The 72,089-nt window shown below is 39.7% G+C and overlaps 1 protein-coding gene and 1 long non-coding RNA gene across 4 annotated transcripts; one reads left to right on the plus strand and one right to left on the minus strand.

Annotated features, from left to right (window-relative positions):
- The first annotated feature begins 5,777 nt into the window (after positions 1-5,777).
- On the plus strand, positions 5,778-39,121 carry Fhip2a (FHF complex subunit HOOK interacting protein 2A). Of its 3 annotated transcripts, XM_076834308.1 has the most exons (17): positions 5,778-6,109; positions 12,683-12,761; positions 17,208-17,377; positions 20,006-20,110; positions 20,560-20,682; positions 25,829-26,122; positions 26,510-26,706; positions 27,986-28,100; positions 28,608-28,684; positions 28,763-28,955; positions 29,062-29,231; positions 29,583-29,726; positions 30,851-30,941; positions 33,846-33,989; positions 38,176-38,316; positions 38,656-38,759; positions 38,853-39,121. In XM_076834308.1, the coding sequence occupies exons 1-17, from the start codon at positions 6,065-6,067 to the stop codon at positions 38,956-38,958; spliced, it is 2,298 nt and encodes a 765-aa protein (XP_076690423.1). In that variant the 5' UTR covers positions 5,778-6,064; the 3' UTR covers positions 38,959-39,121. The 3 variants fall into 3 exon arrangements, with proteins under 3 accessions (XP_076690423.1, XP_076690424.1, XP_076690426.1); XM_076834309.1 differs by lacking the exon at positions 33,846-33,989; XM_076834311.1 differs by lacking the exons at positions 5,778-6,109; positions 17,208-17,377 and having other exon boundaries at positions 12,682-12,761.
- LOC143381034 (uncharacterized) lies at positions 34,731-55,283 on the minus strand. The gene is made up of 4 exons (XR_013088776.1): positions 55,128-55,283; positions 43,639-43,788; positions 36,509-36,548; positions 34,731-35,093 (listed from the first exon to the last, which is right to left on the minus strand). It is a non-coding gene; the product is annotated as an uncharacterized LOC143381034 (long non-coding RNA).
- Between the last annotated feature and the right edge of the window lie 16,806 nt (positions 55,284-72,089).

Below are 72,089 nucleotides of genomic sequence, written 5' to 3' on the forward strand. Positions count from 1 at the left end.
GTCTTCAAGTTTGTAACTATTTGCTTTTTTTTTTCTTTGATTATACCAATTATTGAACTATTTCACTTACTCTTGGAGGTCAATTGCCAACATTTTTTTTTGTACCTGGAATTGAACTCCCGGGTGCTATACTTACTACTGAGCCACATCCCCGGCCCTTTTTTTTTTTTTTTTAATTGTGAGGCAGGGGTTTCACTAAGTTGCTTAGAGCCTTGCTAAATCATTGAGGCTGGCCTTGAACTTGGGATCCTCCTGTCTCAGTTTCCTTTTTTTTTTTAATTTTTAATATTTATTTTTCAGTTTTTGGCGGACACAACATCTTTGTTTGTATATGGTGCTAAGGATTGAACCCGGGCCGCACGCATGCCAGGCGAGCGTGCTACCTCTTGAGCCACATCCCCAGCCCTCTGTCTCGGTTTCCTGAGACCCTGGGATTACAAGTGTGAACAGGCTTTCAACTGTCATCTTTAAGATATGATTCTCAAATCTTTATAGCCTAGATCTCTTTTCACTCTTCAGACTTCCTAATCCAAATTTATTACCCAAATGAATCCAGGAACTCCAGACAGGCCCAGCTTATCCTTCACTCGTGTCTTGTATCTCCTGCAAAATCTGGTTGATCTTACTCAGTCTACCATCTCCTTCCTACTCCTCCAGGTTAGTTACTCCTGCATATTATTCTCTCTTGTCTGAACTTTGACAAAAGCATCAAAAACAGCTTCCTGCCTCTAGTTTCTCCACATGCCAAACAAATTTGGGGTTACACCAGGATATGGTTAGCCAAAAAACTTTTACAAGGGTTGTTATGAAAATTTCTGTCCTTCCTCCCAAACTCCCAACTTCCTGCCCCCTAGTGCCCACCCCTTTGAACAATCTGAGGGCACTCTTTTACCATTTCCTTCCTTTTAGAATAAATATGCTTAGGTTACTTTTTAATATTTCTGTCTTAAGCAATATCTAGTGTTTCCCCAGTACAGAGGAGGAGGAGTTAGCTTTGCTTTGGGACATTCCACTCCCAATGCATATCCATTTTTCATCTTCCCCATATAGCAATAGCAATACTATAGCTTTAATTAGATCAGTCTTGACTGTTTACAGTGGCTGTGCAAATGATATGCACAATTGTGCCACAAGTACTCTGATTACCTGTTCCTGCACTTTTTAACATTTTATTCTTCTTGGTGTTAATAATGATCTAGGTGTGTTTTTTTTTTTTTTTTTTTTGTTCTTCTTCTTTCTTTCCTTTTCTTTGTATCCATTGCTAATTCAATATCAACCTTTCCTCTGTCTGGAAAAATCTTCTCAGACACATTAGAGATTCCATTTTCCAGTTCTGTCTTCAGGAAACCTCTCCCGGAGCCCTGCTACCTGCTCTCACCTGGACTAGCTTATGGGTCTCCCCTCTCTCTGTGATGGGATCTCCCCCTTGATTGACTCCCTGAGTTTTTTTTTTTTTTTTGCAGCACATCTTCTAGTGGTTTATCCTGAAAGGGTTCAAGGTAGGAAAAACTTCCATCTTGCACATCTGAAATAAATTATTTCATCCTCACACTTGCTGTCTTAGCATAGAGTTGTAGGTTGGAAATTTTACCTCAGAATTTTGAAGCCATTGCCCCCAAGGTCTTCTCACTTTCTTCTCTTGTAGCAGAAAAGTGATATGCCAGTAATCCTTGATTCTTTGTATAAACTTGTTTTTGTTTTCTCTCATTGGAAGTATCATCTTTCTTTGAAACTAGTGTTCTGAAGTTTCACAATAATGTCCATTAGAGTGAGTTTGTTTTAATTCATTGTTCTGTTGTTTAACCAACCATCTCAATCTGGAAACTATGTTCTTCAAATCTATTCAATTTTATTGATTACTTAGTTTGATGTCTTCCTGTATTCTCTCCAACTATTTGGATATTGTACACACTGGAGAGGCCCTATAATTTTAAAATGGGTTTTCCTCCATTGTTCATGCCTTCATCACTTTTGCATTAGTTTTTGGGAAACATTATTTATTTTCCTCCTTTTTATATTAATTTTTCTTTTATTTATTTATGTATTTAGTACAGGGGATTGAACCTAGGGGTGCTTAACCCCTGAGCCACATCCCCAGCCCTTTCTGTTTTTACTCTCAGGCAGGGTTTCACTAAGTTCCCTGGGGGCCTCACTAAGTTCCTGAGACTGGCCTCTAACTTGTGATCCTTCTGCCTCATCCTCCTGAGTCGCTGGGCTTATAGGCGTGAACCATCCTGCCCTGCTTGTTATCATGGTCTTAATGTCTAAAAGTTACTTTTTGTTGTCTACGTACTGATTTTTAGAAATAGCACACGAGTCTTCTTTTATGACTGCAATATCTTATTTTTTCTCTTTGAGAATGTCATTGGTAGTGTTTCTTTTTCAAAGTTTTATTCCCCATCTCCTCCCAACAGATCAATGAAAGCAACTGTTTCTTCCAAATTCCACCCCCGCTGTCTCTGTCCTGTTTGTTTCTTTTGGTCTCTGTCATTAATGTTATAAGCTTTCCTCAAATATTTGATGACCCCAGGGTTATCCAATTAGGAGAAGCACATTATAAAACTGATTAGAATTTCTGAGTATATGGACGGTGTCATTGGAGATTCCCTTTGTATCTTTAGGTCTTTTCTCTGGATTCTTCAGAGACCTATCCTATCTTTTATTTTTTTAGTTGTTGATGGACCTTTATTTTATTTATTTGTATGTGGTGCTGAGAATCAAACCCAGTGCATCACGCATGCTAAGCAAGCGCATGACCACTGAGCCACAGCCCCAGCTTCAGAGACCTTTCCTGCCCTCTACCATGGAGGGATCAAGAGGAGAACAAGGGTTGGGGATATGTTTCTCAACAGTCACAGTGTTTGCTTTCACTTCATCATCCCCCTCCATATGCAACTTCTGATCGTACCCAGAGCAAGTCTCTGATCATATACCAGTATTAGAAAGGGGTAGTGGGGCAGTCAGCCAATCTTGTGCAGTAGGGTGGAGTCTAATATTAAATTTTCAATCCATTCTGCTAGTTTTGGTCCCACTTTTACCTCTACATTCTGAGGTATTGAATGCCACCAATTCCTGAGCCATTAGAGGTTGTGACCATATCCATATGCTACTTTGGTTCCTGGCTTTCTGTATTGTTGCCTTAGGATTCAGCTTTGTTCAGTCACATCAGTTGATCACTTTACAGCTACTCTCCAGTTCTCAAAATTTTGTTGCTGTTATCTCCTCTCCCAATTTATTTGTTCTTTTGGATTTATCCTTTGAAAAATTCCTTTACTGTCATTTTAGTGAAGCTTGGGGAGGAGATGTTGCTAAATGTATGTGTCCACCCACATATTTAGCCAGAAGTCTGCCAAACTTTGGAAGCAGATATCATCTAGTTGTGTTTCTTTTATCCCTTTTCTCAACTCCACCCCAATCAGGCTTCAGTTTTTAGGGTTTTTCTTGTGACTTTTTTTTTTTTTTTTGAAAGTGAAAGGCAATATTTATTAAAGGATAACAGAAAAGACTTACTCCTGGAGGAAGAAGGGGACCCGAAAGGCGGAATCCCTTTTTCTGTGACTTCACTGGCTAAACTTCATTTTAGAAAAGAATTTCATAAATTCATTCACCCTCAGGATAATGGATGATAAAGTTCAATGTGTTCTTTCTCTCAATAATAGTATTTTAACAGGGACTAAATTTCTTGTTTGGCTTATGCTAAATAAATAAAGGATAAAGTGGTAGTTCAGGAATTTCAGAAAGCCAAACCTAAGTGTTTGGGAGGCTAAGGGAAGCCTCTCTGTGTTTTCTTGAATCATGCTGGGTTGAAGTAGGTCTCACTGCACCCTGGATATGGGCTCATGTGGATGTTCGTGTCACTGCAGGCATTTCAAGATGACAATAAAAAATAGGAATATCTGCTCAGTGATAATTCTAGTCTGTATGTCTTGGAAATTAGATATCAAGCAGGTGAATCATTACCTTAAGTATTAACGTTAACATAGATCAAAATATTTATAATATTGCACTTATAACAGGAATGCAATGATAGGCATCAAATGGGAAAACTCTGAGCCTCTTAAACAGACCTGTGCATGCAATTTGTGATTACAAGGAATTATGAAAATACAAAATGCCATATAAATGCATGACAATTCGGCCAGGAAAATAATTATGGTTAATAACATGACTAACCATCTTAAACTTTGAGAATAATAATAATAATAAAAACATGATGTGTTCTTAGTTGAAGCAGGAACAGGAGCCAGAATTTGGGAAGGAAAACAATTCAGTGTTTAGCAAACAACAGAGGAAGACTCCCAGCATTCTGAGGGCTTCACTACAGAAATTTTAGGTCAGATTTACTGGCCCTTGAGTGAAACAGAGGTGTAAGCAACAAAAGCAGGGGGAAAGAAGACAAGACTAAATCTCTTCCTTAAATCTTAATTTGGGGTTCAACAATTTTGCCAACTACTCTTACTAACAATAACTAAAGCCTGTGCATCTCTTACTATGGACTAGGCACTGTTGAATCTTTTATCAGTGATTGATAATCATTAACTTCCACAATGAGGTCGGTGTGACTCTCCCCTTCCTGCAGATGAGAAAACAAAGCACAAACTTGCCCCAGGTGAGTGACAGATGGGATTTAAACCCAGCTCCACAGCCTGGCTCCTTAATTCTCCTCCCCAGGGCTGTGACTTTTTCTGCTTTTTCTCTTCTCAGCTGTAAATACATATTTTCATCAGTGGTTGTGCAAAATTTACTCCACCCTTATCAAGAACTTGCTGTTTCTCTTGGTAAAACACCAAAACTAGCTTAAAGCAAACACAAAGCTCTCCAGGATATGGGCGTTTTCGTAAATTGTATCCACAAAAGCTAAAATCTTCCACCCTGCACTGTTTCTTCAAGGCTTGACTAATAGACTGTTGCACAGTATTTTAAGAAGCCACCTAAATGCCTACATTGTAGCTTCCATTATCAGTCCTAGTCATTTCCTAGAATCCTTTCGGATTCTTTTCCTCACTGTTTTCCAGTATCATCCAATAACTGAACATAAAATGCTATACTAAATTGTTGCATGTATCAAAAAGCGTAGATTGCCCAGCACGGTGGTGCACACCTGTAATCCCAGCAACTGGGGAGATTGAGGCAGGAGGATCCCAAGTTTGAGGCCAGAGTGGGCTATTTAGTGAGACTCTGTCTCGAAATACAAAAATTACAAAATGACCAGGAAGTAGTTAAGTGGTAAAGCGTCGTGGCTTCAATCCCCACTACAAATAATGCTACTAATGATGATGATAGTAAATTATCATATTTATGTAACTGAACTACCGCTGGTTCACTTGGGACTTCCTGCTTTATTGCTGAATAACAATGATGGCAAGTTCTACACTGAGCAAAGCCATTTCACGTGCATTACTGACTTGTTTAAATTCTCTTGGCATTTGCACCTCCAGTCCGTTGGCCTTTCCATCAGGGCGTGCGTTCTTACCAGTCTTCCAAATCTGTCCTCAGATGACAAACCTCTGAACGTTGTACACAAATGGGAATGGCCCCGATGCCCTACACAGTCGGCATTTCACTTCCACCAGAGCAACAAAACCGAAGGCCGCTGCCGAGTACAAACAGGCGCTCGGGCTGCGGGCGCGCCGAGCCCGCGGAGGGCGGCGGCTGCCGGGTCCGCGCCCGCCCGCGTGGCGTCCCGCGCCCAGCCGCAGGGCCGGCCTGGCCGGGGCCTCCCCGGGCCGCGGCGGCGCCCCCTGCTGGCGGCGGCGGGCAGAGCGGGCGGAAGGAACCCGAGCCGGACTGCCACCGTGTCCAAGCCGCCGCCGCCGCCGCCACAGCTCCGCGGGGCCCGAGTCGCGCCGAACGCCCCCCGAGCCGCCCGCCGCGCCCCTGCGCCGCCGCAGCCGCCCGCACACCGACGCGGCCGGGTCGGGCCCGCCGCGGCCTCTACTCCTGCTCGCCGCTCGCACCGGCCTTCACTCTGGAGCGGCCCCGGCAGCCGCAGCAGGGGCGGCGGCGGCGGATCGAGGAGCTCTCCAGGTCGTCCCGGGAGAAGCTGCTGCAGTCCCGGGACAGGATGTTCTCCAAGTTCACCTCCATCCTGCAGCACGCCGTGGAGGCGGTAAGGCCCGGGCCCCGGCGCGCGGCAGGCCGGGGATGGCGGGGCCTACGCTCCCCGCCGGCGGGGCTCGGCGCGCGGCGCGGCCGGCGGAGTGGAGGCCGGGGGCGCCGCGGGCGCGGGGCCTGGCCCCGGGCGGGCCCTCTCCGCGCTTCGGGCCGGCGGGGACCCCTTCCCGCAGCGGAGCGCAGACCGGCCGCCCCCGGCTCGCTGGGCGCCTCCTCCCGCCGGTGGGGTCGGGGGGAGTCGGACCGCACCTGCGGCCCCGGGAGGCCCCGGCGCCCCGACCGTTAGCCCTCGGGGAAAGGTGGCCAGCGCTGAGCAGGACAAAAGAAACGACCGGACGCGGCGGGGCTGGGTTTGTTTTGTTTTGCTTTTTGCGAGGTGGAGGGTGGGTAGGGAGAGGTGCGATCCGGCCCAGGGGACACTGGCGAGGAAGCGGCTGGCCAGACCCAGTTTCATAATCGTGGTAGCCTTGCCTGCTCGGGCCTGGCGGCCAGCTCAGCTGGACCTTATTGATTGATCTGCTATAGGCTTTGGCAAGTCCAGGCGAGCTCGTTTCCACTGCGTCCAGGCTCACCCAGCAGAGACCATCTGTTTCCTTGTCTAATGCGCTTCCTGGACACTCTTGGCTTATCCTGCAATTGTGCCCTCCTTTGAGGAGTTAGACGCCAGCACAGAGGGACAGTGTTCAGCTAGCCTAGCAGACAAATAAACGAGAAGAAACCCAACAGAATAGCCTGTCACTGTTTTAGTAATGAAAGGGCCAATTGCTTTACTCCAGTTGTTTACTTTATTCTGCCAGAATTTCCCATATTGAATAATGCATTCTGTGAGGTAACAATTACCTCGCCCATTTTTTTTTTAAAAAAAGTCATTCTCTTTTGATGTTCAGATTATGTGATACAGCACTTTAAAATCCACACGACTTTTAAAAAATAAAAAATAAAAAATCAAGTATGACAGAATATTTTTATGGTCGGGTAACAAAAAGTGGAGTTTAATTAGCCCCAGAAAAAGCTCTTGAGGAAACATCAGGAAAGGCAGGTGTCTTGGATGAAGAGCAGTGCTACCCAGGAGGGACAGGATAGTTGGATATTAAGGCACGATTTTTAGTTTTATTTCTTTAGACACAGGCGTGGTGTGAAAGATTTTAAAATTTACAAGGAAAACGATATATTTTGAGTTATTTTTTAAAACATTTAATTTTTGGCACTGAATGGAACTAAATACTGGGATAATTGGGAATAAAAATTTATTCTATTTTTTCCATTATTTTATTTGTTTATTATTATTACTTTTTAATGTGATGCTAAGGATCAAATCCAGTGCCTCCCACATGCTAGGCAAAGCTCTGCCACTGAGCTAGCCCCAGCCTTCCATTATTTTTATCCTTTTCCTATCAGGCTATTTACAGAAATAAGCACATAGAAAGAGGCTTTCCCACTCTTCAGTAAACATTCATTTTTGTCCCGAGGCCTGTGTTTTTTGTCCTCATAATCTTTTATGATTGTATATATTATCTACCAAATTATCCACATAAATTATGTGAGTCTGGCTCTTTAATATCCACTTCTTACTTTACTAAGGTGAGTGAGGAGAAGTTAGAGTGGCTTATATTCCCCTGTCCCTCCAAAGTAAGGTATCAGCTTGGAAATGCACTGTTTCATTTGCCCTGTGCTAATGTTTGTAGCTGTGATACCATCCACCCAGTTTACTTCCAGAGGAGGTACAGCTTGTGAAAATGTTTTGATGTATGTTTTTTTTTTTCCCCTTTTAACTTTCTCTTGGGAATGAACTCATATGTCATGACAGATAAGCCATCTCATGGAATTTGAAGAATGTTTTTTCATAACCCAAGATTAGTTTCAAGTTATTCAATTCCGTGTATTATTTGCTTGATAGTTTTCCTCTCTAAAACTTATCTTACCATCCCTCAGTTCATTAGCTTTTCTCTGTACTCCTTTTAATTTCTGATGCATTCCTGTTAATATAATTATCAGGGTTGTCTTGGAGGTTGGATGGAACCCTGTACCTGGAGGCCGATGTGGACATTTTTTTCATTTGTCACTGTGAGGGTCTGCAGAATAAGGCTTTGTCAACCATTTGTACTGTCACTTTCTAAGTTTTCATACTCAGTTGGATCATCTTCCCATGTTTTTTTTAAAGGTTGTTCAGAAGCATCTTCACCTAAATGAGGGTAGATGTGGAGTTTTCCTTCTTGTTTAATTAATGGTTTTCCTCACTTCTTGTTAACTACTTACAAAGAGGAAAATATAAAAAACACATTTCAAAGAGTAGTATTTGAAAATGTGTTACTAAGCTGATAGGCTGTATTTTGAGTGTAGGAGAGAAATTCCCACTTGCTCAAAAACAAGAACTGTAATGTGATTCTTGTTTTCCTTCTCAGAAAGGACACTCTTCCCTCAGTTTGGAAATGATTGGCTGGGGAGAGTCTTGTGAAATGGACTGAGTTCTGTTAGTTGCCACATGTCTCAAGTCTGAAGTTAGGCCTCTGGTAAAGTTAGTTCCCAGGCTGGATTGGATAGCTAGCACAACCTTTCCAAAGGATAAAGGACACACTTTTCATTCAGTACAATTTTGTCTTTGTGTCAGGCGCTAGTTCCTCCTAAATTCCAAGCAGTTCCACCCTTGAGGACAGGTTTATTCCAGAGAGGATAAAGGACAGTGTCAGGGAAGAAAGTTTTGTCTATTTTAAGGAGTTTCATGGAGGTCATCCTTTAGCATTCAGATGCAGTGTTTTCAAATTATAGATGATAATTATATAATGATGAATATAGATGATAATTTTTGGGACCAGCAGTTCTTTAAAAATCTTCTTTGTGTTGAGAATTAAACCTCAAATCAAACACATGTAATGTTTTCTCTTTCAGTGCTGGGGCCTGATCTCTAGGTCTTAAGCATGCTTTACCCCTGAGCTGTATCTCTAGCTGTGTGTGGTGTTTTCTTAGGTATATTTTGTCTCTAGCTGTGTGTGGTGTTTTCTTAGGTATATTTTTGTCCAACCTCTGACCTCAGTCCTTTTCTTATTTAGCAGATGTTTTATGAGCTGCCATAAAAGCATGACACAGTGCTGGGGAAACCAGGTATATCTGTCACAGTGATTATAGTCTAATTTGGGAAGCCAGACAGATACACAAATGAAATCTTAGAATAAGGAATACACAAGAATGTGACCTACACCCTAGAGCCAGACAGAATAGGGTTCCATTCTTGCCTGTCCAGTACTTCTTTACTTGGACAAGTTACAAAGTCATCATACATTTCAGTTTCCTCGATATAAAATGGAAAGAATTAGATCCATTTTGTAGAATTGTTGGAGAGATTAAAATGAGATGTACAGGAAGTTCTTAGAGCAGTGCCTTAGCACCTAGTAAGTCCTCAGTAAATTCTGACCATTATCGTTATTATTTGGATGATTTGTTTGGTCAGGCCAGTGAGTTCTGAGGTTGGGAACAAGCACTTTGGAGCAGTTGGAGAATGTCTGGAGAAATGAGGTTGGGAACAAGCACTTTGGAGCAGTTGGAGAATGTCTGGAGAAATGGAGACTTGCTAGATTATGGAGAGGCAGAGAAGACAGGAAAGGATGTTAAGAAAGCTGGGAGGGGAAGAGGCATTTAAAAAAATCTGGGAGTAGAATGTGCATGATTTGTGACAGTGAAAGCAGAGGCGGCTGTTGAATACCAATTGTCATTTGAATTATCAATGTAGTTTATTTTGTGTGTTGGACATTGTAGAGAAAGTCCAGGTTTCTATTTAAAAGCACTGTATCCCAATGACAAGACAGTTAACTGGGTTTGGATCTTTATAGGCATCTGAGCAGAAATGGAAGTTTATTATGAGAATTTAAGACCATATAGTGTGTGTAAACTTTGTAATGTAACAACTCATCAAACAGTGGAGACTGCCATGCCATTCAACAAATGTTATTGAACACTGACGTTGTGCCCTCACTGAGCCAAAAGCCAGAGGTTGAAGGATGAAAATGATGACACCATCCCATCTACCAGGGGTTTATAGTCCAGGGGAGGAGATGGCTAATTAACACTGATGAAGGGATAGACTGGGGGAGAGCATCAGGCTGATAGAGGGAACCTTCGTACTGAAGGGAGAGGCTTCCCAGAGAACATAGTCCCAGTTAGATGTTCATGGTTAAGATAGTAATTGCATGAATTTTTAGAAATTTAATTTCTGTATAGCAAAAAGTTAAATTAGAATCTCCTGGTGCTGATTCACACACATTTCTTTCTCTTTTAAAATCCAGAGCGTGATTTTTCTTTTCTTTTGTGTTGGGATTGAACTCAGGGCCTCACGCATGCCAAACAAGCACTCTACCAACTGAGCCACATCCCCATCCTCAGAGTGTGGATGTTTTAATGCAATGATAAATCAAGTAATTTTCATATTAAAATTAATAACTTACTAGGAAATTTGGCATAAGGAAATTTATTCATGTTTGAGTAAAATTGTTGCTAATCTCAAATATTAGCAATTATTTGGAATTGTTTAGCTATCTACTACCCACTGGGGAGAGGTATTCAGGAAGTAACTAAACACTGTTCTGCTTTGAGTTTGACTATATTCTGCAGCAGAGATCGCAATACAAATCCTGTAAGACCTTTGTGGTCTAGTGACTTACAGTTAAGTCCCACTGATGAAATGACCTGGAAAAGGGATGCTGTAATTCCATAGAGTCCTAAGAGTTTCCTTGGAAAAATTTATCACATCACCACATTTGCACTTAAAAAACTAAGCCTATAATCCCAGTGGCTGGGGAGGCTGAGGCAGGAATATGGCAAGTTCAAGGTCAGCCTCAGTAAATTATCAAGGCCCTAAGCAATTTAGAGAGACTCTGTCTCAAAATTAAAAAAATTAAGAAGCAAACAAACAAAATGGGCTGGGATGTCGCTGAGTTGGTAAGCGCCTTGGGTATAAAAACCAAACCAAACCGAGGTTCAGGTCTTGAATCGGGGAATTCCATTTGCTTGTTCTGCTTCTTTGTACATTGAGCAATAGAATGGTAGTCTATAAAAGCTAGGTCCAAAAAACTAGGAAAATGTTCTGTATTTTGAAGAAGATTATGAAACCAAGAAGCCCACTAAAAGATTTTTTTTTTCTTTTCATCTGAAAATTTCAGAAAGATTTTTCCTTTTTCACAATTTTTTCTCAATTTCCCGTGTCTCTCTCCCCATGTTCTCCTTGAAGTGTGGTACTCCCACAGGTTTTAACTCCTTAAAGTCTTTTAAAAAGGATTTCACAGCATTTTAGGGAGAAACGAGGTGCACATTTAGGTTCTCTTAACCCAGTTCTGCTTGGTGCGGAAGAGCCACTAGTATTAAGATGTGCTGATTACTGAGCATTTTTCAGATCTATTTTTTTTCATTTCCTCTTCTGGGTTGAAACACCTAAGATGTCCATGACTGATATTTAGTTTGCACAGTAGTTTAGAGATTATTTTGAAAGGGTTGTCAACTTTGAGGTCAATACTGAGGGCACCTAGAAGTCAAAGTGGAACAAGCAGGAGTACAGAGTAACCTGACCTCCCTTAGGCCGTCTGGTTGGAGGAAGCATATGAAAGTGGGAGATTCCTCTGCTGTCCTGCAGGTTTCCAGAAGAGAAGCCTCGTTGTTCTTAAAGCTGCATCAACTCTGTACTTCTTACAAAAATTGACAACAGTATGGCAGGGCGAGCACTCGCTCTCAGATTATCTATCTAAGGAAAAGAATATGTTGGGGAAGGCACATACATTTGAAATGCTTGTCCATTTGCAGGAAGATGACTGAGGGATTTAATTTTGGTCTAAAACTTCTGAAGTGAATTTCAAAGCTTAAAATGTAAAACATCTTTGACTTTGTGGAATTTAAATTGGTAGGGTCTCATTCATGTAGTTATTTTGATGCATTGCCGAATCCAGGCTTAAACACAAAAAGATTTGCATCAATATGTCACCAAAAGTAGGGAACAGTTTAATCCGATTATGACTTTGCTTTTGCTGTGTGTTTTAATAGTGGTGATGTGTAACTAATTGCATAGCAGCTCTTTACCACTCTGTATTTCAAAGTCCTAAGTACAAAGATCTCTGGTTATCAATAATTTGATTTTTTAAAAATATGTTTTAGTTGTCAATGGACTTTTATTTTATTTATCTATATGAGGTGCTGAGAATCGAACCGAGTGCCTCATACATGCTTGGCAAGCACTCTTAACACTGAGCCACCACCCCAGCCCCCTCAATAATTTGATTTTGCTGACCCCTCAGTATAGAATATTGCTGTGTTTTTGTTTAATATAGCTACTTTTGAAGCCACAGATTTACAGGGAAGGGGCAAAGCCCAATATCATGCTTTAATAATGTTGATAAATGTGATTTTCCTCTTTTTGAATAAATCATTTTTAACTCTTGAATCCAACTCATTTTGTTTCTTTGATATCTGGCATCAAGTCAAATCAAAGTTCAACCCTGTTTAATCTGCGTTTGCATAATACATAGTTAGACTTTATTGGAAACTTTTAATGCCATGTTCGTAAATATTTGGTCTCTTTGTTTTTGTATAGCTCGCTCCTTCTCTTCCTCTACAAGAAGATTTTGTTTATCACTGGAAGGCAATTACCCATTACTACATAGAGACTTCAGGTAAGGAATGATGCTGATATTAATTAAGCAAAATTTATGGGTATACTAAAATACATTTTAAAATAAAATTTCAAAATTAGTTTATATTTAATTTTAAACATTTTTAACTTTACTTTGTCTTTTATCTTCATTTATTCATTTTAAAATATACCTTTTTGAGCATTTACGTGTCAGGCATTGCTCTAGGCAATGGGGGATAGAATAGTCAGACAACTCCCTGTCCTGATAGATTCTATGGATTGATTAGCAGAGAGGCAAACAATAATGACAGTTCATAGTGTTCCAGATGGTATAAAGGGGAGAATAAGGCCAGCTATGGAGTTAGAAGTATGTGTCTAGGGTAACAATGGGCAGTTATCTATTTAAAGTTAGAGAAAGCCACAACACCCAAAGTGATCTGAACTGAAATCTAAAAAAGAGAGGAACTAAGCCAGCTGGATAACTGGGGGAGTGTCCCAGGCAGAGAACCAAGGTCACAAACCCTGGGGCTGGAACAGGCTGCCTGCTTGGCAAGTCCCAATCACTTTGACCTATGAGAAAGATTAGATTGAAGGGACAGTGGGTTACAGCTGGTGGAAGGGTCAGGCAAGGATTGTCCAAGCGAGAGATCATAGTGACTTAGATTGGGTGGAAAAGGTAAGAATTGATTGTATTCTGAATGTATTTTGAAGGAAGGTTGGTTGGTGGATACTAGATATGAGGATGTAAGAGTCACAGGAGTTAACTAAAGGTTTGGGCCTAAGAAGCTGGAAAATTAGAGGTGCCACTTACTGAGAATAGGAGCTCTGAGGGAAGAGTAGGTTTGGAAGAGAATTCTGGACTTGTTAAGTTTGAGAAGCCCATCAAGTAGTTGGATTTATCAAGTAGACAATTTCCAACAGGCATCTAGACTTCAGAGATAGGAAATTGAGTCATCAGTATGTCAGTAGGATTTAAAGCCACATGTCAAGATCTAGGGAGGAAGGAGAGATGAAAGAGAAGGTATTCAAAAAACACCTTTGGGCTCAGTGTTTGGAGGTTGGGAAGGGGAGGATAACAGCAAAGCAAACTGCTTTTCTCAGTGAGGTAGAAGACAGCCAGGAGAGAATGGTGTGCTCAAAGAAGAGGAGTCCATTCTGTCTCATGATGCTGACGGCAGGCGAATGAAGACGAAAAATGGATCACTGGCTTTAGCCACAAGGAGCTCATTAGTGGGTTTTTTATTTTTTTGGTGGGGGGGGTACCAGGGATTGAACTCAGGGGCACTCGACCACTGAGCCACATCCCCAGCCCTATTTTATATTTTATTTAGAGACGGTGTCTCACTGAGTTGCTTAGTGCCTCTCTATTGTTGAGGCTGGTTTTAAACTCAAGATCCTCCCACTTCAGCCTCCCGAGTCTCTGGGATAACAGGCATGCACCACCATGCCCAGATTCATTAATGTTTTGTTCTTTTTAAAATATTTATTTTCATGTGGTGCTGAGGATCGAACCCAGTGCCTCATGCATGCTAGGCGAGCACTCTACCTCTGAACCGCAACCCCAGACCTCATTAATGTTTTTGATAAAATCCATTTTAATGGCAGCTAGCAAAGAGAAGTACTGACTGGAGTAAATGTAGGAGAAAATGGGTGGAAAGTAGGTGTAGACAATGTGTATAGATTGCTCTCTTGAGGTGTGCTATCATAAAGCAAGAAGGAGATTGGGGGCAAGAGGGGGGTTTATGTTTTTATAAAGATGTAAGACGTGACAGTTTTGTATTTTGGTGGCAACATTCTAGTAGAGGACAAGGTGGGTGCAAGAACGACCAAGGGGGTTTCTGAGTAGTACCTTCAGTCAGCAAGAGGGTTAGGATCCAGTGTGCTGGCAGATGCCCATCCTTCGGCAGGCACTGGACACTTCCTGCCAAAACAAGGGAGGAAGCAGAACTAGGACCAGTGCAGCAGGTGGGTAAGTTGGATAGGGAGTCTACAAGTTACCTTCTGGTTGCTTCTGTTTTTCTCACTGAATAGAAAGAATGGAGGATAAATATGGGGAATGTGAATAGATTTCATCAAGGATTGGCAAGCTTTTTTTAAAAAAATTCTAATTTGTTATATATGACAGCAGAATGCAATTCAGTTTATAATACACACTTAGAGCACAATTTTTATGTCTCTGGTTGTACACAAAGTACAGCTACACCATTCGTATCTTCATACATGTACCTAGGGTAATGGTGTCCATCTCATTCCACTGTCTTTCCTACCCCTATGCCCTCTCCCTTCTCCTTTCTCCTCTCTGCCCTATCTAAAGTTCATCTATTCCTCCCATGCTCCCCACCCCGCATTCCCTTTGAATTGACAAGTTTTTTGTAAAGGGTCAGAGAGCAAAATGCTTGAGGCCTTGTCATCCATACAGTCTCCTTTGCAACTATTCAGCTCTGCTGTCACAATACAGAAGCAGCTGTCAATACAACAGAAAAGAAGGAGCATCCCTGCATTAATAGCACAACTTCATATTTATGCAATGAGTAAAAATTAGGAAAAATATATATACCTTTAAATGTAAAATTTAGTTTTTAACTCATTTGTTTAGCAAACAGATCTACAAAAGTGATTTTTTTGTTTGTTTTTTTAATATATCTGCATTTTCAAATGACTCTTCCTAGTTAGCCCTTGTGATTTTTTTTTTTTTCCTTCTTCAGGACTTTAAAGAAATGCACAGGTTTTGCTTTAAAAGTTGTTTTCCCCACCTAGTAGCAGAAACAAGTGTGTATGTTGCAATGAAGTAAGAGATAAATAACAAAACCTGAGTCAAGAAGAGTGTGAGGTACAGAAAGAGAATGAAGAAGGAAGAAATAGAAGCAGCAGTGTCTGACCCGGGCTGGGCTGTAAAGGATGAGTAGGAGTTCGTGAGGTAGATGGGAGAGTGAAGGCATTTCAGGTGGAAGGCTTAGCATGTGCTGAGGTACAAGGACATTGATAGTTTAGATGGCAGAAACTAAGTCTTGTCTTCCAGAGAGCTAGGATTTTGATTCTGTCAAATTAAATTTAGTTCATTTATTTCTTAAATTAAAAAGTCTTTCTGGTCACTTTCTCCCCATAAGTAGTTATAATCAAATCATGCTTGAACACTCATTGTTTCCTGGAGTATTTTATACTTAGCTATGTATTGATAGGGAAAACATTTTTAAAAATCAAATTACAAACAAATTTATAAATTATCTTGTATTAGTGCGAGGTTGCTCATTTTAGAAGAATACAGAATTAGACCTAATAAGCTAACATTTCTTGAATTTTTACTGTATGCTAAGGCACTGGACTTCACATGTGTTATTTCACTGAAAACATAATAGCACATACTGTTGTATTTTAGTTGTGTTTTATAGATGTTGGTGACTGAGGCTTGAATAATCTATACTGAATCATCCAGCTAAAAGTAACAACCACTACTTGAGTCCAAGTGCTTTTCACAACTGTCCATACCATATCAAATTAGATATGTGTATTCTCCTGGGAATCAAGGGTGACCCTTCTTTTTCCGCTGTTTTCTCGATCCAGCTTAGTTTTATGGTTAACTGTGCTTATGTACTCATATGCGCTTATGTATGAAGCAATGTATCAATACATAGCTCATCAGGGTTGTGTTGCACAAGCTGTAGAAGGATTAAGTGAACTTAAAGCTTGGCATTTCCTAAAATATTTTGTATTTAAATGGCCTATAATGTTTTGTATTTTATTAAGAATAATTTAACCCTCATGCAGTATGGAAAGATAAGTAAAACCAAGTCCAACTGTGATGTTAAAAATATACAACTTCTATTTTTTTTAATCTATAATTTTAATAAGAATTCTGAGAAGCAACTTTGAAAAACAAACTTTGGTAATAGCTATTATTAATGAGAGGAGATGTCAGAAATTTTAATAGTAGGTTTCCTTTTGGCTCCTCATATTTTAAAAGATGGAGATGGATTGAGGGCATTAAGTGACCGACTTCCCAAAGCTACAAAGTAATTGTAGTAGCAGTAAAAAAACAGAACCTGTCATTTCCATATGTCCTGGGTTTCTCAGCTCAATAGTCAAAGCCAACCTATTTTTATATGAAGAGACTTAAAATTCACATCTTCTAAACTATGTGAGGAAAAAAAAGGCAAATTACAGGTACATAGAAAATTTTTATGTTACATATATTTTACCAATTATCTTCCCATTTTCCACATAAATAACTCACTCTATATTATCATGGATGAATATTAGCTGATAGAATTTATTTCAGAATCTGAGTTTTTGAATAAGAATATGGAATAGCATCATCTTAATTCTCACAAAGGTCATCATACCATGTATATAGACCTAACATAAGTGTGTAGTTCAGATTTTTCTCTGTGTGAATAGGAATAGGGAAAAATAGAGGTTGTTTTAAGTGCAAATATGCAGTTTAAAATGTTTGAATATTTCTTTGATGAGCTTGTTTTTTACTATCCAGATGACAAAGCCCCAGTGACTGACACGAACATTCCATCCCATCTGGAACAGATGTTAGATATACTGGTTCAGGAAGAAAATGAGCGGGAATCCGGAGAGACGGGGCCATGTATGGAATATTTGCTCCATCACAAGATTTTGGAAACATTATATACCTTAGGGAAAGCTGATGTAAGTTCCTACTCCACAACATGTTCTTGGGCATGTAATACATACAGTGATGTCTTAGAGATAAAGAAATGGCCAGTTAAATTATAGAGGTCCATATCACACATGGCAGGATTCAAGTCCAGATCCTGGGGCATAAACGTTGTATGGCCTGTACAAAGGTGCCATCCTTTGAGATAGCAAAGCTCCCAAGTGCTCCAGACAATAGCTGGTACCTGGACCACTTAGATTCCAGGGTAAACTTTCATGAAAATAAACTCAAGTCCATGTGCCCAAAATCAAAGTAAATGGGAAAAAACCTAGGGACAATTGGGTTACAAAAATTATTTTTCACAGTCCTGGAAGAGAATGTCACTGATTATTCTGACATTTAAACAAACTGATGAGTGGAACCAATTCAAAATTTTAGGCCTAATGAATTTTGAAAATATCTTTGCAAAGGTAATACTGTCCTATAAATAACATTTTATGCCATGAAACTTTCAAATTATATTCATGCATCACTAAATGACAGGGATATGTTCTGAGAAATGTGTCATTGGGTGATTTCTTGTGTGCCTACCCAGACCTTCATGGTATAGCCTACCACGCGCAGAGGCTATATAGTCCAGCCTGTTGCTCCTAGGCTACAAACCTATGCAGCATGCTACTGTACTGAACAGTAGGCAGTTGTAACACATTGGTGGGGATTGAAACATAGAAAAGGTATAGTAAAAGTAGGTGATGGGAATTTCTCAGCACCATTTTAAGCTAATGGTGATCATCCTTATATATGTGGCTCATCTTTGAAATGAAGTCACGCAGTGCATGACTGTACTTAGAGCAGTTTTGAGACCACGTGGTAGTGTGAGGGAAGAGGAGGAGCCTAGGGTTGGGTAGGAGGCCTTGCTTCCCATTTCAGCTTTGTCACTGACACACTATGATCTTTGGCAAGTCTCTTTGATTAATCTTCCTGCTCTTTAAGAACATGGAAGTGGGGCTGGGGATGTGGCTCAAGCGGTAGCGTGCTCACCTGGCATGCGCGAGGCGCTGGAATCGATCCTCAGCGCCACATAAAAATAAAATAAAGATGTTGTGTCCTCCGAAAACTAAAAAATAAATATTAAAAAATTATCTCTCTCTCCTTTAAAAAAAAAAAAAAGGGCATGGAAGTGATTGATCAGGAGCCTCCCCTAACTCTAAAAATTTCTGATTCTATTCTGTGAACTTCTATAACATGTGAAAGGCAAACTGAAACGATAATGGACACACTTTAATACCAAAGAGAGTTCTGACTAGTTTTAAAGTGTATAATACATTTCAATTTTAGGTTAAATGCATTCACTTTATATTTTCTAAGCCACAAATTCCTAATAACCTGTAATTCATTGTCTTCCTGTCTGTCTCCCTAACCCCTATCCTTGGAGAAAGTGATTCTACAACACTAAACTGTATAAGTAATTGTACTCCTAGTAAATTTATTTTAATACAGGTGATTATAAATATTATTAGCATTTTACCTGAATAGTACAAGAAACTTATTATCTTAAAAAATATCATTGTATGGGCTGGGGCTGTAGCTCAGTGGTAGACCACTTGCCTAGCATGTGTGAGCCCCTGGGTTCAATCCTCAGCACCACATAAAAACAAATAAATAGAATAAAGGTATTATGAAAAAAAATTATTAAAAAATATATCGTTTTGTAGCCTGGTGTGGTGGCACATCCTATAATCCCAGTGGCTTAGGAGGCTGAGGCAGGAGGATACCCTTTTGAGACTAGCCTCAGCAATTTAGCAAAGCCCTAAGCAACTTAATGAGACCACGACTCAAAATAAAAAATAGATAGGGCTGGGGATGTGGCTCAGAGGTTAAGTGCCCCCAGGTTCAGTCCCCGGTCCTTGAGGTTACAGTTTATACTATTTCCAGGTAGCACATCTATGATGATGGTTTGGGAAGATTCCTTTTATGATCATATTTTAAATGGAAGGAAGTATCAGTGCTTAATTATAGAACATGTAAGCTGCTGATTCATGTTCTCTTCATCTACAGTGTGAGTTATCATTAGGTTTACCTACTTTTCAGCAAATACTTAAAATAACTGGCATGTTACAAATACTTCCTTAGTGAATATTCTTTGCCTATAATTATCACATTGTAAATACTTTTGCAGCAAATTTAGAATAAATCACAACAGTGTGTACCATAGGATTCATTTTACATTTGTATGTGTATTAGGAGGCTTTCTTGCTCCAGTGTGTGGATAATAGAATGTTATTGATTACCTGTCATTAGTATAAGTCAGAAGCTTCTGCCTTTGCTCCAGCAGGGCATCAACTACTATAGTTTTGTGGTACCCTCACATTTACAGGTTAATGTTGCCTGAACCAATCTTACCAGCATATTATCATTGTTTGTAATCACTCAAAGCTATAGTTTTCTGCACTATATTATGGATTCAGATGTATAATTTTTTTTCTAGAATACCAGACATTAATATTAATTAAAAATTTTGTTCTGACAAAGTCAGTGGCCAACTGCATTTTGTCTTTTGGAGGTGGAATGCATTTGCAAGTGTCCCTCCTCCTCTGTGTTAGGCTTTCAGGTGTGTTTGCATTACTGTTCTCTTCCCATTTGCTTTCCTTCCTAACCAGTGCCCTCCAGGAATGAAACAGCAGGTTTTGGTGTTCTACACTAAGCTCCTGGGAAGAATCCGGCAGCCTCTGCTTCCACATATCAACGTGCACAGGCCAGTGCAGGTCTGTTGTTCCCCTTGCATGAAATCATTTGGTTTGATTTCTTTTGTATAGAATAATTTTGATATTTTCCCAAGAATAAAGTCAATAAAGGAAATTATTCTAAAAATAACAAGCAAATTAGCAAATACTTGAGTTTTCTTTATATATGGTTATATTACTTGTACTTTATGTCTTTTTATTTCTCTTCAAGTTTCATACATTATTATATATTTTTTTACTTTATGTCTATGATATTGTGAAAAGAGTTTATTATGTACCCCATTAAAATTTTAAATTAATGAACTTGAAAAATTTACTATTACTAAGTTTATTTTTATATGTGATTATAAATATCCTTAGTGTTCTAATTCATGCAAGGTATTTGCATTAGTTGAAATATTTAAATATCCTTAAAGTAAATGAATGGCTATTTGCATACTTTTTCAAGGTTTTAAAAATGTTCTTGACAGAAACTGATTCGACTCTGTGGTGAAGTCCTTGCAACACCAACCGAAAATGAAGAGATTCAGTTCCTCTGTATTGTGTGTGCGAAGCTGAAACAGGATCCCTACTTGGTTAACTTTTTTCTGGAGGTATGTTATGCTTCTCAAACCCCAAATATGCTTCCATGCAGATCATTATGAAAATTGAGTTCTGTGAGTAAGCTAAGGAGGAATTACACTTTGCAAGTTAACAGAAAGCTTGTTTCATTTCACAGAATTGTTTTTCATTTAAGATCACTGTTTTGGGGCTGGGGTTGTGGCTCAGAGGTAGAGCGCTCACCTACCATGCGTGAGGCACTGGGTTCGATCCTCAGCACCACATAAAAATAAAATCAAGATATTGTGTCCACCTATAACTAAAAAATAAATATTAAAAAAAAAGATCACTGTTTATTCTAATTTGAAATCTCCTGGGAAAAAGAGATTTTCAAAGAATGCAGTTGAGCCAGATACGTAGGATGGTACCAGGTCTGGTCAGATACCAACTGAGTATCTGATTACAGCTTGTTGGAGAAGTCACCACAGTTCAGATCAGGCGGATTCAGCCAGGCTTTCTCCACTGTGTGATGGGGTAATCTAGCGTGGGGCAAGGAGGACATGTGCAGATTTGGACAAGTTATGAAAAATCACTCTTCAACCTCATATGGCAGTTGGGTTTGCTCTAGTTATTTGTGCTGTTTTTGTAGCCATAATCATCAAATCATAGTTTACTTAAGTCAGTTGATGTTTTGGACTTCACTTTCAGTCTTAAAGTATAAATTAAATTTTGTGCACTCTTTGCTTGCATTTACTTTCTTTGTTTCCAGTAGTAAAAACAGGAGTATGTTAAAAAAAATAGCTACAGTGTTTTTATTTAAAAAAAAAAAATCTCTTTTGTCTGTCTTTCATTTTAGATTAAGGTGTAAGTTATGTGCATCACGATTTACTCTTTTTGGTCTACAGCTCTGTGAACTGACAAACACATAAAACAGGGTAACCACCACCACAATCTAGGCACAAGGTTGCCCACAATCTCCCACCCCCAGGCCCTTGGCTGACCATGCCTCCGCTCCCAGCCTCTAGCAGTAATGGCCTGTTTTCTGTCTTGACAATTCTCTTTTCAAAAGCATGTGAGCCTGCTTTTCCACCTAGCTCAGTGCAGCCAACATCTGTCCAGGCTCTGGTTCCCTTGTTCAGGTGAGTAGGTCCCTGTGTGCCACAGGTTTTGGTTCATCAGTTGGGGACTTTTTGTTGTTTCCTGTTTGGAGCAGTTACGACAAAAGCTACTGCAAACATTCACACACAGATTTTTGTCTGAATTTAGATTTTCATTTCACTTGGAAATATTCTTAGAGGCAAGATTACTAGTTATTGTATACATATATAAATGTATTTGTTTTCATAAGAAACTGCTAAACTGTTGTCCAAAGTGGCTTTATCATCTTACATCCCAACAATATATGGAAGTTTCTTTTGTTCTCTGTCCTCACCCAGCACTGAGTGTTATCAAGTTTTTTTTTTTTTTTTTGGGGTGTGTGTGTGTGTGTGTGTGTGTGTGTGTTAGCCATCAAACTATAGATGAGTTTGTCTTCTACTCACTTTTGAAGAAATAATTTAGGACCCTATTAAGCACTGTTAACTGAAGGTAGGCAAGTGGTTTAGGGACAAAATTTATATGAATTTTAATTTGTAGGTAGTGTTAAAGACTATGAATGCCTGTTTTTCATGATGTGCATAATAGTTTATACATTATTATTTTACAAGTTTGATTCAAAATGATTCAAATAGTCTTATGATTTAGATTTCTAAATATTTGTCAGTTCTTTTTGTTTTTTCTATATTTATAATAAATAGATAAGTTTGAGTATGAGATTTTTCTTCTCAAAGTTCATTTTTGCTAATGTTTTCTTAGATCCTTTGTGTACTTTAGATGTATGGATTTCCCCCCAAACTTAAGTTTGATTTATTTCTTTCTTAAAACTTGTTTCAGAAGTTCGTAGCTACAAGTCAGAAGCAGAAGAATTCTCAGGCCTATAGGTAGAAATGATGAAATGTACTTTTTGTTCCTGCCTTCAGAGAAACTTACATTTAAACCACTATGAAGAACACCCTTCAGAATGGTGACATGCCTGCTTTCTGCAGCATTTTTAAAAAATATTTATTTTTTAGGTGTAGATGGACACAACACAATGCCTTTATTTTTATGTGGTGCTGAGGATCGAACCCGGGTTCTGCCCATGCTAGGTGAGCGCTCTACCACTGAGCCACAATCCCAGGCCCTTTGCAGCATTTTTATAGCACATATTTCTCCAAAGCCTGAGGTTTTAGATGTTTCTACTTTTTTGAACAAGTACGCATATTCACAAGCTTTTAATGTCAGTTATTATAGCATCCCTAGCATTGGAGTTGTTTATGTGCCTTTCATATTCTCCTGCTGGTCAATAAGCTCCTTGAGGACAAGGACTCTGTCTTATTAATCTTTGGTTTTCCCTAGCTTCTCTAGTATTTAGTACAGTATAATAACTGCTTAATTAACCCTTGAAAGAATGGATCTTTAGAGAAATGCAGTTTTATACTTTAAGTACAGATGGTAGTGAAAATATTTTGCAGTTCTCAAGCATGTGTCCCCTGAAGTCAAATCTCTTTCATTCATATCAGCTAGATGTGTAAGAGTGTAAGATGTGTAAGAGTAGCCTGGACAGGCTAGGAGCTGCCAAAGGCTTTGAATGGCAGGATGGAGATTCATGCTTAATTGTGGACACTGGGGAGCCACCAATATTTCTTGAGCAGAAATATTATTACATGACAGTCTCTGTCCCTTAAGAAGTGAAATTGGGGCCAGGCACAGTGGCACATGCCTAAATCCTAGCCACTCAGGAGGATTGCAAGTTCAAAGCCAGCTTCAGCAACTTAGCAAGGCCCTGTCTCAAAATAAAAAAATAAAATGGGCTGGGGATGTGGCTCAGTGGTTAAGCATACCTGGGTTCAATTCTTAGCATCAAAGAACAAAACAAAACAAAAAACCCCAAAACACAAAGAACTGAAATTGGTAGCAGCACTTTATACAATGGGTTCCTTTGGTAGGAGAGAGAAAAGTGGGGAAACCAACTTGGAAGCTGCCAGAGTAACCCCGACAAGAAATAATAAGAACTATAACTGCAGGTGCAGTGGCACATGCCTGTAATCCCAATAGCTGGGGAGGATAAGGCAGGAGGATTGCAAGTTCAAAGCCAGCCTCAGCAAAAGCGAGGTGTTAAGCAACTCAGACAGAGACCCTGTCTCTAAATAAACTACAAAATAGGGCTGGGGATGTGGCTCAGTGGTCAAATGTCCCTGAGTTCAATGGCCTGTATCCCCCACCACAAAAGAAAAAAAAAAACAAAACTGTACTTGAGTTGCAGCAGAGGGTTGAGATGAAGACCTGGAGGTAAGCGCTACCTGGCTGTATAACTGCTAAGGTACAGGAAGCAGATCCTGAACTAGTCAAGCTGCTGCTGCCCATGGAAAGAAAGGAGCCCCAAAGGAGCTTGTTTTGAGGGAAAGAGGATAATTTTGGTTCTGGATGCTTTGAGTACTCTACCATGATTCCCTGACACAATGAGCAGGTGGTTGGTATTGCTAATCTGTGATCTAGGAGGGAAGTCTGGGTTTTTAGAGGTTCAACAGTTGTGTGTCCAAAAGTGTTGTGAGAACCAGTGAGATCCCTTAAAATGGAAAGAGATGGAAGCACTTTTTTTTAGTGGAAGCACTTTACAAGAGTTGGGCAGCAGTTGCTATCACCTAGGGAACTTGTCTAAATGCAGATTCCTTGATTCCACCTCTAGACATTCTCAGCAGGTCAGGACCCAGGAATCTGTTTTTTTGTCAAGCCCCATAGAAGACCAGGGTGCCAACAGTCTTGGGTTATACTTTGAGAAACACTGCTATATGGAGAGTTTCTTCTTCTTGTTCTTATTCAAGATAGTTTTCCCAACAATATTATTAGTATTTTAGATGGAGTGAAATATCTTACTTTCATAAAGACTTTGATTTGAAGTTGAATTTGTAAAAAAAAAAAAAAAATGGGGAATTATTTGGCGTATTCACTGGTTCCATAGAGTTGTTTTCTTCTAATACATGTGTGCTCAATTTCTCAAGAAGATTGGTCTAAACAAAACTTAGGAGCAGTAAAAGTGATGTATAATCACGGTAACTTTGGAAGTAGAACCTTGACTTCCTGCAGTCTTAACGAGCTCCTGAGATGAGCAAGTGCTGTGGTGGCCTTGTGTGGAAGCTGCCTGTGATCGCCTTAGCTTGTCTGTGTGATCTGATATTTACTCTTACATTTAAGTGGAAATAGCATTTTCCCTTGAAACTAATCATTTACAGCAGTTAAGATTTTCTTTGGGTGTGTGGAAGAGGGCACCAACATTTCAAGTACATTTTCTTATCCTCAGATACAAATAAAAATGTCTCAGAGTGATTTCTTGTATTTTTATGAAGCCGAAGGATAAGGAAGTATAAGGAAAAAGTTCATATATATTTAAGAAAATTTGAGTACTTTGGTGGAAATTGTAATTAAGTCTAACTTTTTAACTGAACTTTTGAACTTTAAAGTATTTTTGTTTTTAATTTTATGTCTTCTACCCCCATGATCTTAGAAGAATTGCCAATGAGACACTGTATTTACAGTAGCCTAGTAATAAAGAAAAAAATAACTATAATTGAACCCCCTCACATGCACACACTATTATTAGTTGGTTTTAATTGTGGTCAAATAGTTATATTTAATATTTTTCATTATGGTAAGAGTAAAACATTTTGTAGTTAATATGAAGAGTATCATTAATTTCTATGCAATTGTAAAATTATATATAAAGCATGGTTTGTTAAAAGTCCAAAGCTGGGCACAATAGCACCCACCTGTAATCCAAGCTACTTGGGAGGCTGAGGCAGGAGGATCACAAGTTTGAGGGCAGCCTGGGCAATTTGGTGAGACCCTATCTGAAAATAAAAAGGGCTGGGAATGTAGTTCAGTGTAGAGCATTTGCCTGGCACATGTGAGGCCCTGGGTTCAATCCCTCGCACCATCAAAAATTTTAAAATAATTGAGAAAAGAAATGGATATTTTCATTTTACATAATACTTATGGCTATTTAGACATGTGGTATATTAGTTATAGAAAAATCCATGAAAGTATGATTTCTGGTTATAAAGTTCTTAATAATGTGAACCTTATCAAACATACAAACATACATATGTTTGTATTTCTTTTCAGAACAAGTTGAAATCATTGACTTCCAAAGGAGCAACAAATGTAATTTCAGAAGACGTATTAAAAGGTGAAGATTCCTTGTCAGCTGACACAGGACATTCCCATCAGCCAGCGGACCTGCATGGTGCCACCGGAGTAGAGCCCGCAGAGTCAGAGGAGGAGCCCCCCCATCAGATGGACGACCTGTCCACGAGCTTGGATGACCTCAGTGTCACCTCACTGCCGGAGGCCCCTGTTGTTCGTCCAAACCAGGACTATAATTTAGTGAATTCTTTGTTAAATCTGACCAGAAGTCCTGTGAGTCGTCCTCTTGACTTTTTCTCTTTAACATGATCACAATAATATGCATGTAAAGTAGAAAACATCAGACACGGTGGCATAGACCTGTGATCCCAGCAACTCTGGAGATGAGACAGGAATCTCAAATTCAAAGCCAGCCTCCGTAAGTTAGCGAGGCCCTGAGCAACTTAGCAGGACTCTGTCTCAAAACAAAAATATAAAAAGGGCTGAGGAAGTGGCTCAGTTTTAAGTACCCCTGGGTTCAATCCCAAGTAATAAAAATAAATAAAGTAGAAAACAGTCTATTCTTTTTTTAATGTAAAACACTGAATCTTTTTATATTGAGTTTTTTCCAGCTGGATGTGTGTCTAGTTCATGACTTGGAGGGTATGTCTTTCCCCTTAGGATGGCCGAATAGCTGTGAAGGCCTGCGAGGGCTTGATGCTGCTGGTGAGTCTGCCAGAGCCGGCGGCCGCCAAGTGCCTTACTGAGAGCACTTGCTTGTGTGAGCTCCTGACTGACAGGCTCGCCTCCCTGTACAAGGCCCTACCTCAGTCGGTGGACCCGTTAGATATTGAAACTGTGGAAGCAATTAACTGGGGGTAAGCACCATTCTTTGTATTTCCCCTAAAAGTGACTTCTTATACCTACATTTGAAAAAATGTTTTTATTTCACAATGATAAAAATCTTTAGTTTTGATTATTACTAATGACACTAAATGGAATATGGAGGCTTACATTAAATTTATTGAACAGTGGTAACAAGGTGGTGTGGGGACAGTCCAGGTGTTATATAGTTGAGGTACTTTTATTTTGTCTATTATGCTGATCAGTTTTTGAGGGTTTACATTAAGACCAGGAACTGTGGTATGGTGTGGTGGCCATGCCCGTAATCTTAGCTTCTTGGAAGGCTCACAAGTTCAGGGCCAGCCTGGGCAATTTAGCAAGACACTGTCTCAGAATAAAAACTGAAAATGGCTGGGTATGCAGCTCAGTGGTAGAGCTCCTGTGGATTCAATCTATAATGCCATGGAGCAAACAAAAAAACTAAACAAACATACCCAGTATCTTTACCCGGTTCTTTTTATTTAAAAAAAAAAAAAAAATCTGAAGGAGGACTCTATTTTTTCTGATAAATGACTCGCATAGCCTCTACAGCAGTCTCATGTGTCTTGTGGCCTGCTTGAGTGGAATGTCTCCTACTTTATTCTTTCATTCCTCTTCCCACCTTTTTGGACTCCCCACTTGGTTCTTATAAAAATATATGATTATTGTAGAACATTTTATAAGTTCTTAAAAAGCAGCATAAGCATAACTCGTAATCCCACCACCTGTTAACAGCCTGCTATTTTGACATGATTCCCTTTTATTGTTTTTCTCCAAATGTTTGACCCTTCCTTGTTTTTCATGTGCTTTTCCATCCAGACTGTGTTCTGTCACCGTGCAGGTAGACATTGGGACTGGATTGCATTTTAGGGCCAGAAGAGCAGCTGGGCAGTCGCTTTCTCTTTGCAGATCTCTGTTGCCCCCTTTTGTCACATCCCAACAGCTGAGAACCTCCCCCTTTCACCGCAATCCCTTGGTCAGACTGATGGCAGAAGCATGAGGCACTGTGTAATTGTTTTTTCTCCTGCTCCATCCTGCTTTAGTCTCTTTTCCCACTTAGGGGTGAAAATGATTTACATCTTTGATTTAAAAGGTTTTCTCTTACCTGTGATTCTGCCAAAAGTCCCCTGTGATTGTCATCCAGCATTGCCTCTGTGGACATGCCCTACCATGTGTTCTGAGTTCATTCATCCCTGTGCCCTGGCGTTCCCATGTGTGCTGCGTGAGCTCCTGCCCTTGAGTAACTCCGGCTTGTTGTTTCCCTCATTTCCACAGCTTGGACTCATACAGTCACAAAGAAGATGCTTCAGCATTTCCGGGAAAACGAGCCTTAATTTCATTTCTTTCCTGGTTTGATTATTGTGATCAACTCATTAAGGAAGCGCAAAAGGTTTGAAGTTTTTAATTTTTTATTGATAATTTTAGAATATGTCAACTAAGTAATCTGTCTGAATCCATAATTTATATCCCCAAGTAGATCTTAATTGTCTTAGGATACTATGTTTAGTTAAATAAATTTTTAAAAATTCTATGTATATGTGTGTATTACAATTCTGGACCCAACAGAAGTTCAAGTTCTGGCCTTTTCTGTTTCTCTGAGTATTCTAGTATAGTGTTAACAAACACTGACTTCACAACATTGTCTACCTCTGGTTCTCCTTTTGGGGAAGATGTTAAGTTCTTCCCCAAGGTTATTGGGATAATGTTTTCATTCTGTTGTCTTATTTTGGGAAATTAAAAAATGTGAATAATCAAATAGCTAACTTCTAATTTAGGCTTTTGGTTGATAGGCAAGCATTTACTTTCTATGTTAACTTGGGGAGTGCAAACTGATTTGCTGATATTACAAATTAATCTCTTTCCCTTAAAAAATAATTACGCTCATACTATATTCTAGACTGCTGCTGTTGCTCTTGCCAAAGCTGTTCATGAAAGATTTTTCATTGGTGTTATGGAACCTCAGTTAATGCAAACGTAAGTACCTTCTTATCTTAAAAAAAAAAAAAAAAAAAAGACTGTCGTTTCTGCCCTTTAATGACCTGTTGTGTTCAGTTCTGAGATGGGTATTCTGACATCAACTGCTCTGCTTCATCGTATCGTTCGGCAAGTAACCTCTGATGTATTGCTTCAAGAAATGGTGGTTTTTATCCTTGGAGAACAGAGGGAACCAGAAACTCTGGCGGAAATTAGCAGACATCCTTTAAGACATAGATTAATTGAGCATTGCGATCACATATCTGATGAGGCAAGTTGTGTAATGATTTAGTATTGGGCTTGGATTCTTTAAAGTACTGATTTTAATATATATGTGAAGATATTTTTCAGTCAACTTTTATCAACTTTGGTTTCAGATAAGCATTATGACATTGAGAATGTTTGAACATCTTCTACAAAAACCCAATGAGCATATTCTTTACAACTTAGTCTTAAGAAATCTTGAAGAAAGAAACTATACAGAATATAAACCTTTGTGCCCAGAAGATAAAGACGTGGTGGAGAATGGCTTAATAGCAGGAGCAGTGTAAGTATGTGTTTGATTCTGTGAGTTGAATGTTCACCTTGGAGACAGAACTTTCTTAGTTCTTTCCCTATGCTTAAAAAGTACCTCTAATAGCTTACAAGTTTTAAAAGTAAAATCCAGAAGTCCTGATACTACCGTCCTTTAAAATTGTAAGACATTCATTAAACCTCATAACAAAATTAGCATAGTCTTGATATTGTTATTATAAAATGGTAATTTGTTTATAAAAGACATTATTTCTCAATTTTTTATATTAGAAAAATTATGTAATTTTTTTCAGAACATAGCAAAGACCCTTTGGTTTAGAAAATGTCATAATAATTTTTTTATGCATCATTAAATTAAACATAGAGATCTGGAAGAAGATCCATTATTTACTGACATTCCACCAGATAATATTTTATCAAACCAAGAGTGGCTTAACTCTTCACCTCCTGCTACTCCAGACCACCCTAGAAATGATGGGAAAACTGAAGTCCATAAAATTGTAAATAGGTGAGTTGTTATATAAATTTGACTTATATCTCTTTTATTTGTTTTTATAATATATACTAGCTCTGCTCCTAGATTGTTTGAAATATATTCAGAACTCAGTCTCCTTCAGAGAGTATGTCAGCTTTTTAAATTTATTATATAGCCCATGACAGCCTAGGAGTAGCTGTGGATGCCGAGAGAACGGCTCTGCTTAATAGAAAAATAATTCTAAAAATAGCAGTGGTTAATTGAATCCTCGAGTATCCAGGTTTTTATATGTAAAAGACTTAATTTTAAATAATTTCCAATTGTAAAAACATTTGAAAATAGCCAATTTGACAAGCTGTGCTTATTAAGCATGTGTTAAACATAGGATATTCCTTGTTTTTAGTTCATGATTTTGCAGTTTTTTAAGTACCTTTTCTGTAGCAGTTTTCTTTCTTTCTTTCTTTTTTTCCCCTGTCCTTTCAGTGCTGTCACTGATAGGCCTGGGTATGGCAGTTGATGTTAAAAAAAAAAAAAAAAAAATTGCATGTGGCTCAAATGAAAAATTGTGGTGCATAAAAATTTCTGAAGTTCAATTACTTAAAAGCTAGTTTCCTGAGATTAATAGATACCATGACAATCTGTCATTGTGAAGCAATCTAAAAAGAAAACCAAAAGTCCCTTTTAGACTTACTTCTAGCTCAAGTGCAATTAATCATTGTTTAATAAAACTTTAAATAATCAAAGAGTATTTAATCAGTGAATTGGAAATCTGATTCATAATAAGGACTTAAAATATAATTTTATTTTTTAAGTTTCCTTTTGTTTTTTTTGTTTGTTATTAGGTACCAGGGATTGAACCTGGGGGCACTCGACCACTGAACCACATCCCCAGCCCTATTCTTTGTATTTTATTGAGAGGCAGGGTCTCAGAGAGTTGCTTAGCACCTCACTTTTGCTGAGGCTGGCTTTGAACTCACAATCCTCCTGCTTCAGCCTCCTGAGCAGCTGGGATCATAGGTGTGTGCCACTGCACCTGGCTCCATTTGTTTTTAACGCTTGAATAAACTTAAGATATTACTAGATACTTTAATAGATATGAAAATATTATTGGATTATGAGAGTATTTCTGTTTTTAATTATGATCTTTTTCATTCAAGTTTTCTCTGTCTGGTCCCGGATGAAGCAAAATCATCCTACCATGTTGAGGGCACTGGATATGATACCTACCTCCGAGATGCTCACAGGCAGGTCAGTGACATAATTAATTTTTGGAAATAAGATCAAAGTGGACTTGCATACCTTTTTACATTGCCTAGTTGTCCACAGCCATTACCCCAAATCAAGTAGTCCAGTTGTGACCTTACTTTGCATTTCACTAACTGTGGTCTCTATTTCAAGTTTTCTCTATGCTCTGTTAATTTTGTTTGTTTCACTTTAAGTTAAATTTCACCTGGATCCATTTCCCCTATTGATCCAACACATGATAGCATGAAAATTCTGCCCACCCCCCCACCCTAGTGTCCAACTCTCGGGCTGTTATCCTCAATTCCCTGCCCCTAGTATTTGTGTGTTGCTTCACTACCCACCTCGCTCCTTTCTTCTACCTTTCTGAAGCTACTTTCTCTAAGATTTACTCTTAATTATTAAATGGTCTTCTCTCATTCTGATTTCTATAGCATTTTACATTGAAAAATGTAAAAAATAAATACCACTCCTTTAACAAATATATATTAAGATAAAATTCACCATTTTAACAATGTCAAAGTATACAATTCAATGACTTTTAGTACATTCACAGTGTTGTGCCACTATCATCACTAACTCACTTCAGAACATTTTTGTCACTCACCTGACTGAGTTAAGCAGTCCCTTTCATATTTCCTCTTCCCACTCCTCCTCCTAGGCCTACCCCCTGGGCCACCAGTCTGCTTTCTGTTTCTGTGGCTTTGCCTCTTCTGGTATCTCCTATCAATGGAATTGTACTATATGTAGCCTTTTTAAAAAAATCTTTATTTTGTTTGTTTATTTATTTATTTATTTTGTGTGGTGCTGAAGATAGAACCCAGTGCCTTACATGTGCAAGGCAAGTGCTCTGCCACTGAGCCACAACCCCAGCCCTCTCCATGTAGCCTTTTATGTCTGGCTTCTTTTATTTAGCATGATGTTTTTAATATTCATTCATGTCATAGCATGCATCAGTACTTTCTTTTGTGGCTTCAAATATTCTATTGAAAATTCATGCCTATAAATCATCATCTAGTCTAAAATCAGATTTTTATGCAAATTTTTAAGAGTTTATAGTTTTAGCTTGTGCATGTACAGTTAGGTGTTTTTGTTTTTTGTTTTTTTTTGTACAGGGATTGATCTCAGGGACACTCAGCCATTGAGCCACATGCCCCGCCCTTTTTTGTATTTTATTTAGAGACAGGATCTCACTGAGTTGCTTAGTGCCTCACTGTCACTGAGTTTGCCTTTGAACTCATGATCCTCCTGCCTTAGCCTTCCAAGCCTCTGATATTACAGTTGTGCACCACTGTGCCTGGCTGTTTTTATTTTTGTTTTTGTTTAGTCTGGGGATTAAATGCAGGGGCGCTCTACCACTGAACTATACTCCCAGTCCTTTTTGAGACAGAGTCTCACTGAGTTGCCTATGCTGTCCTCAAACTTGTGATCTTCCTGCTTCAGCCACCCGAGTCTCTGGAATCACAGACCTGCACCATGTGCCCCCAGCTCTTTTTAAGTCTTTAATCTATTTTGAGTTAATTATTGTATATAGTGTAGGGTGGGGTCCTATTTATTTTTTAATGTAGATATCCAGTTGTCTTAGTGCCCTTTGTTGAAAAGTTCATTCCCATGTATTGGCCATAAAAATAAGGTTCATTTCAAGACTCCGTTTTGTTCTACTGGTCTATGTTTCTGTCCCTATCCCAGGACTGTCTTGATTATTGTCTGATTATTCAATATGAAATTAAGAAGTATGAGTCCTCCAACTTTATTCTTTTTTTTTTCCATTTTATTTATTTATTATTTTTTTTTTTTTAGTTTTCAGCTGACACAACATCTTTGTTTTGTATGTGGTGCTGAGGATCGAACCCGGGCCGCACGCATGCCAGGCGAGCGCGCTACCGCTTGAGCCACATCCTCAGCCCCAACTTTATTCTTTTTAAAGATTGTTTTAGCTATTTGTAGTTCCTTGTACTTCCAAATGAATTTTAGAATTACTTTGTCCATTTCTAAAAAGAAAAAAAAGGGGGGGGGCACTGTTGGAATTTTATAGGATTGTACCGAGTCTATAGATATATTTGTGGAGCAGAGCCATCTCAACAATATTGAGTCTTCCCATTCAGCAGTATGGGATGGCCAAGATTCTTCAACAGTATGCCTTAGTTTTCAGTATACAAGTCATGTACTTCCTTGGTTAAATTCATTCCTAAGCATTTCATTATTTTCAATGCTGTCATAAGTGAAATAGTTTTGTGAATTTTATTTATTTTCTGATTTTTCATGCTAGTGTATAGAAAACAACGGATTTTATATATTGATCTTGTATCTGCAACTTTGCAGAACTTGTTTAGGCCCTCCTATTTAAAACATTAACCTTCTTAGGGCTTCTGCAGCATAATTATAATTATATAAATATAATACACCAATTAAAAAACAAATAAATTGTAGGAAGACCAATAGAGTAGAGAAGAGGGATGGGGGTAGGAGGAAGGAAGGGGAGGAGATAGTACTGAGAACTAAATGAAGAAAACTATTATATGCATTTTGAGTATGTCAAAATGAACCCCACTATTATATACCTCTGTGGTACACTAAAAAATAAATAATTAAATAAAAAGTGCTCAAATCTGTTATGAAAATAACTAATGATTAAATCCTTTAAAGAAAGAGCAAAAGCACAGTTATTAAAGGAAGTATCTTCTCCATGTTAAACCTGCCTTTCCCACCAGCGTATACTGGTGACTGCAGATGAGAGTCCTCCTTGTGCCCCTCCTTGTTGGGTGTCACCTGCCTCCTGACTGCCTCCTTCCCTAGGGTACCTCACCCATTCAGATGCTTCTTTATATGCCTACTTGAGGAAGTCACTTATATTGTATGTCAATATGGTTTTTGTTAGTTCTTTAATGATCCAAATACTTTCCCCCCTAGTTCCGGGACTACTGTGCTATCTGCTTAAGATGGGAGTGGCCTGGGTCTCCAAAAGCATTGGAAAAGTGCAATTTAGAAGCAGCTTTTTTTGAAGGTCATTTTTTGAAAGTTTTATTTGACAGAATGGGCCGAATTCTTGACCAGGTAATGCATTTTAAAATAATCTTTTTATTATTTTGTTAGCATTTATCATGGTACAATCTCAATCCTTGTTTAGATTTTTCTGTTAAGTACTTCTGTTGTTTTCTTAGTTTTTCCACTAGATGACTTTTGCATATGGATTAGTTGCCAAGAGCTGGCGAATTTCTGATGCATTGAGTATGCTAATGGCCTAGTGGCCATCACTTGGCCTACTAGACACCACAGAATTGTGTATCTTACTCCTCATGTTGTGGTGACTTCCTTTCTGAGTAACTTAGCATTTTAAGTGTTAAGGTCGGTGAGTAAAAATAGAGAGTAAAACTTGTCAAGCTTAGTTCAGAAGACCCCATATGTCATTTCAATAGAATCTTGAACACTCTGATCTCAGTGCAATAATGAACTTGTGTTTTCAGACAGAGAATTTATGAAGGGAGTAGCCTGGGACTTTATGCATTTATGATGCTCATTTTCATAAGGGAGAAGAGAAATAAAAATTAATTTACTAAATTGCTTAAAAAGTGGATGGAGATCGCCATCAGCCAATATCTTGCAACTGTCATGAGAAATGAATTCCGGTTATGGACTCCCTCTCTGACAAACAGTGACAATAGAGTTTTGCACACCGAGATAGAGATGCACTTGAAATAAAGCAGCTGGTACATGCCTCAATATAGAAGCTGAGTTAACCAATTTAGAACTAACTTTAAATTTATATATCAAAGTGCTTGCTCTTTTGGCATTAGAGTTAAACACTTGTGAGAGTGTCAGGAGTTACAAAGGAAGTTTATTCCACAAGCAGACTTCCTTTAGTGACCAGAAAGTAGGAGGAATTATAATTTAAGAAGTATTTCACTAGGTTAGCATCTTCAATCATGCCTGCTTCCGGCAGTTACCAATAAAGAGACCAGGTCCTTGTTTTAACGACTTAATAGCATGTGGGCTATTTCTAGCGTTTTGCTGTTGAAGCCAGACAGCCCGAGTCTGCAGATCTGGCGTTCCTGAGTGTGGTCTGGTGTTGCAGCTGTGTAAATCTCCTGGGTGGCCGGAATTCATCACTTGATTGTTGTTTTGCTCTAATTTGCCAGGATTAGTTTGAATCTGATCAAGCTAACAAGCAAGAGATATTAACAATCAGCATGGAGTTAGTGATCTTTGGATATTTTGACCAAAAGCACTAAAAAAGGAATCTAAATTTTAAATAGTTGTTTGTGGCTTGAATTGAAAAATCCCCCAAGTGGTCATCACACTTGGGTGTTCTTCCTCTGGTTTGAGAGTGACACAGAAGAAGTCCCTAGAGAGAATGTCCAACTGTTGTGTTGTCACACGTAGTATTGTTTTTAGCTGTGGGGATTTTAAAAACATAGTAAAATGCCAAAATCCACAACATAATGTAAAGAAAGTCAGAAAAAATAAGGAAGCTAAGTCCTGTCCTGCTCCAAGAATGAAGAGTGTGAGCTTGATGGGGAACTTGGTCATTTGTCCCATTCCATACTGTTAACAGTGAGATTGATGCTACTTGGTCTAATCTCCTACTCAAATTTGCTTGTAAGAATTAAATGAAATAAGCAATTTAAAAGACTTCTAAAATATAAATTGTTGTTTAAAACAGGTATATTTAGAAATTTTAGAGAATTATCAATTGAGATTTTTAAAAATAATTTTGATCTTGTTTTGACTGTCTGCATATTTATCCTTTAGTAGAGGGTTGACTGCTGGTGACAGCAGTGTGCTTTTCCTTCCTTTTCTTTTTCTTTTTTTTTTTCTTTTTTTTTTTTTTTTTTGGTGCTAAGGATTGAACCTAGGTGCACTTTACCGCTGAGCTCTATCCCCAGTCCTTTTTATTTTTTATTTTGAGACAGGGTCTTGTTAGATTACTAAGGCTGACCTTGAACTTGTGATCCTTTTGCCTCAGCCTTCCTAGTTGCTAGAATTATACTCATTCACCACAGCACCTGGAAAACTGCTTTCAAGTCAAAGATTATCGTCCCAAAATTTAGATTTTATAATCAGTGTGAGTTCAGTAAAAAAATGGACCAAGTCCTTTTGACATATCAGAGAATCTGGTTATCTTTCCTTTCAGGTGAATACTATATAAAGCACAAAATAAAGGGATCCCAAATAATAGATACAAACACTACTAACAACCCCCCAAATATCAACTTGTTTTAAGGTTATTACCAATACAAAGAAGAGACCAATTCAGAGTATATCGAGATAATTCTATTCTGCTGAAATTAATTTTATTTTGACATCATTAAGAAATAATCTGGGCCAGGCACAGTGGCACACGCCTATAATCCCAGCTGCTCAGATGGTTGAAGCAGAAGGATCATGAGTTCAAACCCAGCCTCAGCAATTTAGCAAGACCCTAAGCAACTCAGTGAGACACTGTCCTTAAATAAAAAATACAAAAAGGGCTGGGGATGTGACTCAGTAGTTAAGCACCTGTGGGTTCAAAAAAAACAAGAAAAGAAATAATCTGGGCTGGGGTATAGCTCAGTGGAAGAGTGCTTCTTGCTTACCTTCCATGCACAAAGCCCTGAGTTTGATCCCAAGTTTGATCTGCAAAAAAGAAGAAGGAAAAAATCAGTGTCAGCCTTAAAATTCTTAAAGAATTCAAGACCTAGATTTTTGTTCAAATAAAGTTTCAAACCAAAGTAGTACCATACAGAGAAATTACAAAATCTAGATCATAAAATAGCCTTATGTAAAGACAAATAATGGTGGCACTTGCAAGTGGCAGGCTTTAGAGATACAAAAATCTTAACTACCTGAAATGAAGGATGTACAATTCTGGACTTGTTATATTTTAAATTATTTTGTCCCCACTTTTTATCAAATGCATTTTTTAAAATTTATTTTTATAAATCATTTCTTTTAACCTAAAATATAATTTAATTGTTTATTGAGTCTTAAAGAAAATTATTGTATCACAAATATTATCAAGTAGAATAAACTCTTAGACTCTATTGTAAATACAAATTTCCTTTCATTTTTCTTGCTTAAGGCTACATTTTTGAAAAAGAGTGACTTGGATAATTTTTCTTCTTTTAAAACATCCACATTCAAGCGTTTTATGGTAAGGAAGACTAAGATTGGACTTCAGGCCTAGGAGTTGAGATTTTGCCCATAAAACAAAAGATATTCAGTATAATGTCTAAGAGTCTCCTATGAATGTCAGAGATTTACTTCTAATTGATATTCATTATGATCAAGGGTTTAAAGGCTGCTCAGAGGATGAGAATAAAGCTTCCAGTTCCCACTGCTAATGTTAAACTTGGTCCTAAATCACCCTTCCCTTCCCTGAAATGCCATCTCTGTTTCACTCACCTAGGTTCTCATCCGGCTCAATTTTGTTTCAGTCAATTGGTTTCATTTGGCTCCTTGGAAAAAGAAAACTGGAAGGGTCAAGAGGTTTTTTTGAAAGTTCTAAGCAAATAATAAGGACTTGTTTTGTCTAGTAGACCTTTTGCCTTGATGTTGACACACTGTAAAGTACTTTCAGGCTGGCTTCTATGAAGAATAAGTGGAAATTAACAACCAGAATTCAAATAAAGTTGTGTATTATATACAAAGTATGTCTGAGGAACTGTACTGGGTAGGTGTACAATTGCGGGGAGAGCGGATGTTCACGTAGTCACTAAGCTGCTCCTTGTCTGTAGGCGCCATTTTGAATCTCCTCAGGACCTGGAGGTATAGAGTAGCAGCCATTCCTATCCCATCCACTTCTATTCTGTTGATAAGGCTCTGTGATTGGACTTTATCTTATTGTACATGTGCTTTTGGTAATTGGCAATCATTGGATAATCTGAGGTGGGGAAAATCATTTCTGGAATAATGTGACCCTATCTAAGAAGATGAATACCTTCTCTTCTTTGATCTTGGACTTAATATGTCCTTTTTGGTTTGTAATTAATATTATATATGACACACTGGTGGGTTTGATGCCCTCTTGAACTTTGTCTCTATGCACACTTCCTATTTTTTGTTTTTTAAGTTTTAGGACTGTGCTATATGTGCTTTGATGAAAATGGTCAGAGGTAGTTTGGTTATAGATATTTTTTATTGAAGAACAACATGTGGAGGATGGATTTTTCTTTCTCAGAAAGACAAATCCAAGTGGTAAATAAGGTACACAGAATGTGTATGTTGTACATTACTCTTGCTGTCTTTCTGTCCTTCTGCACAGCCATACGATGTGAATTTACAGGTGACCTCAGTGTTGTCCAGACTTTCCCTCTTCCCTCATCCACATACACACGAGTACCTTTTGGACCCCTACGTGAACCTGGCCTCTGGCTGTCGATCCCTCTTCTCTGTCATCGTCAGGGTAAGTCTCATTCTCTTCTGTTCTCTAGCATGGCTGAGCCTTTTCATATCACTGTATGTAGTTAGTGACATCCAGTGAAGAATATTGTGTATCTATTGTTTTAAAGCGATTATTATACATTCTGAACTATAACAAAATGTGGGGATGGGAGACAAATTTATTTGCTTAAACAATATATATAATTTTAATATTTTAAAGAACAGATATGAGTCCTTGGTCAAAGATGGTTACAGAGTAGTGAAAGTTGGGGTTCTCTATTTGGTGACAGGGAGAGAGGATTTTATCTAAGAACTCTTATGTAGTTGAGTTCTGGAGCTGAGCTCCCTGTCTCTGCTGCAGGTTGTTGGTGACCTTATGGTTCGAATTCAGCGTATTCAAGACTTCACCCCCAAGCTGCTGTTAGTCAGAAAGCGGTTGCTTGGTTTGGAACCTGAAGGCCCTATGTAAGTCCAAATTTTATGTGCTCAGTGATGCAAATATTTCACCCAATGTAAAGATCTGTTGGTAGGTCAATCTGTCCTCTGTTTTTTCTCTAGTATCGACCACATCACGTTGCTAGAGGGTGTGATTGTATTAGAAGAGTTCTGTAAGGAGCTGGCGGCCATCGCATTTGTGAAATACCACACTTCCTCCACACCATGACTGACGTCTTTCAAGTCACTAGGGATCCGGACGATTGTGTACAGTCCATCAGAAAAGACAGTTCCACCCAGCCGAGAGAGGACGAAAGCCTTTTTAAAGGAAGTAAACTGCACAGAACCGTTAAGAACCATTGAGTGAACACGCAATAAAATGCGGCACCCTGTTTTTGTTGCTTTATTTATCACAGTGGTTCTCTCTATAGATTTGCACGTTGTTGAACCCCGGAAGCAGTTGAGGGACTTGCAGGAAATAAGGCATTTCCAACAACTGTGTGAAAGCTGCACAATTTTTGATGTCACGACTTTGATGATACTTCTGTTTTTTTAATATCCTTTTAGGCAGTAAGGCATTTACATTCTCTGGGACTCAAATGCTTATATTCTTTTGGATTAATAAGCAGCAAAAAAATTTACTAATTTTATAACTTTTTAAGGTTAAGATTCTTATCAAACAAAAATATTTAAAAAACTGTAAATGAGAAAAAATATATATAATTCAGGAACCAACAAAGGAATTGAGTTAATTATAGGAGATAAAAATGTGTAGAGCAACATTAACTTTCTTCAGCTTTTCTAAGAATAACAATTTAATATGATAAATTCTTGATTAATATATATATTTTTAAAGAAATGTTCTTTTATTCCTCTGTGCACATAGCCATGTTAGTGGTTGATTTCCATGTCTGGGTCCCAGTTGATTTAAATTGTCATTTTTTGCAGCAGCATCAAATTTATGCTCATCATTGGTAGCATTTGCTAAAATGATATTTTTTTAACCTAATTAAATTAACACATACTGGATTGAGAAGCTTTTTTCCCTCCCTCTCTGAAAATTGCTGATGAAATTGCTCTATAATTTGTTTTTGTTATCGAAGCGCATGGCAGCGTCCAGGTGGGGAACCAACTGATAACTCTTAGCAATTAGAATGCCAATGGCCTCTTACTGTTTACATTTTTTTCATTTTGTTGGGTTTTTTTGCTTGTCTGCAATGATTCTAAAGAGATTAAACAAAACAGTCTTTTGAATGTCCTGTTTACAAGTTAAAGGATTGTGGGAATTCGGGGTGTCCGGGAGTGGGCACTCATGGGGTGACAAGTTTAGCCAAGCTGCGCTGTGCACAGCATGCCGAGTGGGCTGCACAACTTGTTTGCTATGTCTTTCTTTTCTGTCTTTAAATGATGCTTATCCCTCAGTTGTCACTTTTAAGCTTTTTTTTTTTTTTAAGTTGAAATATTAAGCAGCAGCACTTTCCTCTGCATCTTTCCATTCACTAATATTTGGAGAAGAGACTGTCACGTTCCAGCTAGAGAGATGTGTCTCTACTCTCCTGAGAAGTTCTTTTATGTAGCATGTTTGCATATACACATCATGTGGCCATGTGCTTAGAAGCATGTTTTACACTTATCTGCTTACTTTGTTGTATTATTATTTCTGATTTACTTTATAATTAGTTTTTACTATTAAGAAAAAAATCTATATCATGAATAGTCTCAGCTTTACAATGTGCACCATTGTTAAAACAAGAAGACTTTATCTCTAATTTGATGCAGATCTTTCTTAGATCATAAGAAAAGCATTAAGTAAAACAGTGAAGCAAAAAAAGTGAGAGAGTTACTTCATGCAGGATTTTCTTCCAGTGATTTTGAGTGATAGGAAAACATTCAGTTTGCTATATTTATTGTAGTTTACTCAAGGAACACTTCAACGTCTCCACTTTAGGTGGTAGTTAACAATCTACAGATGTATTTAAAACAAGGCATTAAGAGATATTAGATATTTCTTAATGTTTTTGTAGTGTTTAATAGGTGTAGTAGCGATGATATTATGTCTCAAACCAAATATGTTCTTATCCTTGATTTCACAGAGGGACCTTATAGCTAATTCATGAACCAAGCTCAGAAAAGCTTTAATTCTTATATTTGATATATGTATGCTGCTTCTGAAAATGTAATTTTCCTAAGTTATAATGACTTTTATTTGTGCTCAGCTAAAGCTTAGGTTTTAGTTTTCTTCTTTCTTTTCTTTTTTCTTTTTTTTTCTTCATATTTAGTTCAGACTTAGAGTCAGCACAAGTTATCACAGTGAGTTGAATTTGTTAACATAGTACAACACTAACTTTTCCTCACTGTTTCTCAGAAGCTGAATACTTCAGTTATTCAGTACTTGCCACAACAATGACTAAAATGCACTGTGTTGCGTAGAAAGTGCCACCTCAAACATTGATTGCCATAGCCAAGTTCCAAACTGCGTTTTAGCCTTGCTTCAAGTTTGTATAAACAGGTAGGCACTTTTTTTTTTTTTTAAACATTCTAACAGTATAATCATTGGGTTTATTTTTGTTAATGAACCCCGTTCTTTACTTGATAGAACTCAGATTTGTCTTAGCCAATTTCATGGTAGAACTCACATAACCCATTAATGTTCTCATAATGCATCTGTTTGTGCAATATGGAAGCTGTGAGTGGATTCATAGCTTTTTGGTTTAATTGTACATTATTGTGTTGTACATGTGTATATATATGTGTGTGTATATATGTGTGTGTATATATATATATATGAGGACCAAAATCCTTAGCTTGCTTACACTGTTGCTAGTGTAAAGATTGTTACACTTGATTTTACGGGGCACAAATTATGGAATTTCTTCATAAATTCATGGTAACATTTCATAAATTATTATATTACTATACAATTCACCATTTAATTATGAAGTTCTTAGGTATTGACAGAAGAAGTTACAGTGAAGTGATAAAACCACAAATTGTAATTACACTTTGGGTTGTACAATATGTCAAAATATGCATGTCATTGTGACACTTGGTATGTTAAAACATGATAATCATACTTCTGGGCCCTGTAAAATAGTGTTACTGTAATACTCTGTTGGCCTTCTGCCTTGTTTACATTAAACAGAGGATATTTAGTAAATTTTTCTATGAACGTTGTGTAGGTTACTGACAGTGTTATCAAGGTCTGGACTTCATGGGCCATCTAGGGAAAAGCTATTCAGATGGCAATTGTGTACCTACCCTCTCTTCAAAGGAGGTTGCAATCAAGTTCAACTTTTTGTGCTAACAATGCATGCAGGACTAAGAGGGATAATAAAAAAAAAGAATAAATACTGTAACTTAAACAAAATATTGTCTTACATTTTTGTAGAATTCAAATCAGAAATGCTTTATCTACTGATAAGTGTTAAGCAATGGTTCTTAACTTCACCCTTGACAAAGAGACAGTCCACACCAATCAATGGGTCACTGCAGTATTGATTTTAGGGAGAGGAAAAAAAAGAAATACATAAATATGTATGGAGGAGGTCTGTCTAGCCTAACAATTTCCCTGGGTGAATCTCATATATGTCCTCCAGTGGCCTCCTTAATAATCACTCCCCTAAAGGAAGGAAAAGCAACTAGTTCTAAGCATTATTTCTTAACATTTTCCAACACATGTTGGAACCTCTCTTTTTAGCTGACGTTTGAAACAGACTCTAGACTTATTCTATTCGCTTGAGTATGCACCCAAGTCCCTTAAATGGAAACTGAAGAAAACATGTAACACTTGACATAACCAGAAAGAAAAACAGCCACTTATTAATCTCAACCACCAGTGACCCTTTTCAGCTAGTGTTATTCAAAATAGTCTTAGAAGAAAATAAAGGACCCTAGATTGAAAGGATGAAGGAGGCCGAGTTTAGGCACCCAAAAGTTGAAAATACCCTCTTTGCCCTGAGCTACTTCAAAAGAAAATTGCTTTTTTGGAATGCATAACTGAATTCCCCGTCTAAAACCTGGTTCAAATTGCTGTTAAATATCTTCCAGTGTTTTATCTAGAAAAACTAGTGATCCCAAGGGAATTGAAAGAATTCACACAATTGTTGAAGTTTTGCTGGAGTAAGAGCTATACCTCTTCTCCCCAAAATCAAAATGAGCAGAAACACTTCATGCCAGCTTGATGCTGATGCTGAAGGATGCACAAAAGAAACAAAATGTTTTAGTTGGTCTTAACAAAGGAAGGTGTTGCCTGTGGGCTGCCTTTGGGAGACTGGGTTCTAACCTTACTTGATAAGGCCCCTCTTGCCACCTCAGGGAGATCTACCTATGCCTGCTTCCTCTACACTCACTACCATTATAGTTTGAGTGTCATGTAATTCGAAATGTTTCATTTCTAAAAATGTTATTTCTTAACACATACCAGAAATAAGACATATTTCATCTAAAAATAAAATAATAATTGTGTTTATTCAACAAATATTGAGAACTTTTTATGATCCAGTTATTTAAGGTGTTGGGGGAACAAATGGAAGCCATCTCAGCCCCCAAGAAGTCACAGTCCTGGTGGCAGTTCAGTGTGTTCACACAAATACAGTGCACATATGTGGTGGACGTTAGAGAAATAGTATGCCGGTGGTGTAAGCACCAGGGGTCAGTATGTTGCATATTATCTAAAAGGGAAGATCTGAGTCCTAGGTCCTGATTGGATATTATATTAATATATATTAATTCATCGATTTAATACTTTATATGTATAAACTAATATATAAGCAGTGCTGGGGATCATTCTCAAGGCCTTGTGCATGCTTGGCAAGCACTCTACCTCATCAGCGATTAATCCATCTGATGGATTATATTCAATGGTAACTGTAGGCAGATAGTTGAAGGAAGTAGGTCGCTGGGAGCGTACCTTTGGGGATTAGATCTTGTCCCTGGCACCTTGTTCTCTCTCTCTGCTTCGGAGCTGCCGTGTCCTGAGCAGCTTTCCTCTGCCTCCCTCTTCCACCATGATGTTCTGCCTCACCTCAGGCCCAGAGCCGTGGAGTCAGCCATTCGTGAACTGAAAAACCACAAGCAAAATAAACTTTTCCTCCAAGTTGTTCTTGTCAGGAATTTTGGTCACAGTGATGAAAAGCCAACACATGACCTTGCTCTTCCTTCTATTTAGACTAGGCAGTATATCAAGGGACAGACAGGGAGTCTTTTTAAAAAGAAAAAGGCAGTAAAGTATTCTCTTGATTGAGTAATCAAATCGTTAGATGAACGTAGAACCCACCAGCACACTGCCAGGAATCTGAATACTACTGTGGGCCTCTTAGGCCATATCAGGAGGTGAGGATGAGCGTTAGTTACTAGTACCCACGTTGCAATGTGCATCATTTGCATGGTGATCACATTATTAATTTTTCACAAACTATTCCATTCCAGTGATAGGCGAAAGATTTCAGGAATGATGCTGAGTTTAGAGAGTCCAAATCAGCCAACAATGTATCCTGGCTTTACCAAAAAGACCACTCTTTCTAGGGTTGAGAACTCTAACCAGGATTTGGCCACGTACCAATGAGCTACATGCAGTTCAGAAGAAAGGAACAAGTGACATGCCCAGCCTGTGAGATCAGGGGAAGACAAGCCAAAGCATCTCAAGACTGTAATTTTTGAGAAAGGAATCGTAAAATCAATTTTACTATAATGCAGAAAGATGAGATGACACACAAATTCAGTGTAGTCTGAGTAAAGCTATATTTCAAAGCCCTGAGGGTGGGTTCCATTTATGTAATAACAGGAGAAATGTATTCCTCATTCCATTCACAAGTGGAATAGCATTTTTAATTGATTAGATTTTTTTTCCCCAAGAGAACCACAAACTGAAGATTTCTACAAGGAAGCAAGCTAACCCCATTCCTTAAGCATTCTTCTTTCATGTTTAAAATGTGCTTTTCTGCTTAAATCTCTTTATTCTGTTGTTCTTACTGACAAATGGCAAGCGGGGCATTTTGTTTCTGTAATCTTTGTTGACGGCTTAAATTGTTTGAATGTCCTGTGATCTTTATTTCCATTCCATTTTAGAAATTATTAGTCTTTTCTTCAGCTGCATTGGTTTGGGGCTCCAGCAGAGATGAAGCTGAGAGGGAAAAACCTATTCTTAGGATATAAACATTATCACAGTAGTCCATGTGCCTTAGACGCCTTGACAGTAAGCAAGCCTCATTATAAAGGCTTTTGTTTCCATAAAATAATCCAGTGTAATACAGACTCAATCTCCCTGAACACATGATTGGGAAGAGTCCATGGGACTCATTGGAATTTGGGTTCCAAACTGCATCCTAAAAATAAAACCTGTTAAAACAAATGTGCATAGCAACTTCTGGGCATTTTTCTTTGGAATTTGACATTGAAATAAAAGTGATTTTGCACAGTTCTTAATGGTTGGAGACTTTTCATGCAAAACATACAATATAATTGATATTCACTGAATTTTGAGTATTTCAAAGAAAAAAATCTGATATGTATCTTGCAGAGCAATGTTGCTCTTATTGTCATTTTTATTTCAATGGAAAGAAAAAGACTAAGGAAGTATAATTAATTTGACATGGATAATTCTGGGCTGAACATTTAAATATCAACGCAATTTAAAACCCACGGCATTATTCAAAGTTCTTTGCATCTTGTACATTTTGCTATTGTTGCTCTGTTTTCTGAAGATACTAGGTCATTGTATTTTGGCCCTCCCTCCAGGAATCTGTGTATCAATCACTCAGCTACCAATAACTTCTTCAAACAGAAATCATCACTGTCAGCCTTATTTGGTTAAAAAGATGCTGGATTGGTGCAAGTGCTGTTTTTCTACCGATTCCTGGGTTAGTTCTAGAAAGACCTTACAGGAGTCTCAGACATTGCATTGTATATCTGCAAACTCCAGAAATTCTCACAACACCATGGGAGCTGTTCCCTGCCTCTTACCAGTGTTCTGTTTTGTTTTGTTTTCAACACCTCTAGGTATCAGCCACTGACAGCCAGAGGTTACTCCATTTATACAAGGGTAGGCCCTGCTCTCCTGATAGAACTTTCCTGAATGATCTTGCTTGGAAGGAACTTTCTAACTAAATACATAGAACACCATAATTGAATACTATCATCATAAATATTGGGGTCTGAGGTCCAATGGATTCTGTTGTCACGAAGACAAAATAACATCATCCATAGTGTTCAGCAAACATTTACTAAATGTTTTAGTCAGTTTTTTTGTGTGTGTGTCACTGTGACCAAAAGACCTGACAAGAACAATGTAGAGGAGGAAAAGTTTATTAGGCTCCCAGTTTCAGAGATCTCAGTCCTTGGTCAGCTGACTCCATACCTCTGGACCTGAAGTGAGTTAGGACGTCATGGCTGAAAGGTGTGGTGGAAGAAGGAAGCTCAGGACTTGGCAACCAGGAAACAGAGAGAGACCTCCCTCCCCCAGCCACACCCTACCTACCTCAGTAACCACCCCGTTAATCCATATGAGTGGATTAATCCACGGATTAGTTTATACCTGTCATAATCTAATCATTTCACCTCTGAAAATTCTCTTTGTCTCACACCTGAGCTTTTGGGAGACACCTCACATCTAAACCCTAACACTAAACCCTATCTGACTCTGGCGAGCGAAGGAAATTTCAAGAAAGTCCTTATCTCCTTAAGGTTTGCTTTTTAAGGTAGAGGGGACTCCTCCACCAAGTTCTGTGGATTACAATACTGTCCTTCAGTTCCAAGCTCACTCTTCTATGCTCTGCTTTGTGTTGCTGAGCTGCGATTCTCAAAACAAAATCTTTCCTTCAGTAGCTGGTTTTCCTCTAGGTGTGTCCGTAGCGGAGCTTCCAGACAGAGAAGGAGAAATAGGAGGGAAAAAGGAGCTTCCTTTCAGTTTGCTTCTGTCCGTGTCACCTCAGTAATGGGTTTGAAATGGTTAGTTTTAGTCTTCATATTTCTTAACTCCCCCAAGAGCCATCTCATGAAGCCCCCCAATGGCAGCAGCAGCTGCTGCATAGCAGACCCCTCTCAGAGGCCTGACTTCCCAGCTAATTCCTCCCAGGTTAGCCTGCCCTCCCCGGGAGCAGGCTCAGAGCTGACCCTAATCAGACAGGTCTAGAGGCCAAAATTTCCCATTGGCCTGGAAGCCTGGGGTTCAAGGTGTTTAGTTTCTTGGGAACCTACCAGAATCCCAGAGTCCCCCTCTGTCAAACCATGTTTTCATATAAGGTTCAACCTACATTGTAATTCGGTAACCCTGTTTTTGTGAGACTGGCCTTATGGCTAAAGAAATGTGAAGGGTCATTTTAGGGCTGCCATAGAATGTCTCTGATTCTCTGGGGCTTGGATTTATCAGCTTAAAACCTTGAACTGGTTTTATCCTTTCTGCAACTGCACAGCTGGCTAAGGCCACCCCCTCCAAGGCTTTGTGTGACTACAGTGTAACCTAGGGATGGTAAAAATTCATGCCTGTTGTCCTTTTCCCTTTCAATGTATATATGAAAATTCCACCGTCCCCTGAGCCCCCTGTCTCAGTAGACATTTCCTCCCTGGTGATCACTATGACGCTGAATTTTGCTATGTCCTTGCATGCAGTGGGGCCCTAGGGTCGTATTTGCCACTGACTGAGGACTGAGCCCAGTACACAAGGCCAAGGGCATAATCAAATCCATCCCTGACACCAACCCCAAAGGGGCTTTCCCAGTACCCGGCACTATTATCGGAGTTCAGTTAGAAAAATGGAAACTGCCCAAGGAATTCAGCAGAGGGAATTGATACAGGGAGTTCAATGTCAGAGGGCTGAATGAGCTTAGGGGAAACTGAGGTAACAGCAGGAAGCACACCACCTCCAAACCTGGAGGACCCCAAGGTGAGAAGCTGAGATTATCAAACCCTAGAAGGACAGGAGGGGGCCTGAGGGCTGGAGCTCAGACCCCGTGTCTGTGGAGGTTCCCAGACTTTCCTGATGTTTGCAATCCTGACAATTTGGGGGAGGGTCAGTCAACCGTTTTGCAGGATGCCCCCCTACTGGAATTTGTCCCCCCACTGCACTGGGACTGTGGGCTTGGGAAGAATGATCCCATCACAGGGGAGAATCCTCAGCCTGCTGTTGACCTGGATCCCCTGGCTGAGGCAGTGTCTGTCCGGTTTCTCCATCGGAGTTCCTCCTTCTCTCCCTCCCATTTCCCTACGGTCCTCTGGGGAGCAGGTCACCGTGGTGTGCTTCAGAAGTGGGGAGTTAATTCACTGTGCCTTCTTGAGGGTGGGGGGACCCACGTAAATTATTTGGGATTCTTTCTGTGCCCCCCCCCACTCATCCATTGACCTAGTCACTTATATCAATAAGGACTCGTGGATATTCATTGTGTGCTTTGGGTTATAATCCAGTACTGCCTCATTGATTTTGTTGCTCATATTCTTCCAGCTTTGTCCAGTGGGAGCTCTTTCAGTTGGCTCCTGTGTCTGTCTGACACACCCTCATAAATATGTGTGTGTGTGTGTGTGTGTGTGTGTGTGTGTGAGTGTGTGCCTGCACGCGTGCACATGCATTTGAGCATTTCTTTACTTTGGGGAACTACAAGCAACTCTAGGCTCATTTGGTTTATTTCCTGTCCCAGTACTAGAATCGGCCATTTCTCTAGGAAGCAGCAGGGTTGTCTTAGAATCTGAACTCCCGGATGCATTGACCCAGCATGCTGTTCTGGACGCAAATAGCCCAGGTATTTATAAAGTCCTTCGAATCTGCACATTCTTAACACAGGCCAGAGGACACAAGCTAACAGAACTATCCAGAATGAGTGGCCGTGGGGAAAGAAGAAATTGTTGGGAGAAAAGAGGCCTATTTCAGCAGAGGGAAACTGCCCTAATGACCAATATCCTGGACTTGAACATGGCCATAGGAAATCCTTCTATTTCAGATCTTTATGTTATTTCCAAAGGAGTCATATACTGACAGGTTTGAAAGAATTTATTCAAAATACAGCTTTACATCTATGTCCCATTACTTAAGTGCCCTATGAATGATCACTTTGTATGAGCCCTATGATTAGCTTGAAGCTAGAACAATTATATTGCATTAACTCTTTTGTGTTAAAACATCAACTTGTTAATGATAAACATTTCAATGAACTACAATTTTTATAACCTAACCTATATTGGCATTTCTTCATTTTGAAATTACCAAGGGACTCAGAAAATGGAGGTAATCCAAACCTCTCTAGGACACAAAGGCCCTTATATATGGATTTTTCTCTGCTTCTGACAGAATCGGTTTGCTTACATCTGTGCAGATGAGAACACAATTACTGTAAAGTAGGGGAACCCACGTCGGCTTTGGACGCTTGTGTTTGCTCTGCAAAGGGCAGCATCGCGTATCTTAGGCGGTATCTTGAAAGCTTTGCTGTCTCAGAAGCCTGCTTGCATTAAACATGAGAAACGGATAAGTGTGATTGCCACAGGGATTCGCAGGCAGCTCCTCGCAGCAGGATGAGCTCAGCTCGCTGGGCTGAGAAGGGCCTTGGCCAGGCGAGGCCCTGCCGCACTGGGCCAAAGCTGGGGTGGATTTGGACTGCAGGTGAAACTCATCTTGTGCTTTCCATTACTTGACTGATTGATTGCTTTTTCTCCTTAACATCCCACGAGGAGTCCTTGGCGTGCTGTGAGGACATGCTCTGCTGCGTGAGGGAAGAGAAAACCTCTCTTGGAAGGAAGAAGAGAAACAGAAAGCTAGGATGGGGGAGAAACAAGAAAGGAGAAACATGAAAAGATCTAGAAGGAAGAAGGGGAGTCAAAAACAGGCTGAAGGAGGATCAGAGGAGACCCAGGCCCCCATTCTCCCTGCTGATCGGTTCTTTGCCTCCCAAACTCCCACATCCTGCAGGCTTCTGCCCAGTTGCCAGGCCCTGCCTCCTCTCCCCCTCTCTCCCCACTGCATCCCTCTGCATCCCACCCAGGAAGAACATAGGGTCCCCCAGGAGCTCCATGGACTTGGAACACAGGTCCATCTCATCGCAGGCCCCACCCTGACCTTCGGCACTGGACTTAGTAATTAAGAATCTGAGGGCTGGGGCTGGGGCTGGGGCTGGGGTTCAGTGGCAGAGCACTTGCCTGGCACGCATGAGGCCCTGGTTGGATCCTCAACACCAATTAAAAATAAAATAAATGAAACAAGGCATTATGAACATCTACAACTAAAAAATAAAAATAAGAAAATAAAAAAAGAATTTGACTTGCTCCTGTAGTCAGCTCCTGTAGTCAGGCCCGGCAGTCCAGGTGTCCTAAGGCTCCCTCCCTGACTAGCGTTAGTGTCCCATGTATCTCAGAGGGCTGTCGTAAGGATGCTATGAAACAATACTGCCTAGGATCCTGCCTGGCACACAGTCAGCACTGCACCAACAGCAAGCCTGCTTCTGCTTCTGCTTCTCAGAGTCCTCTTGTAACAACAAGCTTGTCAGCAGCTTTCTGGACAAGCTTCCCAGTGAATCTGATGGACTATCCGATACTGCTTACGGAGACTGCTCTCTCCAGTCCCTAGCTCCAGGGGCCAGGTGGCAGTAAGGTCTGTTGTCCCTGCCCACTCTGGGGAGACTTTTCTTCAGCTGCCCCACCCTTGGACTTCCCCATCCAAAGGAAAAAAAGAAACTCAATCTTTGACTATGTGTCTACACGCGTGCTCTTCTCCTTCCTTCCCATATCCTGTAACTGTTGACTGGGTTGTTTTTTTTTTTTTTTTTCCTATAAAGGGACTGGAATAATTCTAGCTCGCTCAGCATTTCCATTGTGGAAAAGAAACTCTGCAGCTTTTATCTGTTACTGTTACTCCTGACAATTAAGAACGAGTCTGGAAACTTTGTCCCAGGTTGATGGTTCAAAGTCTGTTGCTGACATGGCAGGCAAGGGCAAAAGAACAACTAACTCTAGGGACCTTTCAAAGGGAGGCCCACACCGAGCCACTCATTGGATGGCTGAAAGGGGTGCAGATGCCATTGGAGGCTCTGACAATCAGGTCTGAGCGCAGCCTTCCTGCTTGAAGCAGAGAAACAAAGGGAAGCAAGGGTAAATCCCGACGGCTAAACAGTTATCAAATGCGGCCACTGGAGGGCGATGTCTCCAAACAGTCTTTCTCACCAGAAGGGCCACTGCACAGGGGTGGAAAGGCCAATTAAACCAGAATCTGTTGAAGATGGAGCAGGGGCATCTGCATATTTTTAAAGCTTCCCAGTAATTCTAAGTTTCACCCTTCAAGACTCAAATTAACACATTGGTAGCAGACATCAAGAGAAAATTTATGGGAGAAAAATTTAATTTTAGATAATTATATCGTGTTTTCTCCCATAACTTGGGAAATCACTACTGATTTAACATGGAAGTTAAATAATAGTACTTTGCTACTTTTTTTACTGAGCAGGTTTTTGTGTCAGGTTTGACTTTTAGAAGTAGAACTGTTTAGCCTAGTTTTAGAAGGAATAGGTGGTCAAGATGTCATCTTGCTGCTGGAAGGCCACTTTCAAATAATAATACCCTTAGGAAGGTAATAAGTTATTAACATCTATGTGTGAGTCAGTTCATCAGATATCAAAATGGGATTCTGAAAAAAAACTGAGGCCAGCGGAGCTAAATTTTTAAAGGGAAGAAGGAAAAAAATGCATATTGCCCCGCTCCACATATAGACTTTTTTGGAATAGTCAGAAACTATTAAAAACTAAAATAAACCATCTGCAGTTCTTTCACTAATGAAAGAACTGTAGATGTTTTTTTTTAAATTTATTTTTTAATTTATTTTTTAGTTTTAGGTGGACACAATATCTTTATTTCATTTTTATGTGGTGCTGAGGTTTGAATCCAGTGCCTCCCATGTGCTAGGCGAGCGCTCTACCACTGAGCCACAACCCCAGCCCATCACTACTGATATTTTCGTATAATTTCTTTCCAGTATTTTGTGCATAGATATGTATATTTTAATCTGACTTATCCTCCTCTTTTAACATTATAGTATAAACATTTAAGTGTGCTTTAGAGAGTTTAGGAGTAGTATGAATGGTTGCCTAGAATTAGATTGTGTGAATACACTGCAAACACAACTGTGGGGGAACACAAGAGCAAGTGCCTATTTCATGCCTGTATCTTACTATAGGCCATATGTTTATGCTTCTAGCAGAAAATATCTGCCAGTTGTTATTAGGTTTACATGTCATTTTTCTAAGAGCCCTAGAAGGCACACACCAGAATCTGTTGGACCCAGTTGCAAATTCCTCACTAGCCAAGCTTGAACTGGGTGACTTCACCTAGTCTACCCAAATGTGGCTGGGAATAAGGGGTGAGCAGGCGTGAGGCCACACATAGAAGTCCAAGGAGCCTGCTTCTCTAACCTAGTGGACGCACAGAGGAGGTCAGGATAGAAGAGACTTAGAACAGGTGCCTGAGCAGGTGGCTCATAGGTATTCTCAGCAGCCTCTCTTTCCTTCCTTCCCTCTTTGCTTTTGCATGTGAGACACTATGTTACGAGGTATGTGGGCATTGAAGGACTTCCTTCAAAAGAGCTTGGAATTTCCAAATGAGGAAACCATCTGTCAACCTTACTGGATATGGAATTTAAATAATAGTAATATTTGCTACTTTTTTACTGAGCAGTTTTTTTGTGTGTCAGGTTCCATAAATTTACTATTTTATTTTTCAGAATCATACTATGAGCAAGGCTACAACCTTCCAGATACAGCTAAGAAAACTTTACCATTTCATAATGGTAAAGTGACCATTATTAAAGGGGCAAATCAGAATTTGAACTCAGGCAGCCAAAGCCCTCACTATCTGCACAATGCCAGGTGATCTCTCATAATCCTACAGTGACCCTATCTCAGTGGAGGAACAGTCTCCTGGAAAACACTCAGAAAATTGGGCATCATCTTAAAGTGTCTTGCAGAAATACAGTGAAGCTGTTAATCCCTATTTTACTTCCTTCCCCTGGGACTTGGCCTGGGTAAGCCCCCAAATCACATTAGAGAAGGGAACTGATCTCATCTCTGAAATGCGGTTATACCACAGCCAGACTAAAGTAAGGTGAATAAATCCACATGGGATGCTGACACACACACACACACACACACACACACACACACACACACACTGGGGCACTACCATGTTTCAAGACCGTGAATGATACAGGAAAAATCACCTCTTCAATAGAACATGTTACTACAGTTCTGAAATACATGTTCATTCACTTCCTACACCAGAACACAGATTTCTAGGTTCCAGACAAGATGTATTAATTCTCCCCTTCTCCAAAAATAGAGTACAGTTACTCATTTGCCTCATAAGGAGCAATGGGCATGGTTAACTACAGGGCTTTGGTTTTTGCAGAGTGAACTGTTCAACAGTTTTATTAAGACGCAGTTCACATATCATGCTATTCACCTGTTGAAAGTGCACAGCTAAAGGACTTTACGCTTGTTCACAGAACTGTGCTTCCACCCCCACAATCTTACATTTCTGCCACCCCAAAAGAAATCTGGCTTCCCTTGGTTATCACTCCCAATCCTCCCACCCCAATTTCCAGCCTTTGGGAACCAAAACATCTACTTTCTGTCTCTGTGGATTTCTCTCCCTTGGCTTTTCATGTAAATGGAATCCTACAATGTGTGGTTTTAGAGTGAAGTTTGCAAGTTTGGAGCAAGAGCTGATTGGCAGCAGGCAACAGAGAAAGGTAGCACGCGCCACTGCCGTCCCCTCCTAGCACCAGGTGTCTCTCCTCTAGGTAAGTGTTGGGTGCATATTTAAAGAATATTGGCTTGAAGGAAGCCACATGCTCAGCCTCCTCAGGACCCTTGTGGGTCCTACCCTGGATTACACCAAACAGACTCCAACGAAGCTCACTGTCTTCTCCTTTGAGCACTGGACACCCAAGGGTAAGCCCCCACACAATACTCTCAGATCTAGCTGGGCAATTGAATCCTCTGAGAAGCTGGTTAGAAACAAGGATTCCTGGGCCCCTCCCCAAGGTCTCCATACATCTCGTGTGGGGCACTGCCATCGGTATTTTAAGGAAGTACTCCTGGTGATTCTGATGATTGAGGGGTGCCGGGCAGGCATTTGGGAACCTCTGTAAAAGACAGCTTCAGAGAAAAACAAAAGTTTCCTTTGCTCGTGGGCTTCCTGGTCAATCCATCCTTCTGGCAGCAGCAGCAACAGGGACGTTAGCTTCTTACAAGGCCATCTCAGTTATTATAGAAAATTCCATTCTTACAGAGACCAAGGGACACTTTCCAACATGAAAATAACAGAAATTCCTGGAAACGATTGCAAACCGCTGACCCGCTAGACCTTGCTTATTTCCTGGAGGGTGCCTTGGGGACTTCAAACAATCACTGTGCCTGACCCAAAGAGGGGGTTTGATGAGATAAACTCACCAGAAAGTTCTCCTCAGTCTCTCAGCTCCCTGCCTAGGTCTGAGATAGTTCTTTCCCAAAGAGCAGAAAAACCTCCTTTAACAGGGTTCCATTTTATGCCTTTGACTTACAGAAGCTTCTCGACAAATAAATACAAGTGGAATGCTAGGTCACAGCTTCTTGGAGAGCCTTCCAGAAGCCTTCAAGAAGATGAACTGGAGCAATATTTGAAAAACAGTCCTGTGGTTTATGACTTTACCAGTGACTGAGATACTGATTGTGTCCTGGCTCTCACTGTCACCTTGCCAAGTTGACAAGGCTTTATTGGATACTTTTTGTAGCTCAAGGAAGGAGACTCTGAGAACTTGAGATTTGCCCAGGATTACCCAGCTCATTCTGGACCTCTGTCCCAGATTTCCAAGCCCCAGGCGTTGCTACACTGCCTGCCCGCTGTAAATATTTCAGACAAGCTGGTTAGGATGTAAGAGAGTTCAGAAAATTTTGCCCCAGCCGTTCAGCCATAGACGCTGGGTTTATGGAGTCACTAATTCACTGTGACAGTGCCTATCGCCTGCAGAGCCTCGGCAGGAAGAATGAGACAGATATAAGCATTTCAAGGATGGCTAGCCAAGCAGTTCTCCCAGAATGCCCATTCTAGGGCACCTCAAGGCTGTGCTGGAATCCGACATCCCCCCCCACCCCCAATCTCCTTCTCTCCTGGTAAACCCAAAATGACCTGGTTTATTGTAAGTCCAAGTGGCCAATCCATTTCCAAGAGAGTCAACACCCCGTTATTACATCACACTCCTGAGAGTTTTGCAATTGCTTTGGTTTAACGAGGCTGCTTTTGGGTCTCACTATTTGGCCAGGATTTGGAGCAACAAACTAGGGCTCACTGACCTGAATCAGCTGTGTGTGCCACTAAGTGCACATCTGCTCACCCCTGGACAGAAGAAATGCTCCTGGGCTATTTCTGATCAGCTTTAGCCAGGCAGTAATTACTCACCACCTCCCAGTAGCCTTCAGCAGCAGCCTCAGGCAGATGCCTCTGAGCCAGCACACGACAGGACTGGTCCCCAGCAGGTCTTTTCTCCAGGACAGGAGATCACATGCTTGGAGAGCCTTCTGCAAACATGCCCTTTATCTGCAGCCTTTCCTCCTACCCACAGAACAACCCCACTTAGTACCTACCCAACCTCTTCTTGCTCCTTGTACAGATGAGATCACGGACTCAGAGGGAGGAGACAGATACCACAGGCATTCCTCCCAGTGCAGTGAACACTGGGGAAGTTCTGTGGTAGTGGCTGAAGGAACTGGCCTGGGAGTCATAAAACACTGCCTGAGCCAGTCGTGTGTAGTCTGGATCCAGAAGGATGGCCCAGGGTTCGTGAAGGTGTGAGATAGGGATGCGGTGGGACACAGCCATCCCGAAGGGGCACTAGGATGGGGGAAAGGCTTGTGGCAGGACAGAGCCTTGGGCACTGAAAGAGGGTCAGCATGACATAGTGGACCCAGGAAGAGGGAAAGTCAGACTTTGGAAAGAAGGGCGGAAGTTAGCATAATTTTGTGACGTGATACTGCTAGATAATTTTTGTAGATGAAACTTGGAATAGCAGGATCTTATATCATTCTTCCTTTGTGAAAATATTCCAAGTTTCACACATTCATTTTCCAAGGGACTTTTAGGACACAATCAGTTATTTTGCAAGATGTGGAATGACTTCCAATTTGGACATCTTTTCATATTTATGTATCTTATCTTCCTGCCCATACTATAAATTCCTCGAGGTCAAAGGCACCATGCTTTGTAGAACATTCTTTCTCCCTTCCAACATGCACTTCCTACAGCCTTAGTTATTTACTATTAGCGTAAACAATTCTTGATGATTAGAAGGGAAAAAAAAAGATTGGCCCTGAAAATAAATGCAATATTCCGCCCCAGCTTAGTATGATAAACATAGATTGTTTTGTAATACAGGGCAAACCATGCTTCCTTCAGAAAAGGCCTGAACATACAGTGAAGAGTTTGGTTTCCATCCTCCAAACACAAAGATCTACCTGCTTGTAGTCACATCATGGAAAGAGTAATATGTCTATTTCACCATGAAAGAGAATATGCAAAAGTGAATTAGTGATCTGTCCCATCATTAAAATTGCAGTGGGGAATTAACTGGGATACCCTGGATTGAAAACGTCAGGAACTCAGTTCGCATTAGTTTAAGAAAACCCTCATTTGGGGAAGGACCGTGGTATAATGAAGAGGGATAGGGAGGTAAGTAGCTCTCACAGGGTTAGAAAAAGCCCTTCTCAGGAGAAAGGAAATATTCTCTGGACAAAATGTCAGTGTCAACTTTTCGCAGCTACTATATAAACTTTGAGACTTGTTTCTGTAATGTTATCAGAAGAACACAATGTGGTTAAAAACAAAGAGCCCAGTATTTTGGGGTCAGGTGAAACTAAATTTGAACTATTGATCTACCATTTACTAGTGCTAAGACCTTAGCAAATAACTCTGAACTCCTTTTTTTCAAAGCTGAAAGATTACTATTTAAAGATTTAATGAGAGAGTGTGTATAAAAGAACGTAGCACAGTGCCAGAGACTCTCTAAGCACTGGATACATGTTACTCTGTTCTCCACTCTTTAGGGAATGAGGATAACCACCTGCTTCAAATGGCCCACTGTGGTAGAAGCTCAATGAATTTTGGCTGTCATGATCATCATTTTGATGTTTGTTACATTTCCTTATAAGAATACTTGTAAATGAATCCAATGACTAAATGTCCACCTTCCTGGGGAAAATAAACATGAAAAATAATTGAGGACCCTTTTTATTTATCCTATTTTCATTTTAATGCTAGTAATTTTTACTCTGTAGCACCTGTCAGAGTTTGGACGCTCAGGCAATATGAATTAATGTCATTGGCACTGATATGCTGGCTCTTTGACACTGAAGGTTCTTATGCCATAAAGCCAAGGTGGAGTCAGGTCTCTGGGTAGCAATCCTGCCACAATGTAATCACCATTTTCTGTGCTTGTATTTCCTGTGCAGTTCATTCCCACCCTCTAGTTTGTTACCTTTATAAAGCTTGTAAGGATGCACCTTCTGTAGCCCCTTCAGGAATAATCTGCTCTCTTTTTCCTCTTCTGTGGCTGAGGGTATTAGACAATCAGTCTTTCTCTCAACTAGGGCCTGAATATAACCCGCAGCAAAGAGCGCAGAGGAAGCGCCAGGCTTTCTACCTCTGTGACTCAGCAATCTCAGGGCTTTGTTTATCCTGAGAGTGTACCTGTCATTATGGTTGTCAAAGGAAACCTTACTAGCAACCTAAAGGGACAGCATGAACATGGTCCCATTAAAGGGGCTTCTCAGGTGGAAGACGACAATCTTATTAAGTAGCAGGGGCACTGTCTAAAGTATCTTGGTATCTCTTCTAGGGTTTATTTTAATGCTCAGTCAAATAGCAAAAAAAAAAAAAAAAAAAACAATAATGGTACCAATAAGAGGAGGAAAAAGTGGAGAAGTTAAACTTATTAAATATTTAGAGATGCTAGGCATTACTTTAAGCATTTCACATTTTACAAATTACTTAATTTTCAAAACGACTTTACAAGAGAGTTACAATTATTATCTCTATTTTACAGATAAGGAAACTGCACCACAAAGTGGTTAAATAACCTGTCTAAGGTTACCCTGCTATTACATGATAGAGCTGGCTTTCAGACAACAGTAGCACACTTTGGAGTCCATGATAGTAAATGTTTACAGATTGACTAATTCGGATGTTCAGTTATTGACTAGTTATTTTGGTTTTTGTTTGTTTATTTATTTTTTGTATCTGTAAAGTATCCTTTAAAGTTTTCTCCGTGGGAAAAAAACCAGAAATATTTATTGAATGTCTGTATTGGGCCAAATATGGTACTGAGCATTATCACATGTTTTATCTCACTTAATTTTTGAATGATTCTGTAAAGTAAATGTTATTTTCTCTGTTTTAACAGATGAAGACTCTGAGGATCAGAGAAGTAACAAAAGTTTCTTTTTTTTTAAAAGAATTTTAATATTTATTTTTTAGTTTTCGGCAGACACAACATCTTTGTTTGTATGTGGTGCTGAGGATCGAACCCGGGCCGCACACACGCCAGGCGAGCGCGCTACCGCTTGAGCCACATCCCCAGTCCGACAAAAGTTTCTTTTTTTTTTAGAAAGTACATAGAGCTATAACCATCAGGATGAATCACCAGAGCACCATTTATTTTTATTTTTAATGAGAGAGAGAGAGAGAATTTTTTAATATTTATTTTTTAGTTTTCGGCGGACACAACATCTTTCTTTGTATGTGGTGCTGAGGATCGAACCCCGGCCGCACACATGCCAGGCAAGCGCGCTACCGCTTGAGCCACATCCCTAGCCCCAAACAGCAAAAGTTTCTTAAGATCACATATCTAATTGAGAGTTCAAAGCCAGCCTCAGCAAAAGCGAGGTGCTAAACAACTCAGTGAGACTCTGTCTCTAAAGATAATACAACATAGGGCTGGGGATGTGGCTCAGTGGTTGAGTGACCCTGAGTTTAATCCTTGGTACCCAAATTAAAAAAAAATTCAATTATCTAGTAAGTGGGGGAGATGAAACTTGAATCATCATAAGTCTATCCAACACAAAGGTCATAATTCCACACATTTCCTATAGCTTCCAGCTTTGCCCTGGACATGGAAACCATGAAGTCATTTTTCATAAATTTTCTACCACACTTTCCTTTTGAGATAAGATTAAACAGATACTTTTATATATGTGCATATGTACTTTGAGAATACCAGCAAAAGACCCAGGATCACCTTAATAACTTCCAGATGGATCACAGTCACAGCCATAAATAACAACACAAATCACTATTAACACTTCACATTTTTACATTATAATTTCATTAATAGTGAACAGCATATGTGTGATGATGTAATAGGGATAAATGAGACAAGGCACCGAAGATAGCAGGAAACAGTTTTATTTGGCTGCAGCAGGTTCAGAGGGCACAGCTTTTACTGTAATCGTTAAATCCCCTAAACCCCAAGTTCAGGTAGTTTCAGAGTTTTTTTCTTTTTAAAGAGAGAGAGAATTTTTTAAATATTTATTTTTAGCTTTTCAGTGGACACAACATCTTTATCTCATTTTTATGTGGTGCTGAGGATCGAACCCAGCGCCCTATGCATGCCAGGCGAGCACGCTACTGCTTGAGCCACATCCCCAACCCAGTTTTAGAGTTTTATACCCAGTATGTAAGGGGAGGGGCTCAGAAGTTCATAGTCTACAGAAGTTCACATACAAGCAGCTTTTTCTTTCAGTGTTTTGGGTAAGTTAACTCTTCAAGGACAACACCTGAGAAGGAGAGAGCTTCTTCTCCCCTTTCTTTCCTCCCCCTGCCAGCTGTTACCATTTGTAACTTATCTTAAAAATGTAAACATCTTTGTGAAGCCCAGCTCAAGGCCAGAGGCCTTGTTTGCACATTTCTACAAACTACTACACTTGATATGTTTGTGAAAAACTAGTAAGGGGATGTCCAGCACCTGGAGTGCTGGTATCTTCCCGGCCAGTGGCCAAGTAAAACAGGGCGACACGAAAATAGGAAGTTTATCTACTTTGAACTCTTTTGCAGAGACTCTTTTGCTGACAGTCCTAAAATCAGCCATGGTGAAGATTTCTGGAGAAGCCAGTTAAGACTTTTCTATGGAGAAAGGAGGTGCCACTTCAATGATAATTACCAGGTGCCTGATAACTGTCCCAAGCATTTCACATATATTAGATCATTTAATCCTCACAAAAGCCCCTGTGAAGTCTATTGTTACCTCCGTTTTTTAGATTGGGAGATTAACATACAGAAAGGCAAGCAACTTGCCCACAGTTGTCCAGGCAGGAAGAAGTGGAGCATCGAGGCTGCAAAGCCTGTGTTCCCCCCCAGGCCCTATACTGCCTCTCGTTCATTATTTGAGAAATGTTAGGGCTAGTTTTCTCTCCATACATCAGGCAATGGGGATTAATATGAGAACTAAATGCATACAGCATCATCTGATGAGTGTATTACATGATCTAAATATTTATTTATTGAGCATTTGCACATACAAGGCATTATATGAAGCCCTCGGAATGCAGCATTTATCCTCAAGGAGCTGAAATAAGCAAACCAGTGAATACACCTCTATGTGACAAAGGGTTACAGTAGGAATATGGTGGCAATTGTCCATTTGCCACCTGTTCTCAAAACTGATGCCCCAGAAGACAGACATGGGCCATTTTTGCCCTTTGGCTTCCGGCTAGTACAGCCTGTGGGAGGGATATTGGAGGGAGGAAGGAAGGTGGGGGCAGAGAAGGGAGAAAAGTCAGGATAAATATCCCCCCGCGCCCTGTCCCTGGCTGCCTCAGTCTGGCAGTACTTAGGATTCTCTCTGTCTGTAACTTCTATTGGGCTCTTCGTCTTCCATGGCCTTAGCTCTTAGAGGGTGTCAAAAATACCATTCCCTCCCTTTGGTCCTTGAAGCTCAAGGGTAGGAATGTCCTTTTGCTGCTTTCTTCAAGCTTCTGGATGAGCCATTTGTGCCCAGAGAGCCCTGACTGACACGGGGAGTAAGCAAAGGAGAAGGTGAGAGGAGCACACAGGAAGGTACCTAACCAAGATCGGAGGGTGAGGGAGGCTGCTCCGAGTAAAATCTACAATGACTCCTAAAGGACCCTCAGGAATTATCCAGTTTGGGGAAGTAAAAGGAAGAATATTCTAGAAAGAGTAAATAGCAAGTGAAAAGGTAAGAAAGTCAGATCATAGAAAGTTTCAAGAACTGCCAGGTGGTATAAAATTATAGTTCAAGGTGGAAAATAACCAAGAAGCATAAGTGGGCAGTCTCTACATGGTGCAGGTGGGATGCCGATGGAATTTCACTGTGTCACCTGCCATCCTCCCTTTGATTTCCATATGAGGCATTCAGCAAAATCTGCGCTGCTTACCAAAAGGTCTAGAGTTGGGTTTAGGGGGAGCTGATTGAGATGAAGTGCTGAGTCTGTCTCCAGGAGAGCATGGAGTTTGAGACAACTCCATCAGCCTTGGAAGCCTACAAGGCCACCCAGACCACTGCTAAAGTGTGGCTGAGAGGGTGGGGAATGGATGAGGCCAACAACGTTTATTTAGATGGAGAATCTGCAGAGTTCAAAGGAAAAGAAGGCAGATAATGTTCAACTTATCTACAAGAAGACTTGCCCTCTGTTGGCATAATCCTTAATAAAATAATCCAGGGTGATTGGCACACAGTATTTTAAAAGTACCGTAACACTCAGTTCTGATGGGAAGACATGAGACAGCCACTTTCATACTCTCTTCCTTCATTCTTGCTTCTTTTTCAGTTCTAGATGTTAAGCGCCATCCTGGTTGGCGTCTTGTGGATTCTGTCCCTGCAGATCCCAGGCTCTATTAGTTGTCTCCATAACCCCTTACCAGTCAAGCCCACGTGGCTTCCCTTTCTACGCTGCTAGTCATTAAGGTAATGATGGACTCCTGGCTTCTGGTAGTTAAGCCATCATCCCCCTGGATATTAACAAGCCCAACTCTGAACCCATCTTTTCTACCATGGGCCCAGTCCTGCGGTAAAGAGCGGCCACTGAATGTATTAGCAGTGCAGGTGCCTGCTCACCACAATCGAATGGCCTGGGAAACGGCACGTCCTCTCAGCCCTCCCAGGATGGAGGTCTCCAGCCCTACAATGAATATCCACTTAAGTGTGCTCACTCGCCTTAAGCGCTGCCTTAACGTTCCTTCCTCCAGCATCTGTCAGGGCAACTCAGGCATTTACACTTTGCCAGGTTTCCAAAATCCATCCCAACACAGGCTTGCCTCATCCCTGGAGGTGCCTGTACACTCCTTTCTGAGCCTCTTGATAGCCTGGAATTTTGAAATTATCTGTGAAGTTTGATACTAGGTGAATCTTTGACTTGCATGAGTCTAACTTGAGAATCCAATAATTTCTGGATATCTATATGTATACATATCAGAAAAATATGAATACTAATTAGATATTTAGTAATGAATTATTATGTTTTGGGGGTGTAATATTAGTACTGTTAGGGTTTAAATATGTGCATATAGAAATATTTACTGATGAGATCATTCAATGTCTCTGATTTGTTTCAAAATAATCCAGAGTGTAAGAGGGAGAAGGGGGACACATAAGACAAGACAGTTTTAATCCTTAAAACTGGGTAATGTGCTTATGGGGATTCCTTATACTCTTCTCTCTAGAGTTGCATATTCAATGTAACACCTTTGAAAATTTGAAATTTTACAGGATAAAGAAATTTCAAAATACAAACAATCAAATTTAAACCAAATAAGGTAATTGGAAATGCCACAAGGGTGAAGATATCTTATATATATAAAGTATTCTAACTAAACATGAAAATAAAAGCCTGCCTACAGAAAAAAGAACAGTTCATAAACAAAAAGTTGATAGAAGAAATATTTTAACAACAAAGTTGGAAAATAATTTTCATTTCCCACACAGTGAAATACAAATTAGTATGATACTATGATATTATTTCTTTCTATAAAATTGGCAGAGAAGGAAAAATAATGAAATAAAGTATTTCAGAGAGTGCAAAAAATGGACATTATAAACTGACAGTCTACATTTTGCATCTTTCTGGAGAACATTTTTGCAACATAATTACCAAACGTTTTTAAACTATCCCACTACTTGATCCAAAAATCCAACTTCTCTGAATTTATCCTGAGGTAAAAAAAGATAGGTGTATGTGAACATGTAGGTATAAATACATGCAATAACCATTGTTTATAATAATAAAACAATTTTAAATGATACAATAATACTTTAATTATATTTTATAATTAAAGTATTTTAATTATAATAAAATAAACAGGAAGGCACGGAGATAGGGATAGAGGAATAAACAAAAGGAGGAGGAAGACCTGGATATACAACAAGAGAAAAAAGTAAAATAAATTGTGGTATTAAGTGCAGATATAAGCACACATGCTGTTCAGTCATTACAGAATATTGTAGGATGACAAGGAACCATATGCATGGTAATTAATTAGGTTTAGAAAGCAAACTGGAAATAGAGTACTAGCAGAATTTCTCATTTGTGTTTATATTCAAAGAATATATCTATAGAAGCACAAAAATGTGGACCAGGGGAAGAAGCAGTAAACATTGAACAGGGATTGTATGGCATGGAGGGGGGAATTTTATTGATGATTTTAATTTTCTCCATTTTATGTATCTATATTTCCTAAGCATTTTGTAACAAACCTATGTTCCTTTTATGTAAATTTTGAATCATCTATTGAACCACCAACACACTTTTAGGAGAGCAGAAGAAGAGCACATGAAAGATGTGTAAGGATGCACATTATAAATGTGGAAAATTGTAAATAATCCAGTTATCACACAACAAAGGAATGAATAGATAAATTATATGTTGACAATAAAAAATTTCCCATACTCCTAGGAAAAGGCGGTTCTATAGCTGTGGTAACGAGTACCACTATAACTGGGTCTTAAGAACCTCTTGTCAATGTCACTTGCTTCAGTGAACACAACTTGGCAAACCAACCAGTGACAGTTTATCTGAAAGTCAACCAATCAGGAACGGAGGCAGTCCAATAAATAAGCTTCTAAATATGAACCAATCAACAAACGTTTAACTGGAATAATTATGTTTCTAAAATTGATGTCCATCTACTTATCCTGAAAATCTGCCAATCCCTGAAATCCACACTCCCCCCAAGTCCCATAAAACATCATCAGTCTGTTCTGCTGTGAGGTTGTGCCTGGTCAGCCCAGCTTTCCCTCACTGCTGGGAGCAATGAATTCATCTTTGTGATGTGTGGTATTCTGAGTCCTTTTACTATAATGAGCAATAATTCAGGTATGTGTGTGTCTGCTTTCCTGTGTATGTATACACACACTGAAGGGACAGACAGACACATCTACAAGCATGTTACAAAATGTCATGCATTCAATGAAAATCTGGTTTTCAAAGGCTACATAATGACAAAAAAAAAAAAGAGGGTTCAAAATAAGTGAAAAAGCTAAATACAAAACCATGTATTGTAAATCTTAATAAGAGACAGAGCAAGAGAAGAAAATACACCAAAGTGTTTTTTAAAAATCTAGGCTGTCAGACCATGGATGATTTTTATTTTTATTTTTCCTTATAGTTAAAAAAATCTACAAGGACCATTTATCACTTTTATAATGAGGGGGAAACTGATTCTTTAAAAAATTTTAGTTTAGCATTGTAGCATTAATCAGTTAATATTAAATGCCATTTGAAGAGTTTAGGGCTTTCTGGGGTTTTTTTCTTAATTTTTTTTTTTTAGCTATAGATGAACACAATTCCTTTATTTTATCTACTTATTTTTATGTGGTGCTGAGGATCAAACCCAATTCTTCACACATGCTAGGCAAGTGCTCTCCCACTGAGCTACAGCCCCAGCCCTCTAGGGCTTTCTTATAAGTCCTTCTGATAAGATTCTTTTTTTTTTTTTTTTTTTTTTAAGAGAGAGAGAGAGAGAGAGAGAGAGAGAGAGAATTTTAATATTTATTTTTTTTTAGTTATCAGCGGACACAACATCTTTGTTTGTATGTGGTGCTGAGGATCGAACCCGGGCCGCACACGTGCCAGGCGAGAGCGCTACCGCTTGAGCCACATCCCCAGCCCCTGATAAGATTCTTTTATTCATCAAAGGATTCATATAAATTAATCCAAAGGTCTCAATCCAACGTAGTTATTGTGTGTCTGCACCTGACACTAGCTAAGTGAGCAGTACCTGGAATACGTATTAGAGTGTAGAAAATAAACTTTAATTTCTCCTACTATCTTCTTTAATGATGAAATGCTTTCCTGACAACTATGTGGAAAAGAACATTTTCACAAGTTTTACTGAGAATATGAAATTGTGTTCTTCTGGTTCAAGTGCTTATCATTGGGGGAGCATCCATATAGCAAGTAAAGACAAGAAGCAAAGTGTAGGTGTTTGTGAGGCAGGATTGGGAATCGTGATCTATGGATGAGCAATAATCAAGACCTGGGAGCAGCCTGGAATGAGCAATGAGGGCGTGGAAAACAAACTTTAATTTCTCTTACTATCTTCTTCATTTTGCGGGGTGGGGGGGGCGGGGGAAGTGTTAGCTTCTTTTCTTAATAAAAATAGTGTCAGTGTCCTAATTGCATTTAATTAAGCCATATTTCTAGTGCCGAGAATGTGGAACGAGGTACTGGGAGCCTGCTGTTCTCCGTTTCCTAATTCATGCAAGCAGCTCTTAAATGGGGAAGAAATGATGATTGAATATTGTGAAGGGCACAATAGTTAATCTTGTGTGAATAGGCAGTGGGAGGGGACTGTGTTTGTCTTGGGTTTCTTAGAAAGGTTTTCATGATCAAACACTAAAAGAGGATTTTCCCCATTTTCTTCCTGCTGACAATGCATGGCTGGTAGTTTGACTTAATGAGGTTCTTAGATTTAATAAAATAGAAAAAGGCAGTGAGCCATTTCCTAAAATGACTCGGAAAAAAACTATTTGGCAAAAATAATTGAGGTTCAGAGATTACTGGTACAAAGAATTCTATCCATTCCCACCACCCCAGGCTAGGCCCAGCTCTACATTTCCTGCTGACTTTAGAATTCCCCCTGTTTGTGGCCTGGGTGGCAGCAACTTCCCCTACAAGAGGCCATTTTTTTTTTCATAAAATAAGAGGTGCTAAGGAATTCATCAAAATTTTCGGTGGGTAAGCAGTAAATTGAGTCTGCACAACCCTTAATAATAATCCTTAGCCTCCTAATAATCTGCTGGAGTTTGCCCATAGACCTTTAACTCATTCAATTCTCATTCTAATCTGGGCAACTGGGAACTAGCATCTTGGATTCATAGCTATGAAAATTGATGCTCAGAATCCTCGAGTGAGTTGCCCAAGGTCTCACACTGAACTTAAGACCTGGGAGAATTAAGACGCAGGACTTTCATCTCCATGGCTGGTGCTAGACCCAGTCTACCCGAAATCCCTTCCTTAAAGGACCAGAAAGGCACATTCAGATCTGAGGGCTGAGGACCTGGGCCAAAGTCCTGAACCTGCCTCTTGTTAGCAGGTGATGTCAAGCAGGTCAATTAACCTCTCTAGATCCTCAAATGAAAAACAAAGACAACTATGCCAGTTATCAGTTTATCATTCTCTCTCAACTTCAAAGCCACCCTTCATTGTTCCACTACATGATACTACAGCTTGCTGTGAGATCACCACCTGGCCATTTTGAGGTGACATACCACCGAACCAATGAACAGAAAAGATGTTACTGTTCTGGATACAATGATTGATCCCAGTTACCAAAGGGAAATTGAGCTGCTGCTCCACCATGGAGAAAAGAAGGACTGTGTCTGGAACCCAGAGGATTTGCTGGAGTTCCTCTTGGTACCTGCGTGATCAAAAGCACAGGTAATAGAAAACCACAGACAGAAGAAGACAAAAAGTAGGATGACTAAGGGCTCTGACCTTTAGGGAATGGAGGCTGGGGTCATCTCACCAGGTAAACAACTCTACCACCTGAGGTTCTGTAAATACAGACTGGATTGTGGAAGAAAGAAATCATGTATTATCAACTATGGCCTCATTACAAAAATGACTATAGCAGCTTTGCATATTTTCTTTGCTTCTTACAAGCATATATTCACGTGGATATTATAAACATGTTTTTCTCCTTCCTGCTATTTATTTGCATATATTTAGATGTAAATTTTTGGAGGTTTTTTTTTTTTTTTTTTTTGTAGTCTTTAGGTAACAAAATGTCCCCTGGGTCTGTGACTGACTTGAGAGTTATCAATACAGCCAGTAGTGGAGCCAATGGCTGCTTGACACTATGCATCTCCTCATTTTCATGGAAGGGCGAGCACACCCTTATTTTTAGGAAGAGAGGCAGGCTGTGGTTTGCTAGGTGGAAACAGAGAGGTGTTTTATTTTTGTGTGGATGTTCAAATGTCTGTAAAAGGGGCATGCAGAAGAAGCCAAAGGGGTGGACTGTGCTAGCCGTCGATTTATTGCTTCTCAGTTCCCTTTGTTGACCTGTCCAATCCTCCTTTGTCACTTGGTGCTGCATAAAACTTTGTCAGGGGAGAGTGTTGAAGAGATGCTGTAGGTGGATGGAACCTCTCCTGGTTTGTTATTTCTTCTTCCCCCTTTGGCATAGCTGCTGATGGCACTGTTTTTGTCAGCTTTTGCAAGAACAACTTAGAGGACAAAGTTTATTTGGGGCTCATGCTTTCAGAGGTCTCGGTCCATAGGTGGCCAGCTCCATTGTTCTAGGCCCTGAATGAGGCAGCGTGTCATGGGGAAAGGGGTCAGGGCAGGAAAATTGCTCAGCTCCTGGTGAGGTTAGGAGGCAGAAAGCCAAGGGAAGTGGGAAGGGACCGCAGGGAAGATGCAACTCTCCAGGATATGCCCCTAGAGACCCACCTCCTCCAGCACGCCCCACCTGCTTACAGTTACATTCAATCTAGGATGGACTGATTAAGGAATAGTTCTCATAATCTAATCTTTTCTCCTCTAAATATTCCTGCAGAAACACAGGAGCTTTGGTGGAACACCTCACATCGATATTCTAACAGGCATTTATGGAGGATAACCAGGGTACTCAGGCTTCAGCACATTCTGCTGGCATTCTGATGAGAGGCTCATGGTTTCCTGCACACCAGCCTCAGCTGGTAACCAGCTCTGGGCTGGGACAACACAGTCAAATTCTCCACCATCCTTTGGGCCACTGGCACACTCCTCCAACCCCAACATGGCCCCTTGTCCAACTCTGTTCTTTTCTTGGTTACTTTCCCTAATTCCTAGGTTATTCCTGATTAGGCATTGACTGATAGAACAAGGATACTGATCTTGACTATTTCACAGGATTATAATGATATTCACATAAGCAAATGTATTCAAAAGCATTTAGAAGCCAGGTGTGGTGGTGCATGCCTGCAATTCCAATGGGTAGGGAGGCTGAGGCAGGAGGATTGCAAGTTCAAAGCCAGCCTCAGCAACCTACCGAGGATCAAAGAAACTTAGTGAGACCCTGTCTTAAAATAAAAAATCAAAAGGGTTGGGGATGTGACTCAGTGGTTAAGTGCCCCTGGGTTCAATCCCTGATACAAAAGAAAAGAAAGCACTTTGATAAATTGTTGCATTAGTGGCATCTTAGTGTAAGATTCTTCCCGGATTCATGCTATTCTAGATTCCTTACACACTGACTCTGGACTTGGTCATATTTGTCTTGGCCAGGAACTCAACAGACACTTTTCAGAAGATGATACACAATCAACCAACAAATATATGAAAAAAATGTAATTAAAAAAATTAATAGCAACTAGAGAAATGCAAATCAAAACTACTCTAAGACTTCATCTCACTCCAGTCAGAAATGGTAGCTATTAAGAATACAAACAACAATAAATGTTGGCAAGGATGTGAGGGAAAAGGCACACTCATACATTGCTGGTGGGACTGCAAATTGGAGCAAACAATATGGAAAGAAGTATGGAGATTCCTTGGAAAACTTCAAATGGAACCACCATTTGACCCATGTATCCCACTCCTCGGTTTATACACAAAGGACTTAAAAACAGCATACTACAGTGACGCAGCCACATCGATGTTTATAGCAGCTCAATTCATCTTAGCTAATTGTGGAACCAACCTAGATGCTCTTTAGTAGATGAATGGATAAAGAAACAATGGAATATTACTCAACATTAAAAGAGAATAAAATCATGGCATTTGCAGGTAAATGGATGGAGTTGGAGAATATTATGTTAAGTGAAGTAAGCCAATCCCCAAAAAAACCAATGCTGAATGTTTTCTCTGATACAAGGATGCTGATCCATAATGGGGATGGAGGGGGGAGCATGGGAGGGATGGAGGAACTTTAGATAGGGCAAAGGGGAAGGCATGGAGGGGGGGGGGGAATGGAGGTAGGAAAGATGGTGGGATGAAATGGACATCATTACCCTAAGTACATGTATGAAGCTACAAATGGTGTGAATCTACTTTGTGTACAACCAGAGACATGAAAAATTGTGCTCTATATGTGTAATACGAACTGAAATGCATTCTACTGTCATATATAACAAATTAGAATAAATAAATAAATAGAAAAACCCATTTGCCTTGGCCAATGGGACATCACACATGTGAAGAAAGCAGAAGCCTGTTAAGCATTTGTACATTGGGTTTGTCCCTGATACTGCCACGTGAAGCACATAGCCTCCTTCTTGGCGAATGGACACTTACCTGAAGGGCTTAGCCCAGTCCTGAGCTGGTACACTAGTGAAATGCGGTTGTATGCTGAACTCACCCAGGGAACCCACAGAATCATGGGGGGAAATGTTGTTTTAAGACACTAAGTTTAGGAGTAATTTGTTGCACAGCAATAAATTAGTGATACTAACATCAATTAACTTGGGGAAATACTGAGACAATAACTAAAAATACATACCAGTTGATAAGTTTTTGTGTAAACTAAAATCTAACTAAACTAAAATCGAACTCAAACTAATGCAATAAAAAAGAGGAATTAGTTGGTCTACACATCTGAAAAGTCTAGGAATTGACTAAGTACTAGATCCATAAGCTCAAGTTCAACACCAAGGCTCAGCAGTCTCCCTTTCTCCATCTTACTCTATTTTTCATCCCCAGGCAGACTTCCTTTTCTTTCAATGCAGGAAGAAGGACTCCTGCAGCAAATATGTCCTCACAGCTCCAGTTGATTCTTTTAGCACAAAAATCCTGATTACTTGCCCATCCTCAAACTGCTGTGACCAAGGGAATAGGAGTCATGTGTCCCACTCCTGGAAATCTTATTTTGGTGAGAAGCACCCAAATTAAGGGACTAAGAGTGTTGCCCATAGGAAATCAGGGGACTTGGAGACAGGATTCCATCACAGGTATCAATAACACAGTTGTTAGTAAGAAATATTATTTTGGTGTTTCTTAATCAGCGATTATGTGGCTGCCAAGCATATAAATAGTCTCAACTTAAGGAAATGAGCACATTTATTGGAAGCATACAGGTACTCCTTTTTATCAACAGGCAGTGAGTGTAGGCCTCACAAAGAATGATCTAAGAACTAGAAAGTCAGCCTTCTCTCTTTCCTCCTCCACAATTACATGGTATTTTTAAAATTGTTTTTCATTGATATTTAATTTTTAACTCTCTTACTTCTGTGGGGAATACATTCTATGAGATTTAGTTGAGGCTGGCCCAGTTTTCTGCCACAGGGTTCGGCAAGTCTCCCAGCCATCAGAAGATGTCATCATCTCCTAGACAAGTCAATCAGAGTGTGTCACCTTCCAGGCAATAGTAATGGGCCGGAGTCCTCCTGGGGTCTCCAGCTGCTCCAGAATGCTATTTCTTCAGGGTTTGCCCAAGTTAATTAGGTGAGTATTGGGTTTCCACAGCCATCGTGCTAGGCATACGGGAGAGAGCTTTTCGAAAGCTAAGGAGAAAAAAGCTGCCAGATAACAATTTGAGGTTTCAGAGCCAACCATGACCTGGAGCGTTAGCGCTTTTCATTGCTTGGTCACTTGTGCAAGGCCCTGGCTTCTATCCCCAGCACCACAAACAACAACAACAAAAACATTAAAATATTAAAGCCTGTTCTCTAGACTAGTGCTTCAAGTTTGGGAACCTTCTCAGAGTCTGCCTACCCTTGCTCAGCTGCCCTTGGTTTCACTGATTCTCTTGGGAACCAAAACTCCCAAAGAGAAGAGACCTCATGAAGAATGTCTATGAAGGGGTTGATTTTTTTGTATTGTCCTAAGAAATATGAAAATATTTCCTTACAGATAACTTGCCCACTATAAAGGTCTCCTGTCTTGAACTTGTATTCGTTTCCCATTGCTGCCATCAACCAATTACCACAAACCTAGTGACTGCAAACAATACCGATTCACCATGGTGTACTTCTGGGGGTCAGCAGTGGATGGGTAGCAGGTGGTGTTGCTCCTGGAAGTTCCAGGACAGAAGCTGCTTCCTGACTCTTTCCAGGAGCCAGAAGCTGTCTTCAACCCTTGGCTCATGTCCCCTCTAGCAGAGGTGCCCCTCCAACCTCCGCTTTCATCCTCACATCTTCTTCCTGATTTTTTAAAATATTTTTTTAGTTGTAGATGAACACATATCTTTTTTTAAATTTTATTTTATTTTTTATTTCATTTATTTATTTTTATGTGGTATTGAGGATTGAACCCAGGGCCTCACACATGCTAGGCAAGCGCTCTACCACTGAGCTACAACCCCAGCCCTTCTTCCTGATTTTGATCTTCTATTTTCCCTCTCATATGAACCCTTATGATTACGTTAGACCCCTGAGTCCATCTAGGATAATCTCTCCATCTCAAGATTCTTAATTTAGTCACATCTCCAATGTTCCTTGCCATGTGAAGTGACAAATTCATATTTTTAGGGATTAGAATGTGGACGTCTTTAGGGGGAGATTATTTAGCCTATCCCATATATACTCATTTAAAAAATTGGGTGGCCAAAAAAAATGTAATGGTAATAGAGAATGACTTGAAGTCACCCATTTAAAGGAAATATTTGCATTTCAATAAAAAAGCCTTATTAAATAGTTTGTCATTCTAATTTATTTGGAGCAAGGAAAAGACACTGAAAATTTCACACGTTTGCTTTCTTTGCAGAGAGGACACTGCTCCTATTTTTCTTACAATATACTCATTTTATTTGCATTTGTGCAGAGAAGGAAAATAGAGGTAGGGACAAGGAAGGACAGAACTATGTGGGCAAGATGTAGAATGTAAGATCTATAACACTGCAGAAGAAATTTCTAGCACTGCTGCAGAAAGAGAGACAAAAATATTTCCCATACTCATAAAGCTTGAATAAGAGGAAGGTCTAACCTCTGACTTGGAGGATGAT

The sequence above is a fragment of the Callospermophilus lateralis genome, chromosome 15 (genome assembly GCF_048772815.1).
Source record: "Callospermophilus lateralis isolate mCalLat2 chromosome 15, mCalLat2.hap1, whole genome shotgun sequence".
NCBI classification, from domain to species: Eukaryota; Metazoa; Chordata; class Mammalia; order Rodentia; family Sciuridae; genus Callospermophilus; species Callospermophilus lateralis.

Excerpts from the sequence above, each read along its gene's own strand:
- Fhip2a (XM_076834308.1), top strand. The coding sequence starts at position 6,065 with ATGTTCTCCAAGTTCACCTCCATCCTGCAGCACGCCGTGGAGGCG. Across the intron at positions 26,123-26,509 it reads TAAATCTGACCAGAAGTCCT|GATGGCCGAATAGCTGTGAA; the intron begins GTGAGTCGTCCT and ends CTTTCCCCTTAG. Across the intron at positions 38,760-38,852 it reads TTGGAACCTGAAGGCCCTAT|TATCGACCACATCACGTTGC; the intron begins GTAAGTCCAAAT and ends TTTTTTCTCTAG.